The 71,914-nt window shown below is 40.1% G+C and overlaps 2 protein-coding genes across 6 annotated transcripts; one reads left to right on the forward strand and one right to left on the reverse strand.

Moving 5' to 3' along the window:
• Positions 1-285: 285 nt before the first annotated feature.
• Positions 286-1,957, forward strand: AANAT (aralkylamine N-acetyltransferase). The gene is made up of 3 exons (XM_012548484.2): positions 286-564; positions 1,032-1,186; positions 1,652-1,957. The coding sequence occupies exons 1-3, from the start codon at positions 288-290 to the stop codon at positions 1,955-1,957; spliced, it is 738 nt and encodes a 245-aa protein (XP_012403938.2). The 5' UTR covers positions 286-287.
• A 1,257-nt stretch (positions 1,958-3,214) lies between these two features.
• Positions 3,215-46,066, reverse strand: RHBDF2 (rhomboid 5 homolog 2). 5 transcript variants are annotated; one of them, XM_023502515.2, is made up of 19 exons: positions 45,074-46,066; positions 20,529-20,659; positions 18,594-18,775; positions 18,301-18,428; positions 17,464-17,659; positions 14,574-14,777; positions 13,578-13,706; positions 13,101-13,228; positions 12,245-12,436; positions 11,016-11,127; positions 10,661-10,735; positions 10,017-10,178; positions 9,244-9,353; positions 8,936-8,999; positions 8,745-8,839; positions 8,337-8,412; positions 7,933-8,033; positions 5,269-5,422; positions 3,215-4,734 (listed from the first exon to the last, which is right to left on the reverse strand). In XM_023502515.2, exons 3-19 carry the CDS (start codon positions 18,735-18,737, stop codon positions 4,312-4,314), a joined length of 2,493 nt encoding a protein of 830 aa, XP_023358283.1. In that variant the 5' UTR covers positions 18,738-18,775; positions 20,529-20,659; positions 45,074-46,066; the 3' UTR covers positions 3,215-4,311. The 5 variants fall into 5 exon arrangements, with proteins under 5 accessions (XP_023358283.1, XP_012403929.1, XP_023358284.1 ...); XM_012548475.3 differs by lacking the exon at positions 45,074-46,066 and adding an exon at positions 44,274-45,045; XM_023502516.2 differs by lacking the exon at positions 45,074-46,066 and adding an exon at positions 27,571-28,635.
• Positions 46,067-71,914: the final 25,848 nt, after the last annotated feature.

Raw genomic sequence — 71,914 nt, forward strand, 5'->3', positions numbered from 1 at the left:
AGTTATTTGGATTTTGTCACTTTTACATTGTGAATTCCCTTAAGTCAGGAACTGTTTGCCTTTCTTGGAATTACTGGTACATAGTAAGCACTTAATAAATGCTTCTTCATGTGAATACCATAATGGTTCAAAGAGTGCCTGAAAATAGCGTGCTCTGGGCAGACATCTGGGGACTCCCCCTCAGTACCTCTCTGGAACCATAGTTCCACCCCTGGATTCTACTACTCCATCAAACTGAGAACCGCTTTGTGGGCTTTAGAATAGGTACCCAATGATTGGTCAAAAAGATGAGGAACCTCCTTTGTTCTCTTATAAAAGGTGTTCTGGAAAGTAACCAGAGGACCAGTTACTTAAGGATGAAGGAGACAGGTGTGGTAGGGCCCGCGGGGGTAAATAAGATGCCTTTGCTGAAAGCCCTGCCCTGTCAGAAGCCCAGAATCTTGAGCCCAGCCTGGCGACTTGCAGAATCCCCAAACTGCCAACGCCGACACACGCTCCCAGCCAGTGAATTCCGATGTCTTTCACCAGAAGATGCCATCGGGGTGTTTGAGATTGAGCGAGAAGGTAAGTTACTGACCCTGCCGTGTGGGTCAATTCTTTTTCATTTACTTTGTGCATCAAATGAAGCCTGAATCAATACCTGGGGAAAGTGGTGGAGATGAGACATCTCAGATTGCTCTTGTCCTAGGGGCAGACGCTAGGAAGAGAAAAATGAGAAAAAATGGTAGCAATTGTCCAATCCCTTCCTTTATGAGAGGGAAACCAAGGCCCACCATCCCGTGGCAAGTGCAGGGAAGAGCTGGGATAAGGACTGAGGTCTTCTAATGCCGTGGGCCAGAGGTTAAATGTATTCATTTTTAAGCTCTGGCCTTTATTTTTCAATCACTCTACACTGAAACATTACTGAAAAAAGGGAGAGAATGGAATACATTGCCCCTTCCTTCCTCCCTTGCCCTGACAAATTCACCCTTAGCTGTCCATATACAGCAGCGACTAACCCATGGATCTGTCCTGTTTCTTTCTATCCTTAGCCTTCATCTCTGTCTCTGGCAACTGTCCCCTATACATAGATGAGATCCGGCACTTCCTGACCCTGTGCCCAGAGATGTCCCTGGGCTGGTTTGAAGAAGGTTCGCTTGTAGCCTTCATCATTGGCTCCCTCTGGGACCAGGACAGACTGACTCAGGTGAGGCGTTGGGGGAGTGGTGTGGGGTAATAGGATGGGAGATGTAGAAAGGCCCAATCCCCTAGGAGGGGCTGCTGCTTAGCCAACTTGAGCCTGGAATCTTTTTAAGTCATGGTGCCCTATATCAAACAGATCATTTAACCAGAATAAGGAAAGAAATTGTTTTTTATATATATCCTCTCTCAGCAATGAACAGAGGAGCAAACCTTTCCCTCACCTTCCAATTTCCAAGGCTAAAATAAGGAAACTAGAATCATTTCCTTTTCTTCCAATACTTCGGAGTACATTAGGATTCTCCAGGAACTTTCTTAAGAGAGTATCCCAACTACTCCAAGTGGTCCGCTAGTTTTTTGGGACACCTTATCTTTCTCCCAACCCAAAAGTCCTGGCTAGAGTAGATAATTCTTGGGATTTGGGGAGGGGGAGAAGTGAAACAGATTTAATTTCTTCCTTCTCGGCCTCCAGGAGTCCTTGACATTACACCGGCCTGGGGGCCATACGGCCCACATTCATGTGCTTGCAGTACACCGTACTTTCCGCCAGCAAGGGAAAGGCTCCATCTTGTTGTGGCGCTACCTGCAATACCTGTGCTACCAGTCATCCGTTCGTCGCGTTGTGCTTATGTGTGAGGACTTCCTGGTGCCCTTCTATCAGAAGTGTGGCTTTCAGACAGTCGGTCCGTGTGCGGTCAGTGTAGGTACCCTATCCTTCACTGAACTCCAGTGCCCAGTGCAAGGTCGCACCTTCTTTCGAAGGAACAGTGGTTGCTAAGTTTTTTCTCCCTTCCCTCCAATACCTTCCCCCTTCCTTCTGAAGCCCAGAATCTTTCTGAATCCTGGTAGGGGTATATACAAAACCCTTTGGTGACTGAGAGGAAGTAATCTGATGGGTCACTGCTGCCATGACCATGGCTAGGATTTTAATAACAGCAAAGCTCAGCCACACAGGTCCCAATTTCTATTCTTCCCTTCCTCCCTCTGTCCCTTCCTCTTCAAGTCCTATCCCAATTTAGCTGAAGTGTTAAAAGAGACACTAAAAGAATTCTCAGTTGTCTAGGTAGGGCTTAGATTTAACAGAGATGGGACCCTCTCTTCCCCCAAGACAACCCAGCCCAGGTTCAAATGAGAGGCCAATGGGAATAGTAACATAGAAGAGATAGATGGGAAGTCCTCTTCAATATTTGAAACTCTATATTCAAATAGAATTTTCATTTAGAAAATGAGAGTATTCTGTGTGGGTGTTTCTTCTTCAACCCAAGGCGCAATCCTCTACCCTTGAGGATTCCCTCCTTTCCCCTCTGACAGTAGAGACAATAGCTCTATTAAGAATGTTTTTCTTGGGGCAGCTGGATGGTACAGTGGAGATAGCCCCAGCCCTGAAGTCGGGTGGACCTGAACTCAAATCTGGTCTCAGACACTTAACACTTCCTAGCTGTGTGACACCCTGGGCAAGTCACAGCCTCATACTCCAATTGCCGGAGGGATAGACAGTTGGCCCCTTTACATCTCCAACTCCTGGAAATGGAAGGAGATGTTGGCCCAGCTCAAAGGCAGCTTTCTGGTCAGGAAGGGATAACTTTCTTATGGGCCAGGGCCACTTCTAAATTCTCCTGCATCTGTGGGAATAAGGGCATGGGAAAAGAACAATTCTCTTTCCTGGAACAGACCTGGAAGGACGGATTTAAAAGGTCTTATTTTCTCATAACTTTCTCTCTTACAAGTCAAAAGAAGATTCCTCACTTGAACTCTACAATTTTCCCCAAACAAAACTTTCCAGGTCCTCTTTCTAACAATAACCCCAAGAACGATCTCAATTCCAAATTCTTCAACCTCTCAATTTCACTTCCTGACAAATGGCTAAAGCAATGGCTCTCTACCCCCATCCACATCCACTGTGCTGTAAAGTAAAGCAGTGAAGAAGCCCCATCACTCCCCACCATGGTTTCATTTTCATGCTGTTAAGCCTCAGCCTTTGCTTTGCTTCAAGTTTCGGGGGTTAACTCTTCCCAAAGATGAAACTTACACTTTGTTTTCTATAAAGAATATTTAATTTAGTGATACTGTCCATAACAGTTATCACTGAACTGGCTAAGTTTTAAAAATAGTAATTCCAAAACGAACCAGTAAAAAAAAAAAAAGGAACTCTCCAAACCTGAATCAGCTCCCCAAAGCTAGCCAGATTCCATCCTCATCGCCAGGTATATTGTGAGGTAGAAAGCTATTGGGGCTGGGGAGTGTTGCTGAAGAATCTCAGTCAGTTGAAGGGGGGAAAAAGGGAAAGAAGAGGTGAAGGACAGAATCAGAGGCAGCCTCCAACTCCCAGATCCAACCATTCCCCCCTAAGCAGTATTTTTCCTTCTTAATCTTTTCCTCCTGTCTCTGTCCTTCCCCTTTTCTCTCTCTTAAGGGTATCCAACAAACTTCCTACTTTCTTTAAGACAGGGAAGATGGGGAAAGCATGACAACCCCAACTACCATTGAAAAGTTTGAGGATGGGGAGGTTAAGGAACGGAATCTGACCCTTCAGACATCTTCATGGTTTAAGGCAGCTTTGGCAGGAGAGACCTTGCACTGAAAAGGCCTCTTCAGGCTGGGAATGGATTAAAGGGACAGAAGGCACCAGGACAGTCTAAGGCTAAGGTGGAAAAGAAAACCATCCACAAAAATCTTGGATGGTCTTTTAAAAAAGCAGTTCCTTGGGTGTGAGATGGGGGGGAAAGATTTTCTGGCCTCCTAACAGCAGTGTAGGGAAGGCAAAAGGACGTGAACCTTTGTGACCTGAGCTCCCTAGGAACAGGTTGCCTGGGCCTCCCCTAAGGCCTCAGTCAAGAACATGAAGATATAAGATAAAGTGGGGTCTCCACCTCCCAAAATGCCTCTTGCCCGACTTCTCCATGCCAAGCGGCTGCAGCTCCCACTTTCTTGTAGGAACTGCCCATGAGTGCCCTCTGACTCCAGGAGTATTTAATCACCCACTTTCACAGAACCTCCCAACAGAGGAAAAGGGAAACTCCACGGAACTCTCCATCTTCTCCTCTCGGATGGCCCAAACGTTGGTGGCACCAGATACCCAAAAGGGGACACTTCCCATCCTTTAGCAGGCCTGGAGTCCAGGATGAAGAAAGCTCATCCGTGTAGCACCTGGTCTAGCTCATATTTCTCACAGAATCGGCTGGTGAAGGGGAAGCAGGTGAGGTATTCGATCCAGGGCCAGTTGATGGGGTAGACATATAGCCAGATGACAAGGGAGGCAAAAAGACCTGCAAAGATCACCAGGGACACCAGGATCATGGCTCGTTTGCGGTACTTGTCTCCCGTGCCAAAGGTGATGTAGGGCAGGAAAGCAAAGGAGAGGAGCAGGCCACTAAGGAACCCGAAAATGTGGGCGATGTTGTCGATCCAAGGCAGGAGCCCACAGATGAAGAGGAAGAACACAATGCCTGACAGGTTCAGGAACGCCTTCCAGGGCTTTTCCAGGAGCTGCCAACTCTGGATGAGCTCCACAAAGAGGCAGGCCAGGATGCCAAACTGGGAGCCTGCAGGGCCCACCTGAGGAGAGGAGAGGGAGGTAGTATCACTCAGCCCTGTCAAAGGCACCCGTGGGGCTAAAGCCTGGGGTCATTCCTAGGCGGGGAGCAAACCGAGGAGGAGAGCAAAGAACCTGCTGCTGCCTCCCTCATCCACCAGGATTAGAAGGCCAGGCAGCTAAATCTCCAGATTAGCCTGCTAAGCCCTGCCAAGGGAGAACGAGGAAGGGAGGAACAATGGGGTCAATCTGGTACCTACAGGATCTATGGAGGCAGAGAGCAAAGCCTTCTAGGGAGAAGCAAGGTCCTTCTGAGTAACTATGGCTGGTCGGGACAATAGGATGCACTCCCTGACCCCAAACCCGTCTCCTTGGAAACTGCCTCCCCCCTGAAGTGGAAGAACTTAGAATTCCCCATCTTGAGATAGTGACAGCCCTTCGACCACAGACCTAGTCCGATGGCCAACTCCCTCGGGACCCAATCTTCCCCCCAAAGAATCTCCGTTTGTTTTCAAAGACAAGATCATAGAATTTGTAGTGGACGATAGGTCTCCTACCTCTGCTCTATATGGAAGGAAAATGGCGCTGGCTAAATTGCCTGTGATCCCACTGAGGATAAAGATGATGGCAATTCGGAGCCAGCCTGCCAATTTTTCCAGGTCTCGCAGGATGGTCATTTGGAAGAGCACAGACACGAGGCAGTGCCCCAACCTAAGACAGGAAAAGAGGGTCTTTTTTCATCATAGGGGGCCTCAAAAACCCTATAGCTTGAGATCCCAAGCAGGCCTCTGCTCCCAGAGGTCAGCATTCCACATTCTATTTAGAAGTCTGAAAGGCTAAAAAATGGAGTGGAAAGAGTACTCCCCTGGAGTCGGGAGGACCTGAATTCAAATCCAGCCCCAGACACTTACTAGCTATGAGACCCCCAGATAAGTCTCATAACTCCAAATGCTTCAAAAACAAACTAGGCCCTCTTGAATTCTCTTGATGCCCTTCTCTCATGCAGAGCCTTTCCTGATATCCTCAGTTGTATTTTTGCTCTTGTCCCCAAATCACTTTGCATTTATTTATCTGTGGGCATGCTGTTGTCCCCCCAAAAGTAGACTATAGATTCCCTGGAGGCAAAGGCCAGACCCTATCTCAGTAACGTGCTCGCAGGAGTACTTAATAAATGCTTGGTATGAATACCACTTACTCAAGCCTGGATAATTCCCATCATCTTCCGTTTTACTACTGGGGGGATGAATATTGCCAGCGAGTCATAAGACCAAGCTGATTCTACCTACTACATCTAGAGGGTGCCCTGCTATGCAGCAATTTCCTCTACGATCCTCCAAAGCTACAGTTCAAATCTTTTTGGTTTAAGTCTTTAACCATATTCCCCACTTCCTCCTCACACTAAGTTTTAGGCCTTTGGAAGTTGCATTAAAGGACACTATTGTTACCTCAGATCTCCTCCTCCACCCTGCTTCTGTCTCAGAAGAAATGAAATTTCCTCTTATTTGCTAAGGCTAATTCCCTTCTCTTTGTCTTTGATTTCCTTTATTCCCACTTCCTCCAGAATCTGATCTTAACCATAACAATTGCTCTCTCTTTTATGTATCTTAAAAAAATAAATAAATCTTTATCTTGATTTTTTTTTACAGTTATCTATTGCTACATTTTTCTTATCTCTGTTCCAATGTTAAACTTTTTGAAAAAATTGCTCATATTTAAGAACTCTAATTAATGTAATAAGTCTCCGTGATCCAAGAGGAATGATGATGAAAGTGTGCTTCCCACCTCCTGACAAAGGAGTGATAGACTCAAATGTACAGGAGACATATTTTTAGATATGACATATGTGGATTGGTTTTGCTTGACTAAGATTCCTTGTTACAAGGATTATGTTTTGTTTTTTTTCCTAACATAGGAGATGTAGAGGAAGACAGAAGTGAGTGAGTTGCTCAGAAAAGAAAATTATTGATGCATTTTTTAAAATGTCCAGAGAAAAGAAAAAAGTACAGAAGGAAACACAGACAAGCAGAATAGCTTTGAATGTAAAAGGTTAGATTTATTATTTTTTAAAAAACAAGTGGCATGTAAAACTCAGTTTCATATATAATCCTTTTTCTGCTCTATCTTGTATATGGAAATATCCTTTTTTGGGGGGGTATCAAGTTCAGAATAAATATAAAATTTAAAATGTCGATACCTAATGCCTCTACTTATTCATGACTTCTCAACCCCTTACAATCCTGGTTTTCTTCCCTACCACTGTATATGAAGTACTCTTTCACAAGTCATCAATAACATACTCATCTAAAAAAAAAATAATAATAATAACATCCTCTTAGCCAAATCCAACAGCTTTTTTTCAGTCTTTATCCTTTTTTGAACTCTCTGCACCATTTGGCATTATCAATCATTCATTCCTCCTAAATCCCATTCCTCCTTTGATTTCAGAGACACTACATTTTTTTGGTTCATCTGTTTTTCCTCAATTTCCTCCAGAGAATTCTCATCACCTTCCCAATCCCTTAGTGTGAGAAGTCTGATTTCAGATTCTCCCCCTGGCCCTCTTTGGTTTCCTTGCTATTCTCTCTTTCCTTTTTTTGGACAATCTCTTTTGATTCATTGATTGCAACTATTACTTCTAAGCAGGTAATTCAGTAATTATTAATTTCTACTTCTAGCCCTGATCTCTCTCGCAGCTTCTAATCCTGAATCTCCAACTATCGAAAGGACATCTCTTGTTGATGTTCCATTCCCATCTCAAGCTCAACTTTCCCCCCAAAATCTGCTGCTCCTTTTCACTTCTTAATTTTGTCAATGGCAACTGGTCATACATGTTTGCTAGCTTAATATTAACTATGACTCTTGCATCTCCCTCAACTCTCATACCCAATCACAACAACCAACTCATGCCAATTCTATTATTGAAATACCTCTCCCAGCTATGCCCTCTGACTTCTAATTCCACTGCTACCAGCCTTGCAACAAAAGATAAATACAGCCTTCTAACTGGTCTTTCCCACCTCCACTCTTTCCCTGAACCTCCAATCGATCTTTCCTATCACTCTCAGACATTTCACTTACATAAAACATGTTGGTTTTATTCTCAAATCCCTTCAACGGGTCCCTTTTGCCTAACAAAATTACTTATCCCATAGAAGAAACCCTCAAAGACGAGCTCACTGTTTTGGGATCAGGGACAAATGTAGAGTCGGGGAGACTCTTACCCAGCGTGGAGGAACAGAGACAACCACAGTCTGTAGAACTGATCAGGGACTTCAGGGTTCAGGAATGGCAGAAGCCCACATACTTTGTCCAAGCAGTGTACCTGAGAAAGAAGAATTGGGCAGAAAGTGATAGGAAGAGGAAATGAAAAGTGGCTGGTCTTAGAGGGTATTGTGGTTCAGTGAGGCCATTGGTTGTATCTGCTCCCTTGGGGAGACCTTAAATGAGTGACAGGGCGGGAGACGAAAGCGGACAGGAGAGTTCTCATTGGGCCATGCTAGGAAATGACTAGGGTTTTGGCTACTAGGGGGCCATGGATGTCAGTCCTTCATTCCCTGGTCAAAATAGGCTAGTCCCCTTTCTGAGGGCTCAGATCTACTTAGTTCTCACTAGGGCCTCAGCTCACCTGAGAACAGAGTGTTGCTTCTTCATGGAAATAGCCATGCATGAACTCACAGTATTCCCGGGTTGTGATCTCACAGCTGGATGAAATTAGAAGGAATTAAGACCCTAGTATTTTACACCTTTCTTCTCCACCTCATACCCATCCCCCTACTCCCCAAGCCTCTAATTAGCAATCAAGAGCTCTGGCACCCCTGACTAGGGAAGGTCCATCCTCTAGGACTTGGAAAAGTACCAAGAAAAGGAGGGGCAAAAGGGAAAGAAAGCAATTTTAAGGGATGGGAGTAGAAGAGCTTCAAAAATCCTGGAAGAAAAATGGTTATCTTAGAGGAACCAGAAGGAGATAGGCCTGGGATGAGATCCCCTAAAAGTATGGACCAAGATGTGGGGAGAGAACGGTCACAGGGCTTACCTGCCCTTTGTACCAATGCAACATGGGCGACCCTTGATCTGGCAGTCCATGTGAAGGAAACCAGTGTGATTATTCTTGGCCTGGTCTGTGCAGATCTAAAAAGGACACGGGTGAGGTTATTGGTATACATGAGCACTCTCTCTCTTTTTCTCTCTAAAAAACTCCTCACTGAATCCCAAGAAGTTACTCACTGGCCACTTGGTGATATCATCTGGCCAAATATGAGCTCCACTGGAGGCTGGCTCCTCACATGTCCTATAGAGAAGGGAGAAAAGACCCCAGAGTAGAATGACCAGAGCACTATCCTGTGTCCCATTTATCTCTGTGGCTTTGGGACTTGGAACAGTTGTCCCCTCTTCCTCCCCACAGTAAGCACTTAATAAAAGTTTGTTGAATCTAATGGCAGGTACAAAGAAAGAACACTGAGGGTCCCATCTCTGTTCCTATATTTAGGAAACCACTGTAGAGCCTTAGTTCTGAGGGTTGGTCCAATATGTACCTGGGGTCCTGGTGGCAAACAGCCCCTGATGTCCGCCTCAAGCTTGGGTTAGACTTGTCCATGGGGGGACCGGTGTCGTCTTGCCATTTAGTGAAAGTAGCCAAAGTCTCCTACAAAGTAAGAGGGGGGCAGTCATGCCTAAGAAAAAGGGTTCCATCTTTCCCTCTTCCAAAGGTTTATGTCCATAAAATGTCTTGATATCCAAGTACAAAAGGGTTAGGGTTAGGGTTCAACTTCAAGTTTTTGGGAATCTAAGAGAACTTAATCAAAACTGATGAATGAAAGAACCCTGAATGCAGAGAAAGCTCTGTGATGAGTATGATGAGGTAAGAAAGAGGAAAGAGAAGTGGTCTCTGCTTGGGGGAATGTCTAATAAGGAAGGAGAAAAATAAGAAAAGCAAGTAGACAGAAAAACATTGACAAACTAAAGGCAGTGCATTTTGCTAATGGGAGGAATTCAAATCTTGCCTCTGACATTTACTACTTCAGGAACTCTTGGGAAGGGCCTTAATTTCCCTATGCCTTATTTCACCTAAAAAATGAGGAAGGTAGGATGAGATGGCCTCTCAGTTCCATCCAGCTGGAAAGCAATGATTCTACCTGACATCCACTCAGGAGAAGCAGGCCACTGAGGATGCCCCAATAGCCTTTGCTTTCCAAGTAATACTATCAGCTCCCTCCCATCAGCCTTGGCCCAGAAGGGCGCTCCCTCCCATCAGCCTTGGCCCAGAAGGGCGCTCCCTCCCCACCACACTCCCTTTCCACTCTCATACTGAGCAGTCTGCCCGCTGAGTCTGGATGCAGCCCGAGTTGTCATTCTGGACACAGCAGCCTGAGTTCCGTTCCTGATCTCTTTCCCGCTGGATCAACCGCTCAACTTGCTGATCCTTCCGGATGCATGGGGAGAACTTGGCCCCCAAGTGGATCAAATCAATCTGGGGATCAAAACATGGGGAAAAGAGAACTAAGTCCAGAGGAAGGAGAATGGTACTCCTGCCTACATCTTTAGCCTTAAGGAGTCTAGGATGATAAAAGTCTGTTTCTGGAAGAAAGGGAACTGGGTCTCTGACATCAATACTCGAAAGCCAGAGAGATCTGAGTTTGAATTCTGCTTCAGACACTTGTTAGCTGTGTGATCATGGGCAAGTCACTTTACTTCTTTCAGGCTCAGTATCCTCAGTTGTAAAATGGGGATAATAAGCACCTATCTCCCAGGGCAATTATAAAGATTAGATGATATGATCTTTGTAAAGCAAATTGCAAACTTAAAAAATTCTATATAAATGCTATAGTTATGTAAGAGACAGGGCAAAAGACAGCTTTGTCTCTCAAGTGACCAATATACAACCACTTGAAAAGTGGTCCCTTGAATGTGAACCTTCCAATAATCTTGACTGGTGGGTTCTGAATTTCATACCGAGCTTGGACCAATCCAGAAGTTCTCTTGTTGGATGTACTTTACACTCTCATACACGCCTTTATTCCTTAGCACCTGCAAGAAGAAGATAAGAGAAAAACTATCACCCTGCCAGAAACCTGGGAAGGATCCTGGTAGAGATGACAAGTTGTATTAGTACCCTATTGTCAAAGGAAGGGCTGGTTGCCTTGCTTGGCAAGGCCCTCTCCTGACTTGGGCATTGCAGAAAGATTTTCACTAGTATAATAAAAAAAAAATTTAGGGCATTCAAGGGCAAAAGCTAAAACTGGGTGACCCAGATCACCTTTCCCTATTAGGTGGTGCTGCCTAAGCCTGTACTCTAGCCCCAACTCACCAGCTGGGTGGTGACATGCTGAGCGAACCCAATAGGGGCAATGCCATAGGTGCCAATCACCAGGAGCGTGATCAGGATGTGCACAACAGTCAGCCAGTAAGTAAAGTATGGCCTGAGGATAGAAAAGTGTGTGGTCAGTAGTAGTCATTTCAGTCAAATTCCAAAGAGCACCAAGGAATCTTTAGATCATCACCTTTGACCTCTGCTCTAAACCAAGGGTATGGGAGACACAAAAAGTCAAAGATGAGTACAAACAATGAACAGGACAAAAGGGACGACTTTTTTTTTTTTAAATCTAAAACAGCCTGATTTTTATTATATTTTATTAAATAAAATCATTGATCTTATTTTAATGTAGAATATTATACCCCCCATCATTCCTAATAAGTACAATTTTTTTTTTTTGCCAACTTTTAATACTTCTTATATATTTTTTCTAAACTGGAAAAAATTTAAATACACTGCAGTCTTAAATTAAGATAGTGGGTATTTCAGCAAAAAGCATAGGGGGCATCTGGGTGGCACAATGGATAGAGCACCAGTATCAGAGTCAGGAGGAACTAAGTTCAAACCTGAACTCAGAGACTTACTGGTGACTGTAGAGAAGTCATTTGATCTTGATTGCCTCCCTCTTCTCCACAAAAAGAAAAAAAAAAGCTTATAACTTCCTATTGGGGAGGACAAAAGGAAAAATGTAGTCAAAGTAGTTAGAAAGCATTTAATTTACTCCAGGAAATCTGATATTGATATTATTATTACATTTTAACTTCATACTATTGGGATCAAGAATGGAGGAAGAAAAGGAAGAATGTACAAAGCCTTCACCCTTACATATAATAGCTTTTTAAATAAATATTTATTGAACAAAAAAGCTAGTGTTCTTGTCTATCTTGATCCAAAAACCAACCCAAGCTGGCAATCTGGTAGCTGACTGTGTAGCCTTCCCCTACAGCGACTTGTCATGTAGCTCTGAATGGTTAAGATCAGTTCTGTTCAAGTTTTTATTTCTGTCTTGGGGAGCCTCTGCCTTCCCTTCTGATGTAGAAAACAGAGTTACCTGAGACCAGGATCTGGGTTTCCTCTACTTTTCTCCTGGAATACCCAAGATAGGATCTTTGCTCAAAGGGACACTTGCCCAAATTATGTTAATTATAGAGATTATAGTGTGTAATGATGTCAAGAGCTGTGATGCTGTTGCAAGGTCCACACCCACCCCTCACCCCTCTCACCGGTGGCTGCTAAAGTTCTCTAGCTGGTGCTGCACGGTACTGCTGATGCTGCGTCGGTAGCTCCGGTTCAGCCAGCTCCCTACCACACCCAGCCCATAGTGTCGCTTTTTCCGGTCAAAGGCAAAGTGTTTAACCTTGGAGGCAATGCGCTGGCCCCGCTTGGTGGCTGGAGCTGGGGCCACATAATCCTTCCTGGGGTAGAGAGCAAAGGACGACAATCAGCTCTAAGAAGGTCCCCCCATCAGTCCTCATCCCAATTGTTCAGTGACAGCCTCTAAGGGTTGGAAGGTGTTTGGGGGTCAGCAGAGAGATCCAGTGCTGTCCCCTTTTTCCCCCTCATCATGTCCCATCTGGGAAAGGGGGGCAGAGTAATTGCCCCGAATATAGAATTTTCCCCTACATCATCTATACCCTGAGCATCTTCTCTATCTCCCACCTTTATCTCCTTTATCTCCACCTTTCACCTTCTTCCAAGTCTTTGCTAAAATTCTACCTTCTACTAGAAGCTTTTCCCAACTTCTTAATTCTACTGTCTCCTTCTGTTGATTAATTCCAATTTATCCTGTTTAGAGTTTGTTGGTACACAGTTGTTTACATGTTTTTCTTATTAAACTATGAGGCCCCTTAAGAGCAAGAACTTTTACCTTTCTGGGAATCCTCAGTGGCTTGCACACAGTTGGCACTTAATAAATGTTTACTGACCAACTGACTACAGCATCCAAATTAACAGAAATATGGAGATGGCTTCTGAGCAAGGTCTAGTGACCTGGCCAAGACCTTTGCAGTCTCGTCCCTTCCCTTCCCCATTCCATTAATATCCCTCACTTTCATGAGAACTCTAGATCTATATACTCACAGGGGAATGTGTAGACCTTCAGGGGACTGGGGAGAAGCAGAGCATGGAATCCCTCGGAAGTAGCTGGCAGAGAGTGGGGGTGACTCAAAGACATCATCCGGCATTGAACCCATCTCGTGCATATCAATCTGGAGGAGAGGGCACAGAGCAGTGAGCCAGGGGAAGAGTCACTTTCCAACTGTTTCAAGGCAAGTCCAGGACTAGGACTAAGAGAAAGGGGAAGGGAAAAAGTGGGATCTGCAGAAGAGGTCAAGGGGCAATGCCTCCATCCATTCTGAGGGAAGAGCATCGCATTATCAATAAAGTTTAGTGCTTGATTAGGTAACATCCCAAACCTACCAATGGTCTGGTCCTTTGGCTCTGTCTTAGAGGAAGGAAAACCTTAAGCCCCAAGACTGTCTCTGCAAATCTATTCCTCAGCCTCCCCCAACCTTTATCCCAGGCCAGAGGTAGGAGGGACCCAGACCCCAAGCTTGCCTTACTAAAAAATGAGGAGTCAAATGTGTCCACTCCATCCACCACATCCTCTTCATGGAAACTGGGGCAGGCAAAACTTCTTTTGATCACCCGGCGCTTCTGGCCTGTGGGCTCCAGTACAGATCGGCCCTGATCAAGAGAGAAAACAAGGGTTAGCATACAAGTCTCTGACCAAAGCCAGCTCACAGAACATCTGGGCTTTTCCTTGTTTCTATTCATTCCCTTCCCAACCTTGTACAGCTGTTGAAAGGAAGGGAATCAACATCTTCCACCTGTAGCTGTCCTCTCCCATCCTGCCTAAATGACTAATTGCCATTCTCCATCAACCAAACAGTAGCAACACTTTAATGGGTGAAATAAGGTTGAAAGGGGAAAATAAAGAGAGGGGTCAAAAAGAGTTCTAGGGAAATCCTCAAATAACATTGTATGATATTAATTCCTGGTGGATGGGGACAAGGAACAGTAACATGGACAGTCATTCTCTGTATGTCCCTCTCTCCCCGACATCCTTCCATCTTTTTCCATCTTTCTCCATTGACAGCTCATGTTATGGAATCCCCAAGGACCTAGGGTCCTATATATTTTTTTTATTCCCAGGATTCTATCCTGCCTTTCCCCCAGGCAACAGTTGTCTTTTTCTAGCTTTTAATGAAGGCATAGAATGTAGTTCTGGGAGCCAGAGAGAGGGGGGTACTGAGTGGTTGGGTAGAAAAGGAAAGGGAGAGCTGAAGGTAAAAGTTATAGGGGAGCAGTCCAGTTGCAAGAGGCAGAAGATGCTGGCCTACAGAAATTCAGACCTGGAAGGGATCCTAAAGAACCTCAGCCATCATCTAATTTAACCTATAGGTATGGAGTGACATGGTCCAGAAGACAAGTCACTTGGATAGGAAGAGACAGAACTGGGATTTTAACCCAGATTTTCTAACTAAAATCCAAGAATCTTTCTACCACACCACAGTGAATCAAGGACCTGAGAGACAGCTATGAATAACTCACCTTGAGGAGAGCAGCTGCAGCATGAAAGCTCATTTGTGCCACAGACATCCTCTTTCGACGGGGGAGGTGCGAGTAACCTGATCGAACACTGGTGAAGGAGCTGAGGGACAATACACCTGGAGTCAGTGGTGGCAGTGGGGGGTGGTGCCGGTCCACCTCATCTGGGTGTCGGAATGCTCGGCCCCGAGCAAGTGGATCCACTATCTGGAGGTGCAAAGAGAGCAAGTATGGGAAATTCAGGCAATCACACAGGTTCTTAGTATAAAAGTATTACTGGGACCCCACAAAACAGACACAGATGTATACCCACACCCATTCAAATGATACTTAACCTGGAAAGTTCTCTGCCCCTTGAACAAACACCATGCTTCCACACTCTGATGAATTCCTTTTTTCCTTTTTTTTATAGTTTTTATTCTTCCAAATTCATGTAAAGATATTTTTTCTCTCTCTCCCTTTTTTACTTCCCTCCTTCCCAAGACATGAAACAATCTTTTAAACATTTCAATATTTGTATTTTGCGCAAAAAAAAAAAAAAATCAGATCGAAAGGGAAAAATCATGAGAAAAAAACAGCAAACAACAACAAAAAAGATGAAAATACTATGCTTTGAGGTACATTCAATCTCCATACCTCTCTGGATGTGATTGGCATTTCCATCGCAAGTCTATTGGAATTGCCTTGAATCATCACATTGTTGAAAAGAGCCAAGTCCATCACAGTTGATCATCTCTGTGATGAATTTGAATTCATTTCAAATGCAACTTTGACCATGAAACCTTCCCACATCTTTCCAAACCTCATATAATATTGTTTTGAACTTTTCTATTGCATGATCACATAATATTGTGTATTATAGTTAGCTGCATCCTTCCCCCATGAGTAACTTCCTACCACCTCTCAGAAAAGAGTGCATGATATTTAAAGCCTTTTATGATCAGGTTCCAATCTCTCTTTCCAGGTTGCTTGATTCCACATTAATCCTCTTCACACATTTATGTTCCAGTTAAACTGGCCAATTTGATGGCCCTTGTACGTGAAATTTGATCTCCTATCTATACTTTTGCACATGTTGTCTCCGGTGCATATGATGCTCTTCCTCCCCCTCATCACCTTTACTTCTTAGGAAGCCCTGGCTTTCTTCCAGGTTCATCTCAAGTGCTCTCTCTTACAAGAGGCTTTTCCTATTTTTCTGTTGAGTGTCCCAAACTATCTATTTACTTTATATACAGCATTTACTTCATCATTATCATCACAGATTTAGAATGGAAAGGATCTTAGAGAACTTCCAGTTTGATCTCCTTATTTTACAAATAAGGAAACTGAAGCTTAAGAAAGGTTAATTTGTCCAAGGCCTAGAATTAGTAACTGAAAGAGATAAGATTTAAACTCAGGTTCCCAGATTCCTAATCCTCCTCTTTCCACTGTAATATGCCTATAGATATTATCTTAGAAGGCTGGGTAGGGGAAAATAAGGTTGGGGACTTTATACAGTCCTCCCTCACTTAAAGCCAATTCACTTGCAAACCATGCAACACCTCCCCGAAATCATGGAAGTCTTCCAGAGCACAGGACAAACAACCTCTGTGAGTAGCAGAAGGAGCTCCCTCACTGTGGACACAACCAGAACTGCCCAATTGGGCAACAATGCTCTTTTCTTTTCTTCCTTCCTTCCAAAAGTGTATTTTACCCTTACCTGAAGGTGTTCTGGCCAAAGGAATGTAAATTTTGATCTCTGAAACCTCACAAAATGTCTTGGGATTTGGACTAGATTTCTTTCTTTCTTCCTTTTTTTTTTTTTTTTTTTTTAAAGCTTTTTCTTTTCAAAATATATGCATAATTTTTTTCTCCTTCCCTCCCCTCCACTCCCTCCCCTAGACAGCAAGTAATCCCACATATATTAAACATGTGCTATTCTTCTATGCATATTTCCATAATTATCATGCTGCACAGAATCAGATCAAAAAGGAAAACAAATGACAAAGAAAACAAAATGCAAGCAAAAAACAACAAAAAGTGAAAATACCATGTTGTGATCCACACTCAGTCTCCATGGTCCTCTCTCTAGGTGCAGATGGCTCTCATGGACTAGATTTCTTACAGACCATAACTTAAGCTTAAAAATTACGCTGGTTCTCACAGACAGACCAAGAATAAGTCTTTGTTTGGTTGTTCCCTACTTATTTAGGCTTTGTTTGGGCTCTGATTGGCTCAGAATGAATGTAAATAGCAACTGTTATCTGTTTTGGCCAGAAACCCTGAGGGTCTTCTCCACCCAGCTTGATATATATTTTTTTGGATTGGGTAAGAGGCCTTTCTCTGCTTTATTTCTTACTTGACCTTCATCATTGATTGGGCGTTACCCTCAATCAAAATGAGACCTTGGAAGATCTAGCTTAAAAAGGTTCCCATTGCATCCAGCGCTGATGTACTTTGAATATATGCAATTCTTTTAAATGTATTTCCATATTTGTCATTGGACTGAATGTTTCTGGAGGAGAAAGTGAGGCTAATGACTTTGTTCAGCCCTCTTTCACTTAAATTCAATTCACTTGCATTCACAGTATTACCTCCCCTGAGGTCATGGTCTCTTTGAGAGGGAAGGACAAATAACAACCTTCTCCCAACAGAAGGCTTTTGCTTTTTTTTAATATCCCAACACTTAGCATATTGCTTGGCACATGATAAGTGCTTAATAAATGTTCACTGATTGATTGATTCTTGAAGAATAGATATTTTTATTCTTGTCCTTTTCTGTGCTCAAATCCTAATACCAGGTCTGGTAAACAAAAAGTGCTTAATGCATTTAAAAAAAATGTATTTTGTATATAACGTCTAGCACAATGATCTACATACACCAGTGCTTGATAAATGTTGCACTGGACCATACCTTGGGCATCTTGCAGGCTTTGGGGGACTCAATGCCCTGGAAAGAAGGCACCTCCTGGCTGGGGAGCTCCAGGTCTCTTTGGCAGGAGGCTTTCAGTTTGCCATAGCGTACACTGCAGTGGTGAAGACTCTTCCGATGCCAGTTCTGTCTCTTTCCATCCCAATCCTCACTGACACCGAACCACTGTGCAGTGCCTCTGCAGGAGCAAACACAGACCTGCTGTATGTGGTCCCTTCCAACCCCATATTTAGAGTCTCACGGACCCTGTTAGAAAAGTCTTGTGTGAAAAGAGGAGAAAGGAAATACCCGTGGATGTGTGTTTCCATGTGTCACTCCACAGAAGCTCTATAGTAAAAGGCTTACTCTTTTTCTTTTCAGTCTATGACCTTATTCTAGGCTCTCCTCCTGGCATACTGGGACACTTTTCAGGGGATTACTTATCCTCACTGGACTGTAGTTTTCCCATCTGTTAAAAATTCCTGCCCTTACCCCCTTTAGGAGAATGTCATATGGGTCAAATAAAATAATGATTACTTTGGATGCCAGAGGGATAGATAAACACAAATTTATATTTGTGTTTTTAATTTATGCTTATATTTATTTAAATGTATATATTTATATGAGACATAGTATATATATATATATATATGTCTCATATATATACACATACATATATAATATATTTATATGTATAATATATAATATAAATATATATATATATTATAATATATATAAATATGATAATAACATATTTAAATTTACATTTCTTTGCCCCCAAATAGATTCATGCTTCAGGATCCTGGGGAGATGTGTGACAGATTAAAGGCTAGTGCTCACCTTCGGATGCTTTGGGACAAAGAAGCCTGGCGACGAAAGCCAGGACGGCGATCTGAACTGTTTTCATGCCATCGTCCTCGAGGCTCTTGCATACTCACGCTCTTCAAATAGGCTGGATTCCTAGGTCTCTGGAGGAGACAAGGAGGAAGCAGAGGGGACAGGGAAGACATTTTCAGTTCTCTAATGTGAATATTTCTCAGAATCCAGAGGCTTAGGGTCTGCTTCTTGCCCTGTACCCAAATGGCAAGGCTAGTACAAAATTGGGGGCAGGGTGAGGAAATGAAGAAACGAACCTCAGGAGGTAGCATGCTGTCCTGTTCACCTGGGGCCGAGTCCTCTGGGGGCGGGATAGTGATGGAGAGGTTGGGTGGCTTTCGGCTCTGCAGGCGGCTGCTGGAAGAAGAGATACTTCCGCCATTCTGGTCGTTGGAGGCCATTGCAGGACAGAGGAGAGTCACAGACCCCAGCAGACTCTCTGAAGAAAAGACACAAGGGAGAGAACATGAGGTATGGTCAGACTGGATGGATAACCTGGCTGGCAACTTCTAGGGCGGGATGAGAAAGGGATGCCCAAGAACAGGTAGGTAATGGAACACTAAGCTAGAGTCAGAAAGACCTGAATTCAAATTCAGCCTTGGAAACTTACTCCCGGTATGATCCTGGGTAAATAAGTCAGTTAACCTCTGTTTCAGTTTCCAACCTGCCTCAGTTTCCTCAACAAGGGAATCTCCTCTCAAGGTTATTATGAGGTTCAAATCAAGTGGTATCTATATAATCTACATATATGTATATCTATAAATTTATATACATTTATATGAAGTAATGTATATACTTCATATAGTGTGTATATATATATGGTGTATATATTATAAAGTGCTTAACCCCAGGGACTAAGATAAAGATTAAAGTATATAGTAGGAACTGGGGGATATTTCTGTCTTTCTGTGACCTTCAGCAATGACTGAGTAGGCGATTTTTTTCAGCAAGGGGAAGAGGAATATCTGGTCCCCAGGAAGTTGGTCATAAATATTTTTTTAACTTCTTTTTTTCTTTTTTTTGTATCCCCAATGCTTAGCATAGTGCTTGCTACATGGTAAATGCTTATTGATTGATGGCTTTAGACTAGGAAAGCCTCTTTCCCTACTCCAGTCTCCTACTGACTTTGCTTTTGGTCTCTTCCCAGAGCAAACACCAATTATGGAGTAGAAAGGGGGACTCACTGTGCTAACCCCATCCTTTGGTCAGAGCCTTGGCAATAATTCAAGCAGTGGGGGCAGATTTCTGCGTCTATGGGGAAAAAGAAGGACTATTCCTACTTCTCTCTCAGTTTGTATGTTAGGAGACGGGGGTGGGGGAGGTTGGCAGTGCAGAGTAGGAGGAGGGTCGTGGAATGGGAGGGAGGACAAAAGGGGAAAGGAATCCTGGGTGACCCCATTTATTGAGCCACAAACAAAAAACGCTTCTGTATCTGTACCCAGGATATGGGTTCCCTGGGCTGGGCTGATATGCAGGGAGAACACAGCTATCCCAGGAGGGTTTTCTGCTCTGTGCTAGGAAGTGGTAGCTCAGTTCTAATTCATAAGGGACATGAAACTAAACTAAACTCATTTGCTTCTGACTCTGGTGGCCTCCTAGTTCCTATTTCAAATTGGACTGAAACTATCTTATGTCCAAGGATTTTTAACTCTGTCATCCCAGAACATTCTCTTGTTACTCATGGCTGATTTCCCCTTCTTCACCCTTTCTGCCAACCCTGACAATTTTCCCCCTCAGACTACCCTATTAGTTCCTCTTTGTAATATCCTGAAAGAGAGGAAGCAGACTCACTAGGCCAGGGGTGGAGTGCTTGGCTCTGAAAACTGAGCAGATGCAGATTTAATCAGGTCAAAAACCTGTTCCCTTTCTACCCCAAGCCCTTGAGCTGGGGCAGCTTTGGAATAGAAACAGTGAGCCAAGCTGGGCCAAACGTGGTCTAACCTGACAGGAGCACAGGTTTGTCCTCTGCTCTCATATAAAAATGCAAACTGAAGTTTTGGCAAGGCCCTTACTCTACTAAAGAGTGTGCGTATCTGGTCCCCCTAGATTGGTACAGACAGGAAGATGTGCCCCCATCAGATCCCAGGGTACAACAGGGGTACATAATAGAGGAAGAGAAAGGTATATTATGGAGCGAGGGGAAGGAGAGGAAAGGGATCTCAAGGCTAAAGATCATGCTTTCTAGGTCTCACCATCAAAAGGGGGGCTCCTATACAACAAGCAGCTTCTTGAGAAGAAGGTGTTCTCAAACGGGATGGAAATGACTTTGGAACATTCTGTAGCCCTCCTCCTCACTCAGCATGGGTAGCACCAAGATGAAACCCTGGAGAAGAGACAGACATACAACCCCACCCCAAGTCAGACTGAGATAGATTTCTTGTGATTCACTTACAGAGAACTCCTGAGAAAGAAAAAACTGGAGGGTGGCAGAGAATGGGAGAGAAAATAGAGAAGTAAAAAGGAGGAGAAAGAGAGACAAAGAAAGGGGGGAGAGGAGGGAAACAGAGAGGGAAGAAAGGAGGGAAGGAAGAAAGGAGGGAGGGAGAGAGGGAGACACAAGAGAGGGAGAAAGACAGAGACAAGAGAGGGAGAGAGACAGAGATAGAAAGAGACAAGAGAGGGAGAGACACAGAGACAGAGACAGACAGAGATAGAGGTGGGGGAAGGGGGGAGAGAAAGCCCAGATTGGGCCACAAAGCCACAGGGACAAATAGTCAGCAAAAGAGCTGGCCCAAGTCCTAGTTAATCTTCACACCTCCTCCAATTTCTACCTAGCACAGTGCTCTGCACATTGAATGTGTGTAATAAATGCTTGTTGAGTTGGAATAGAATGGGGTCAATAGAAAAGTTTGCTTAGATCTTGAGACCGCCTCTTCACCAGAAGCCAAAGTATTGAGCTGCACAGTGAAGAGACGGTCGGATAGAATACATATAACCAGTATCATTTTTTTAAGGCAGTTGGAGAATTGGGGAGGGAATCTTATCCTACCTTAGAAATGTGAGCAATGCCAGGGACCCAGCTAGGAACCGAGGAATCTGTCTTCTCCCACCACAGAATATTTCCCTCTTATTAGAACGTAAGCTCCCCAAAGGCAGGGACTGGTCTTGTTTTTTGCCTTTGCTCTCCAAGTGCTGAATACATAATAAACACTTAATAAAGGCTTATTGATGAACCTTCTTCCGCATCTGACCGAGAGGAGATAGACTCAGCATGCAAAATGAAACAAGGCTATGTCCTAATGTAGGAATTTCTCTGCTGGGAACAGAAAGGAACCACCCTGTTTCTTTGTATCTTTTGAGACCAAAGGAGCACAGGAGTTTATGCAAATCTCAACCCCTCTTCTTGGTCCAATGTCTTCCTCCTTATTCACTTTGTGAACTCATATAGTTAAGAAGACCCAGACCTCTTCCACTAACTACCTTCCTCTGCTCCCTTCCCCCCAAAAAACTCCTCCTCCTAAACCACAAAGGCTAAATTTATGCCCTTTCATCAGACTGATCTAAAGGGAAAGAAAGTACAGGAAAACATGAGCCAGCAGCTCCTGAAAACAATTCTGTATATAACTGGTATCATATTGCTTGTTAACTCAAGGGATAGAGAAGGAAGGGAGAGAAGAAAAGAATTTGGAACTCAAATTTAAAGCTGAATGTTAAAACTTAAAAAAAAAAAAAAAAAAAAAGAAATGTAATAGGGGAATATTTAATAAAATAAATAGCAATATATTAAAGCACCAAAAACAAAACAAAATATCCCCTGCTGGCAAGGAACTATTTCCAATGCCAGACTCAAGGTTTGATTTCCTCCTGGTACTTGCTTTTGGGAGTGCAAGAAATGAAAGCAGCATGTACAGCAGAGAAAAGCAAGAGTCAGGGGGCCTAGATTGTCCTCTCTGGACCAATTTCCTCATCTATAAAATGCAAATATTGGAGTGAATGATTTATAATGTTCCTTCCAAGTCTAAAAATGCAATAATTCTTTTACTCGGATTCTGTTCCTGTTAAGTCAAAATGCTGATTCTGCATTTGTAAAAGCACTTCAGAGTCAAGTTCCCGTCTAATTTGCCCTGGACTCAGAGCACACAAATCTTGATCCCAAAGATCCTTTGGTATTATTTTGCTGTTGAATCATTCTCACAGTCATGTTTTATTCTTCATAACCCTGGGGTTTTTTCAGCAGATATACTGGACTGGTTGGCCATTTCCTTCTCCATTTCCTTTTACAGGTGAGGAAACTGAGGTAAACCATATTAAGTGACTTGCCCAAGATTCCACAGCTAAGAAGTGTCTGAGTCAGATACAAATTCAGGAAGAAGAGTTTTTCCTGACTCTAGACCCACTACTCTATCCACTGTGCCACCTTGCTTCCCAGAGGTTATTATGCTGCTTTTCCAATTTACTCTCCAGACAAACCGACCTACTTGCTATTCCTCCATGATAACCCAGATTTCACCTCTGTACCTGAAATATTCTCCCAACTCACATTTCTCTTAGAACCCCCAAAATCTTCAAGGATCACTTCAAGAACTATCTCCTTCCTAATTCTCCTAATTACTGTTTATTTATTGTATATATATCCTATCTTGAAGGATCATTTCAAGAATTATCTCCATTCCAAACCCCCCAATTACTATACATATTATGTATATATTTTCTATGTATACAGGTTGAATATCTTATTATATATATTGAACACTTCAAGAACCATCTCCTTCCTAATTCCCTCAATTACTATATATTTATTGTCTATTCTATGTATACATATTGAATTCCTCTAATAAAATAAAAATTCCTTTAGGGGAGGGACTTATTGAGTATTTTCTTTTAAGATTTGATTCCTTCCCTTCCACCATCCCCTGCCAAAAAAAAAAAAAAAAGCTTGGTCTCCCCATTCCTCTAGGCTAGAAGCACAAGGGCTACTTATGGCCGGACTCCACCACATATAGGGGCCTTGATGTTCCATTTCTAGGGTGGACAAGTTTCCCTCCTTAGGCAGCTACTCCACCCTCCCTCCCTGGAGCTCAAGTCTCAGATGCCGGATGACTTAACGCAGATACTCCTATCAGCACAGCCCGCTGCATCTTAGAACTGTCAAGCAATCCATCAACCTCAGCTTCCCTCAGAGCTGGAATTACAGGTATGAGCTGCCATACCTGGCCTGTTTACTTTTTGCATTTATATTCTCTGTACCTGGCACACAGTAGGCTATAAATAACGAGTCAATCAAAGGGCTGACGATCGGCCTGAGGTCCTACCTGTTTCATTAAGCACAGAAAGACAGATTCGAGCATTTCCTTTCTCTGGCAGCCCACATGCTGCTGACCCAGGGACGACAGTACTTTGGCTCTCGTGTGCCGCTCTGTCCTCCCCCTACTGAACTCTCCCTCTCCTTTTTTCCTCCTCTCCCCTTCCCTTTTCCTTCCTCTCTCTCAGCCTGAAAACTCTAACTTACTCTGGGGATAGTTCTAAGACACTGTTAATAACTAGGACCTCTTGGAAAATTTCTTGGCTTGGCAGTGCTTTCTCGGGGGCTGAGCTACTGAAAGAGGGCAGCAGGCGGGCAGGGCACGGGAGGGCATCAGCAAGCGGGCAGGGCACAGAAGCCACCATTGTGTGGGCACACACTGCCCCCAGTGCAGTGAGGTCAGGCAGAAAAGGGCATTCTGGGAAGCCCCCACCTATTTCCCTTGGGCTCTGTCACACTCACTAGGCAGTCAAGAGCTCCCTATCTTTACTACTTCTTTAACCCTCCTACTGTGAGCTTTCTCTTTCTTATCTCAAGATGGGACGGCTCATCCTCCTGAGCTTTTTATTAAACAACTTTTCTGCCTTCTACTGAGTGATCTCTGAGTAATCATTTTGGGGTAAGGGTCTTCTACATCCCTCCCAGTACCATTCAATAATGCTGTCAAACCTATATTTCTTTTTTTTGTTTTCTTAATTAAAGCTTTTAATTTTCAAAACACATTCATGGATAATTTTCAACATTCACTCTTTCAAAACTTTATGTTCCAAAATTTTTCCCTCCCTTTCTCCCACTCCCTCCCTAGACGGCAAGTAATCCAATATATATTATAAACATGACATTTCTTTAAGCTTCATTTTCTTATCTATAAAATTAGGAGATAACAGCTAAGGTGTGGACAAAATGTTGGGTCTGCAATGAGGACAACTTCACTTCAAATCCAAGCTCAGATCCTTACTAACCAGGTGACCCTAGGCACATTGTTTAACTCTGTTTGCCTCAGTTTCCTCATCTGTAAAATGAGCTGAAGAAGAAAATGGCAAACCACTCTAATATCTTTGCCAACAAAATCCCAAATGAAATCACAAAAAGTGGAATATAACTAAAAATGACCAAACAATAACAAAAATGAGAAGGACTGACTAGCTCTCTCTTAAGGTAGCTCCCAGATGTATAATCTGAAAAAAAAAAAAAAAATCAAAGCAAAATATTCCCTTCTTTTTTCAGATTATAAATTGTATGGCACTGATGGACCACCCAGGAGGCCATATATAAATTCTGCAAAAAAGAGAGGGTGGGCTGGGTTCAAAAAAGCAATCTCCTGATCCTTTCCAGAGGGCAGGACTCAGAAAGTGGTTGGGCTAGCAGCTTTAGTGACACTCCCTGCAAAGCTGGTGAATGTTGCCTCATTCCCTCACCCCGTCACTATAAGTTCAAGGTCTGGAGGAGACCAGATGGCAGACAGAAAGCAGAAGAAAGTACCATGGTCCTTAGGGTAAAAGTCCCTGCCTTGAATTTCTCTCTTACCCTAGAAGCTATTGCTCATGGTAGAGGAAATTGCAACATCCTGGGACCAGGGCTTCACCAGGTTTGTACGGCCACAACAGGCTCTCCACATGACTAACCAGGCGCCCAGTACAGCCATAACAAGGGACTAGAAAGGGAAGGATCTGTTTCTCTACCTTGCTATCCTCATCCCAGCCTAGAAAATTTCTGTTTTTCTCTCTTTTCTTCTTCCTCTTCCTCCTCTTCTTCTTTCCCTCCCTACCTCCTTCCATCTCTCCCTCTGTTTGCGTCTCTCTCTCTCTCTGAAATAGGTAAGGCTGAGCACAGAGGTTTTAGATTTGGAACATTAGGGGTCTATTTTCATTTTACAGAAGTGAATACAAACCCAGAGAAGTGATTTTTTCACACACCCAAGGAAGCAGGGAGTGATAGTAGGGATTATAGGGGATAATCCTCCCTAGAATTAGCATGGGGCTCACTTTGGGAAAACCTGTAAGTCCTGATGGAGGAGGAAGAGCAGTAGAGGATGTGAACTAGAAGTCAAATCACCTGGAGGGAGCTCCTACATGTCCTTTTATAGTCTTTTCTATCTTTTCTCTTCCCATTTGTTTTAAATCTCCCCCACCTCATCAAACCCTCAAACTGCAACAATTCACAGTGGCCTTGCTTCAAAGATCAGACATGGCAGCCACATTTTCCTTAGGTTGGGATCCAAGCAGGAAAATGGGCAGGGAAGTAGACAGGTACAAGAACCACTCACTTGGGGAAGCAGGTTTTCCAGGAAAGGGTAGGGCCAGTCAGCCACTCCCAGCCTAGCCAATCTCAACATCTCCAGGCTACCAAGAAAAGCCAGGTAGGCCCGGCTACTGCTAAGCCAGGCACCCACTTTCTCTGAGTATTCAGCTCTCCAGTTCAACTCTCCCCATGAACATCCTAAGTGGGCAGCAGGAGCACAGATAAGTTGGGTTATGACCTGGCCTTGGATCAGATAAGAGATATTTTCCCATTCATCACCAAGAAAAGAATCCCTCTAAAGTCTTTTTTTGATTAATTGGATAAAAGATAGATAATTTTTTTTTTTACACAGATTACACAGATACTATAAGAGTGATTGCATACCCTAAATCTATGGAATGTAACCAGAGCAGTTCTTAGAGGCAAATACATAATACCGGATGCCTATTATTAATAAGAAAGAGGAAATTAATTGTTAACAGTAGAACAACAAAGCATTATATGAACAGCACATTAAAAAAAAAAATGAAATAACCAAGACCAGAGCAGAGAAAAGAGAAAGCTCTCTCTCTTTTTTTTTAATCATAGTTTTCACTGTCCCTGACAAATGTCTAGCTTTACTGAACAGGTTTCCTGGCCCAGCCTTGCCCAGGATATGTTTCACTGATAGCAGAACAAGCAAAGAGGAGGAGGATTGCTGTAGATAAATGAATGGAAGGGGATTTGAACAAGGGATCTTCCTTCGGTCACTCAAGTGATGTGATCAGGAACCCAAAGGGGGAGGGAATGGTGAGGATGGAAAAGGGTCTTGGGGTGGGGTTAGTGAAATCCAGTCACCTGAAATCAGAAAATGAAAGTACATTGACTTCCAGGCCAGCTTTGGAGCTAGGGGGAAGAGGATGAGTCAGCTGAACTCTTCAGGGACAGCAGCCTTCCCAGAGTGGATGAGGAGTTCTAACAACAGCTCTGGGGATGGCCAGGGAACCTAACCTGGCTGAATCACAGGATGAGGCAGGAGCCCCAAAACAGGTTCTGTCCCAAAGGTAAATATGACTCCCTGGCTGCTTCCCCACCACGGAAACCGAAACCTGACTCCCTCTAACTCCCAGTGGCCTTTCTGGGAACCCAGGCCGTTTTTAGAAAGCTGCAAAGAGGAAGCAGGAGCTGCACCAGCACACACCCACTGAGAACTCAGCAGCAGAACTCAGTTGTGCTGACCTCATGGAGTGGATCCCAGGATCTCCCCTCAGGTTTCCCCCGCCCCCGCAGAAAAAGCAGCTTCGGTCAGATGACCACCCACCCAACACAGCACCCAAGTCATCCAGTCATTCAGCAAAAGAACATCCCTTCCGCAGAAATCGGGTGGGGAGGGCTGCAGGGACGGAGGAAAAGGGCAGGAGGGAACCTGTCCGTCTTATCTCTTCTTCTGGATCCCTGAATTTGCCTTTAGCACACTGCCAGGCACATAACAATTGCTTAATAAGTGCTTGTAAACTAGTTGGGAAGGGAGACGCCTAAGCCTTAGGACTGGAGATGGCAAGGATTTCCACCTATGGTTATGGAGATCATAAAAAGGGGGAGGAAAAAAAGCATCAAGGAAGGTAAAGAAAAACCAAAAAGCTCGTCGTTGCTTCCTGCAGGTCAAAGAATAGCTCTCCCTCCCTTCCCAAGAAAACCTCACATCTACCTTCCCAAGAAAACCCCAGAGAGTTGGCAGGTCTGCATGGCTGTGAAATAAACACACCACATACCCGTCCTAGCTCCCCCGAGACAGACTCACAGGAAGCTCTTCTTGGTCCAAACCCTCTCCTCTCCAAACCATTCGGGAGATGTTCCTCCGGAAAGGGGGTTCCTGATTGGCTCAGAAGTTCCCGGCTCTCCAACATCCCCATTACCTCTGTCTGTCCCAGAGACAGGGTTGGAAAGACAGTGCCAGTGTGCCTGGTCCGGAGGGATGCCCCAGACTCTGACCCACCTGGTTCTTCCAGCCTGACTCAGGTCCCTTTGGTCCGTGGCCACAGAGACTCAGGCCCACTCAGGGTACAGAACTCTCCCGAACCCAATTCATGCAGCTCTCCTATAATGCTTTGCAAACCACATGTTGCAACTGCAGACTAGAAGGTGGAGGAAACGGGTTAGATGTCAATCTCCTAGTGTCCCAGTAAACAGTGTGAAGGGGGAGGGGAAAAGTAGTCACCTACTTTTCACATTGCCCCTTCACTCTGGGCTGTGGCCCAAAACAGCTCAGTCCTACCTTTCCTCTACCCTAGTGAGGCTGGATATTAGTCAGTTTGGCTTCTCTCAGGTAGACTGTGAGCTCCTTAAGAAAGACTTTTTTTTAATTAAATTTTTAAAAATAATATAAAAAAAGAAAAGGGAGGTGGGGTGAGAAACAAAGGCTGTTTTAATCTTTCTGTGTATTTCCACACAGCAGGCATCTAATTAATGCTTATGGACTTCACCTGACTTAGCAAGCACTTGGTTACTAGAAGGTGATAAAATTTAGGACACAAACCACTCTCCACAGTACCTCAGACCCAAAGAGAGAAAGCCAAGTGCTCGGAGCATCTTGAGAGATGAGAGTTTAGATATCAAGATGCCCTCTGTGGACAATATCCCTGTAGCTTCCCCCAGCAATTTAGCAATTATGTTTTTGTGGTAAAAAGTGTACTCTAGTTCATATTAAAAAGTAATCAACTAAACTCTCCTCTACTCCCCAATCTGGATAGCTCAGCTCCCTATTCTGAATCTCTGCTGCTACAGGATCTTTGGGAACTTGGAAACCTTAAAAATTATTCCAGGGGGTCAGGTAAGGTGGTGCAGTGAATGGAACACTCACTGGTCCTGAAGTCAGGAGGACCTAAGTTGGCCTCAGATACTTGTTGTATAATCCTGGGCAAGTCATTTAATCCTGATTGAGTCTACAAAAAGCAAAGAGAAAAAAAAAACAAAAAAAACAAATATTCCATGAAAGAGATTTTCTCCCTCACTTCTCCAAGCTCATCCCCTCCACTCCCACTATACACAATTATCTTGGAGCTGGAGAAGGGCTGCAATTTACATTATTCCTTTTCTTACTGCCAACAGATCTCCATCTCCAAGAACTTCTTTTGTGGGGTATAACCCAAGGAAGCCTTCAGGGTCTTTGGGCAGGAAGGTGCTTCAAACTCAGCCCAAGCAGCCAGGCCACTCTATCAGTGCCCATCTCCTAGGAAGGAACCTTTACAGCCTTTTTGAGTCTCCTGGTACACTTCCAATGAGTGACCCTCCAGTGCAAGGTGTGGGAGAAATGGAAATCTGGATTCAACTGCTGTCTCTTGTCACCTACTAGCCACATGACCCTAATCTTACTTAATTTTACCTCTTCAGGCCTCAAGTTCCATTTTCTGTAAAATGAATACAATACTGCACTAGCCACCTCAAAGGGTTAATTAATGGCTATCAAATGGGTTAACATGGGAAAAGGCTTTGAAATGCCAAAGGTGCCATAAAAATGTAAGATGAGATTACTAACCTAATTAAAACAGCTGTTAACCACAGCAAAGGCAGGCAGTCACTGTCAGTCAACAAGCATTTATTAAGTGCTTACTATGTGCCAGGCCCTAGGCTTCAGTGATGAGATGTAAAGAAAGGCAAAAACACATGGAGCACCCATTCAATTGAGGGCAGAGCCAGGGAAAGGGCACAAAGAAAGGACAAATGGAAGGGCCTGCTTTTTAAATTCTGGCTCTGCTCCCAGTGCAAGTGAAGTCACCTCTCTGGGCCTCAAATCTCATTTACAGAGGGGAAGTTGGACAAGGATATTGTCCTTTCCAGTCCTAAATCCTGACACTCCATACCGTGCTTTTAAAACACTCTCAGAGGCAGTTAGATGCGCAGTGGATGCAGTGGTTCTCAAACTTTTGTTTTAAGTATCTATCCTATTAAAAATTGAGGACCTCTCCAAAGCGTTTTTGTTTATCTGGGTTATATTTATAGACATTTATGATACTGGAAATAAAAACTATTTTTGAATTTGTAGACCCTCTAAAAGGGTTTCAGAGATTCCCCAGCATTCTCTAGACCAGGGGTCCTCAAACTACGGCCCGCGGGCCAGATGCGACAGCAGAGGATGATTATCCCCCTCACCCAGGGCTATGAAGTTTCTTTATTTAAAGGCCCACAAAACAAAGTTTTTGTTTTTACTATAGTCCGTCCCTCCAACAGTCTGAGGGACAGTGAACTGGTCCCCTATTTAAAAAGTTTGAAGGCCCCTGCTCTAGACCATACTTTGAGAACCACTGGGATAGAGCCTTCGCCCTGGAGTCAGGCGAATCTGAGTTTAAATGTAGCCTTAGCAGCTGTGTGACCTTAGGCAACTCACCTGCCCCTGTTTCTCCTCTATTTTCTCATTTGTAAAATGAGCTGGAGAAAGAAATGGCAAACCACGCCAGTATCTTTGCAAAGAAAACCCCAAATGGGGTCAAGAAGAGCCAGACATTGACTGACAAATGACTGAACAGTAATTGTTACAAAGCAAGGGCATAAATGCCTTGCCATTCATTCATTCCTTCCCTTAAAAAGAATCCTGCCAAACACATTCACTAAAAAGCTAGTTAACTAGACTTCCCAGAATACTGGCTGGGGCTGGTTTCCCAGAATAAGTCTTAACAGAGACAAAAGAGTCTAATTGAGTGCTAGAGCACCCAAGCAGCCTTCCCGGAGATCCTGGCTTGGTCTAGCTACTGCATTAATTCCTTGAATGTCTCCTCAACATGGAGTTAAGGTGGAGGGGAAGTGAACTTACGTTAGAAAATTTGGGTTTGAGTCCTACTATAAAATGGGGATAGGAGGCAGCTAGTGGAAAGAGTGGTGGACCTGGAGTCAGAAAGTCCCGAGTTAAAATTCAGACGCTTATTAGCTGTATGATCCTGGGCAGGTCTCGTAACTCTGTTTCCTCAGTTTCCTGATCTGTAAAATGAAATGGCAAACCACTCCTTTGCCAAGAAAACTCTAAATAGGGGTCACAAAGAGTCAGACATGATGGAAAGAACTGAAGCTACGTGCTTCATTACTGAAAATAATTGGCAGGCGTGATTCCCCTTCTCCTCTCCCCAGCTTTTCAGTTTCCTTTTATATACAGTGTTCCCTGTTAGAATGTAAGTTGCTGGCAGGGACCACCTTTCTGCTGGCATTTATATTCCCAGGGTTTAGTACAATGGCTAGCGCATAAGAAACACTAAATAAATAAAACTATTAAAGTTGCTGAGCTAAGCCACTGTCAATGACAGTTATAAGACTGGAAAATGTGAAAGGACCAGAGAAAACCACCTTTAAAAAAAAAAAAAAGGGGAAGAGAATAGAATTTGCAAACTCTAAGCTTCTTTTTGGTTCCTGGGAAAATTCTGTAATGGATCACTAGAGATGGTTGGTGAACTTCTCTAGAAAAGGAAAGAACGAGCAAGGCTTTTATCATGCCAAACTAGCCTTTCTTTCTTCTTTTTTTGGGGGGATAGGGTTATTGAACTGGTACATCAGGGAAATTATTCTTCTGGGAAAGATTGGTGGAAAATATGATAAATACTGTTAGATTTATTTGAAACTGGTTGAATGATCAGCCTCAAAGCAACTTTTAATGGTTTATTATCAACTTGGCAGGAAGTCACCAGTGGAGTACCATAGTGATCCATGCTGGATACCGTTCTGTCAAATTTTTTTGTCATTGACTTGGACAAAGCTATTGACAGTATTCTCATCAAATTTATTGATAAAAACAATATAATAGCTAATAATAAGTAACATTTATATAGTGCTTACTATGTCCCAGGCACTATGCAAACACTTTATCTTATTTGATCATCACATGCCTAGGAGGTAGGTGCTATTATTATCCCCATTTTACAGATGGGGAAACTGAGGCAAGGGGGAAGAATTGGTCTGTTTCTTTTTTAAAACGACTTGTCCAGGATCATAAGTGTCTAAGGTTGGATTTGAACTTAAATTTCCTGACTCCAGATCCAACACTTTATCCATTGAACCATATAGCTGCCCTAAATGACAAAATGACAAAAAACAAAACAAAACAAAAAGGATAGTTACTACATGGGATGACAGTCAAGATCCAAAAAAGCTAGAGCAGGCAAAGTCTAAAAAGATGAAATTCAATATGGACATAAATAAAGTTTTATACTTGGGTTAAAAAATCAATTTCACAAGTACGTGATTAGAGAAGCATGATTCAGCAGCAGTTTGTCTAAAAAGTCTAGGAGGGTGGGGAGGATGTTATACTACAGCAATGCAAGATGGCATCCAGAAAAAGCTAACGATCTTGGGATATATAGCGTCTAAGGAAAAAATTGATAAGATAGACAACCTTGAGTCCACTTCAAAAGAAAATGAATTGAAGAAACTAAGGATGTTTGGTTTATAAGACAAGAGGAAGTCAGGGGGAAATAATAACCAAGTATTTTGGAGAGTCACTTCAAGAGAGAGGATTAAAACTTGTTCTGTTCTCCCCAGAGAGAGAAGCCCAGAGTTGCAAAAAGGCAAATGCAATTTTCTTTTTGTTTTTTATTGAAGCTTTTTATTTTCAAAACATATGCAAGGATAATTTTTCAACATTGACCCTTGGCAAACACACTAAATTTCTTACCAATTTATTATTTCATTTCAGTTGTGTCTCTCTTCATGACTCCATTTGGGCTTTTCTTGGCAAAGATATTGGAGTGGTTTGCCAGTTTTTCTTCAGCTTATTTTACAGATAAGGAAAGTGAGGCAAACAGTGAAGTGACTTGCTCAGGGTCACACAATTAGTGTCTGAGGTTGCATTTGAACTTAGATCGTCCTGACTCCAGACCTCAGTGTTCTACTTATTGTACCACCTCACTTCTTCCTAACAATTAGAGATGTCCAAAAGTAGAAGGAGCTGCCTTCAAGAGACTTCTCCCTGAAGTTGAGGAGAGACCCCTAGCTAAGTATGTTACAGTGCAAAATCCTTTCATGTACAAGTGAGCTTAATTGCTAAGGTCTCTTTCACTTCTCAAATCCCATGATTCTGAAATTGCTAAGGGCTGGGAATATAGATTTTGGACTCATGTGAAAAAATGGAATTTCAAATCACGGGAGTTGATAAGCCCAAGAAAAGTATAATGAGTATATCAAGAAAAAATAGAGAGAAAAGGGACAGGGGAAACAGAGCCAAGATGGAATGGTAAATATCAGTGTAGTGAGCTTCCCTCCAAAAAGATGTAAAAATATACCAGATCAAATCCTGGTGAGGAAGGCCAGAAAAAGTCACAGTGAGTCACTTATTCAGCCCAGTTTGGCACAGGAAGATAGAAACATTGGGGAAGGGTCAAGACATGGAATATGATGCCTGCAGAACACTGCAGCATCTTAGGGCATCATGATGGGGACAAGTACCAGTCTTAGGGCATCATGATGGGGATAAGTACCAGTTTTGTGACCCACTACCCAGTTCCAGGTCACAAATTCAAGGCAGAGTAAGGATACTTGCACAGGAAAGGGAGTAGCTTCCCTGGAGGTGAAGGCTTTGGTCTGTATATGGCAAAAGAGGTTCAGTAGCAAGGTGTAACTGTAACAGTAGTATACATCAGAACCAAGCTCAGAGCAGTCTCAGCTCTAGCATCTAACTCAGTCTACAAAGGAATAACTAAGGCAGAATCTAACCCTAAACAGAAAACTACACTTCTGTCACTTTGAATCAATAAAGTTTTCCAGTTAGCTGATAGGGCCTGAGTCTATCAAACCCAGGTCAGGAACTTGCAACACTCAAATGGAAGGGGAAGGGTTGGGGGAAAGAGAGGAAACTATCAGATTTTTCCTGGATCAGGGGTTTTGAAGCACTAAAAACCTGCAGGTCCCTGACATATTCCTAAAATCCTGAAATACACAATGACTCAACACACAATGCCCCAAGAAAGTAGCAACAAGAAGCAACTATTTCCTCCAGAAATGTGGTGGAGTCTAACTCTCACAAGTCTGAGTCAGGAAGCTAGCTGGATAAATGGACAAATTAAAAAATAAAATCTCACCATAATGAGCTCTTATAATGGCATCGATACTCAAGACACGTGCAAAAAAGAATGAATGACTCTAAAACATCTATTAGCAATGCCTCAGAAAAGGAAAAACATAAAACATATCCCCACCCCAACTTGGACACAAATTCAACAAAAATTCCTGGAAGAAATGAAGTAAGAGTTTTTTAAAAAAGTTTAAAATGGTTTTTTTTTGTAATAGAATGAGAATGCTTGGGGAAATTTTTGGAAAAGAAATGAGACATGGAAGAAATAGAAGGGAATTAACAGCTTGGCAAAATGATATAAGGCAATAAGAAATAAGAAAACAAAGTCAAATACCTAGAAAAAATAGAAGAAAATGTAATATATTTCATAGAAAACAAACAAACAAATCTTAAATAATCTGGAAAACAGATTAAGGAGAAAAAATTTAGTAATCACTGGACTATCTGAGGGCAGCTAGGTGGCACGGAAAGCAGAGCCTGAAATAACTGAACAATAAAATGTTCAGAAATTGTTTACTTCTACTCATTTCTCCTGACTCCTGCTTCTTCAGAGAGACAGAACAGCCTTTATCCCTCTTTCTACTTCTCTCTCCCAAAGACTAGTCTTCCTGGGTTCAAATCTGGTCTCTTATTAGCTATGTGATTCTGAATAAATTACTTGACACTGTTTACCTCAGTTTCCTCATCTATAAAATGAGCCAGAAGGAAATGACAAACTGCTTCAAGTGGTTTTTTTTTTTTTCCAAGAAAACCCCAAATGGGGTCACGAAGTATTAGATATAGCTGAGAAATGGCTCAACAACAACAATGGACTATCTGAACACTACACATATAAAAAGAACCTAGATGTTGTATTTCAAGAAATTCTGCAAGAAGACTGCTCAGATCTCTTAGAACAAGAAAGAACAAGGGGGAAACAGAAAAGATCTATTAGTTTATTCCGAAAGAAACCCCCAAATGGAAATTCCCAGAATTTTCTAGCTAAAATCCAGAGTAAACAGGTTACAGAAAAAAAATACTGCAGGCAGCCAGAAAGAAAGAATTCAAGTACTGAGGAACTTCAGTCAGGATTCCATTTAGCAGCCACATAAAGAATCAGAGAACTTGGCTGTGGCTCTTTTCAACAATGAGATGATTCAGACCAATTCCAATAGACTTGTGATGAAGAGAGCCATCTGCATCCAGAAAGACTGTAGGAATTGAATGTGGATCACAACATAGCATTTTCACCTTTTTTGTTATTGTTTGCTTGCTTTTTGTTTTCTTTCTCATTTTTTTCTTTTTTTGATCTGATTTTTCTTGTACATCGTGATAAATATAGAAATTGGATTATTTGCTGTCTAAGGGAGGGGGTGGGAGGAAGGGAGAAGAAAAATTTGGAACAAGATTTTGCAAGGGTGAATATCGAAAATTATTTTTGCATATATTTTGAAAATAAAAATATTATTTAAAAAGTCAGAAAACTTGGAATACAGTATTTCTGAAGGCAAGAGATATAAGCTTACAAGTAAGAATGATGCACCCAGTAAAACTTGAGTATATTGCTACAGCGAAAAGAAATGGGCCTTTAATGTAATAGAAGACTTCCAATTATTCTTGATGAGAAGCCCAGAGTAGTGGAGAAACTCTAAAATTCAAGCATAGGATCAAAGAGAAACATAAAATGGTATATACAAACGAACAATAATAAAGGACCAAAGGATAAACTGTTAATGTTCAAATATGGGGAGATGACACATATCCCCTCGGAGGTCTCTCATCATCAACATTCATACAGAGTGCAATTAAAGAAGATGTGGGAGGGGTTCTAATATGTCTTAATGATATCTCCATCATGGGAAGAGGAATACACTGGTGAGGAAGAGAGGAAAGTTAGAGAAAATTAGGTTCAGGGTGAACAAAAAGACATTTATACAAACAAGGAAAAAGAGGTAAGGGGAGCAGCTGACATTTAAACTTCACTCTTGTCTGGACTGGATTAAAGGAAGGAAGAGCACACACAGAGAGAAAAATACATTTCACTCAATAATGAAATAGGAAGGAAAAGGGCAAAGGGAAGATGAATTTCGAGGGTAGATAGCGAGGGATTATTAGTACTAAGCAAAATAAACTGAAAATAAAAATATTTATAGCTGTTTTTGAGGCAGCAAAGAATGGGAAGCTAAAGGGTTGTCCATAAATTGGAAATGGATTAACAAGTCATAGAAAATAAATGTGAAGGGATACTACTATGCTGAACTCTTACCCACATAATGATCCCAGGATAGGATTCCAGAGGATTAGTGAGGAAACAAGCTACCCACCTGGGAAGTGGATTCAAAATGAAGAATGAGTCAAATATTTTTTGGATATGAACAATGTGGGAACTTATTTTGATCTACTCTACATGTTTTCAAAGGGTTTTGTTTTCATTTGGGGTAGGAGGATAAAAAGGGAAATCTTGGATAATTAAAATAAAATATTAAAACAGAAAACTGGTTGTATAGTCAGAAAAATATGTTTCAATTCTGCCTCTCATACATACTGGCTATGTGATTGTGGGCAAGTCACTTAACCTCTCAATGGTACAGGCAACTTTTCAAAACTGTAAAATGCAAAACAGGTGCTAATCTATTTTGGTAGAGAGAGTTCTTCACCAGATGTTCCCTCATCTGATGAACTCATAGGACCATGGAGGGGAGGGGAGAAGAGGAGGTAGGGGACGTACCTTAGAAGTGTAGAGCATCATTTTGAAGAATTTTAATGGATTCCTTTAAAGTTTATAATTAATAACGATTATAAGAATACCCTACACTTCTATATCACCTTTTAAAAATAACATTATTTTAATATAATTAATACTGATCAGTTATAATAGTTTCTATTTCTATAGCATTTGTTATTCAATGTTATGTTTAATTTTGTTGCATTTCTATCTTCAACACTTTTCCTGGCACACTGAAAGGTGCTGAATATCTGTTGATTAATTGGAAGGAAAAAAAAGAGTCCAGGATACCACTTCTGGGAATACCTATACCTAAGAAGTGAGATATGGAAAATGACCAATGGTTAAAGAAAATTGATCCAATAGGCAGAAAGAAAATTATAACTATCATCAAAGACCCAGGGAGAAAAGAGTGTCTCAAAGGAAGGGTCAACAATGTGAAATGCTGCAGAGTACTCAAGAAGGATAAGGACTGAGAAGATTAATGGATTTAGCAATATAGAGATCACTGGTGAGCCTGGGGAGAGGTTTTAGTTGAGTGAGGGGGATGGAGGCCAGACTGCAAGAGATTGAAAAGCAAGTGTGTGAAAAAGAGAAGTGACAAGTGTAAACAGCTTTTTCTAGGAGTTTGATTATGAAAGGGAAGAAGGATAGAAAGTGATAACCTGATAGTATGGTAGGGTCTGGGGCTACTGTTGTGACTTCCCCTCTATGGAAAAACAAGTATAAACAATTCAATAAAGCACTAGAAAAATATGCTGCTATGTGCTGGAAAAAGTTGCAGCATTCTCTTCCAAGAGACCAGGTGGCAGACCTTTTCCCAGGGGCCACACACAATGGGATTTATCTGCTGAGATAGCTAGGCTTCCCTGAGTTTCCTAGTTTCGATGTTCTCATCTTTTTAGGAGGAAGCCTGTAAAACAGAAGCTGTATGTGAGGTCAACATGAATTCTAGTAGCTAAAAGCCTTTCCTCTTCATCTCCAGCTAGGTGCAGGAAACTGGGGAATGCTTTTCTCCAATCTGGGCATGAGGTCATTCTGGAAATCCCCAACTTGTGATCAGGGGAACATTGACGACTTTGTAAAAGTATGTGGGTGCTGCCTAAGCTATGTGGGTAGCAAAGGGGATGGAATCCCACCCAATCCTGTGCCACAGATAATAGGATGACAACTCATTTCCTTCTTTTCTTCTAGCTGGGCAGGAGTAATCAAAGGAAATAGTCATTATATTATTCTAAATCACTGGGTATGGCTATCCTCTGCCACCATCCACACCCAAACAGATTTCTGTTAATTTAACAGTGGATTTAGGATGGAAAACCCTCCACAAGGCAAACAAGACTGATAGCTACACTGCTTGGCCAATGGCTAGGGTAACCAGGGGTTCCCTTTCCCTGAAGCTTCTACCCCTAACTCTTTCCAGGAAAATGCAAACCCCTCAAATGACCTCACATATTCTTCTGCAAATGCCCCCATGCCCTCTTCGGGAGTTCCCCTCTGGCAGAATTTACTCATCTTTCTTTTCAAAGGAAAAGGACATCTTTTTCATGGCACAGGCTGCAGGTGCAGACTATTGCAATGTAGAATTGATCAGATTAATTTCTTTTAACTGGAAAGATGTGGGGACTTTTATAGTAAACATTAACAACCAAACTCAAACTCTTCACCCATTTAAAGGCTCCTAATTCTTCTTCCCTGGGAGGAAAAATGGACCAAGGTAAGTATTATGCCAGGAAGCTAGGTGATTTAGTGGCTAGAGTGCTGGATTTGGAAGGAAAGAAGATCTAAGTTCAAGTGTTACTTCAGACACTTGTGTTCATACTATGTGTCCTCAGAGAAGTCATTATTATCTAAGCCTTGGATAATAGCACCAACCTCACAGGGTTGTTATAAGGATTACATGAAATAACATATGTAACTCAACATAGGTAACATGTAACATTAGCTGGCTAAGCCTAAGCAAATCACTTTCAACTTCAGCTTCCTCATCTGTACAATGGGGGTAACAATAGCATCTATCTCACTTTGCTGTGAGATTCACATGAGATAACATGTGTAAAATGCTTTGCAAACCATAAAATAGGTACCACAGTGGATGGGCAACTCAGTTTGGAACTGGGAGGACCCGAGTTCAGATTTGACCTCGGACACTAGCAGTGTGACCTTGGGCAAGTCCTTAATCCTGTTTACCTCAGTTTTCCATCTGTAAAATAATATGGAGAAGGAAATGGCAAACAGTCACTCTAGGATCTTTGCTCCAATAGGGTCACAGGGAGTTGGACACAACTGAACAACAGCAAAAATAACAAAACCTTAAAGTATTATATAAATGCTAACTCTTATAGTGGGAGAGGAGAGGGAGGAGCAGAATTACTTAAGTCACTCACTGGTATTACATTCAAATAGAAATAGAGCCACTAAACCTTATATGAGGATCCCTAATGTTTCATACTGACTTAGAAAATCACATATTAACATTCATTATATCTACGTTCTACTGCATTTTAATTTGTTTTATTAAATACTTTCTTATTATATTTTAATCTGGTTCCAGTCACTCTGGAATGATGTGATCAGTACAAATACACTTTTAACACTGATAAAGCAGTAGCCAACGATGACCTGAACACCTAGCAAAGTCACTCAGGAATGACTTGTTCAGAGATAGTGAGTTCATAAATGTTTAAGCACCTACTATGTGTCAGGCACTAAGTCAAGCCCTGGGTATGCATAAAGAGACAAAAGTCTTGTCCTTGCTCTCCAGGAGTTTACAATCTAATAAGAGACAATAGAATTAATAGGTACCAAACAAGCCATATACAGGATACATAGGAAACAATTAAAAGACAGAAAAGCACTAGGGTTAAGAAGCATTAGGAAAAGCTTCCAGTAGGAGAGGCTATTTTAGTTGGGACTTGAAGGAAGTGAGGGAAGCCAGGAGGAAAAGATAAGAAGCATCCCAGACAAGAGGGACAACCAGAGAAAACAAGCGGACTTGAGAGATAGTGTCTTGTGTGTAGTACAGCAAGCCAGCCAGTGTCACTAGACTGAAGTAGGGGTTGGAAGTACAAGAAGACCCCAAAAGTGTGTGGGCGGTGTTTAGGTTTTAAAAAGCATTGAGTCCCAAACAGCCCCGATAACAGATTAGTTATCAGGAGGGAGGGATGAGATAGTGAGGAGTTAGTGATGAAAACTAGATTTTGAGCCTACGAGACTGCAAGGATGGTGACAATAATGGGGAAGGTTAAGAGGAATTAGGGGGAAAGATGAGTTCTGTATTAACATAATAAATATTAGATTTCTATTGGGCATCTAGTTCTAGTTGTCTGAAAGGCAGAGATGTGAGATTGGGGTGGGAGATAACTGTAACCCCCCTTTCCCACCCCCAGATATGGGAAGATTCCATGACCCCAATCTAAATAATCTTGAGTCATACTTCTTAGGAGAAGTTTCATTCTTTTTCCACCCACTAACAAACATCACACTAAACTAGAACCTCTACAAGCAGGAGGTATGACTAAATATATGACTGTCTCAACCCTGTACCAATAAACTCATTTCTGGGCCAGGCTGTATGAGCTTACAAGTTTACTTAGAGTGAGGTTTTTACTAACAGGCTGGGAGTATTAAGAAGAGAGACTAAGACCCATGTTAATAAAAATCTATTTCATTCCTAATGAAGATGAATAAGTCAGTCAATAAGCATTTATTAAGTACCTACCATGTGCCATTCACAGTGCTTAGTAATAGGAATACCAAAAAAGGGCAAAAAAACCCAAACCCAAAACCAAGAAACCCTGCCCTCAAGAAGCTCACATCCTAATGGGGGAGGGATGAAGCAATAGGAAAAGTTATTCACAAACAAGATATATGCAAAACAAAACAACTGGAGATAATCAAGAGAGAAATGCTTCTTGTGGAACATGTAATTTTAGCTGGTATTTGATTTTATAAAGGATTTAAGAGCTAGGACAACTGGGTCTCTAAAATGGAATTTCCAATGGGTTAGAGGGGCAGCTAGGTGGTATAGTGAAGAGACCATTGGCTCTGGAATCAGGAAGCCCCGAGTTCAAATTTGACCTCAGACATTTACTAGTTGAGTGGTCCTGAACAAGTCACTTAATCCTATTTGTCTCAGTCTCCTCATCTGTAAAATGAACTGGTGAAGGAAATGGCAAGTTACTCCAGTATCTCTCAAAATGGAGTCACTTAGAGTCCAACTTGAATTGAAAAAATAACTCGACAACAATGGGTTACAAAATAATTTTCCACTATCAGGCTTCTCCATTGAAGAAAAGTAACCCTAGATTTACTGCCTTTCATTTAGAGATAAAAAAGGCCTGCAGACACCATCTAGTCTGACCCTAGACTCTTTTTTACAGATGGGAAAACCAAAATCACCCATTCGGCACAAGTGAAATTCAAACCCAGGTGCCTCAGATTCCAAACACAGGACTACTCTGCCAGAAGAGCAGGTCCTTTCATGTTGAAAACATTTGAAAATGGGCTGTCTTTCTGTCATCCAAGGACTTCCAAGTTTAGAAAGGCTCATTAACAGAATACTGGTCATCAGGTGATAAAATTTTTTTGTTGGCTCTAACAGTAGTATTAAACTCAAATAGAAACCGAGCCACTAATTTGTACATAAGAATGCCTGAGGGCTACATATTAACTCCATTTTAAAATGTACTATTATCTATGTTTTATTGTATTATTCATTTTGCTCGATATTTCCCAATTACAATCTGATTCAGGTCTTAATCAAAAGTGTGTTAGGTGGCCAGCTTGAAAGATTAGACACTTCTGAGCTACAGCAAGTATAAAGCTGTGTCATTCAAAACTAGGGTCTGTTGTTTACTATATATGTGGCCTTAGGCAATCATAAAACCTCACAGTAAAAAGGGAGGATGTGGAGCTAGATGAAATATGAGGTCCCTGGTATTGCTCAATCTATAATCATATTAAGAAGTGGAGGGGTTTCAATTTGTGTAGGTGGAGCGAATATGAAAACTGACAGAACTTAAAATCTTTAAAGGTACTGAAAAAAAGCAGATAGCAACAAGCATGCTTACCAGCCTTGATCGATTGGTTCTGAGAATGCTTTTGGAAATACAAGCCTACCTACTTAGTTCTGTATAAACTATATATAAATCCTCAAAACTATCTTGGTGAAGTACCATATTAGAAGTCTGATTACAACATAATCAATAAACATTTATTAAGTGCCTACTATATTCTAGGCATTATAAATTAAGTATTCACTGACCTATTTTGTATTCTTAACTTCTTTCCCAATTTTTCTAACTGGAAGAATATAACCCACATTCTTCCAAGGCTCAAAGTGAGAAACAAGAAAGACAATTTATCACATGGGCGAGGGAACATCTCTAGAAGAATAATTGTGTCATTTCAATCAGAAATTTGATACATCTTGTCATTATCACAACCTTTATCCATTTACCAATGAGAAAAATAAGGCACTCTGAGAAAGAAGGGCTTGTAGTGATTTACAGGAAGGATTCCTAAAACATTAATCTTAGTGACTATAAGAATGATGGAACCCTCAATGGAAATAAGAAAAGTAAGAACACATAAAGACATGTCAAGTTTGAGATGATTATGAGACAACCAGTTGGAGAATTCTAATAGGTAATAACTAAGTCCATAATGGAAGACAGGGGCTCAGGAAAAGTTTTCATTTTGATGAAAGTTGAACCCATGACAACTGTTGAAGTGACTAAGATAGTGGAAAAAAAAAAGAGGAGAATGTTTTGGTTCTAGTCTGGCAGGATGGCTGGGAAATGCAGGTGTGATATAGGAAGATGGCTTGAGGGAATGAGGGTAGGATCAAATGAAGATTTTAAAAGAAATGTTAAAGATATTAGTACTTTATAATACTAGCATATAAAGGGTGTGTATATTTCTATGTATATATAACCATACAAATATGTAAAATAGCATATATATACTATTTATAAATCTTATAATATGCTATATAAAATAGCATATTATACATATATAATACTATTATGCATAGCATATTATACATATGCATGTATATACACATTTTGTGTTACACATATATAACATATATTATATATATATACATATATATATATATTTTTCAAAATTTGTATATAATCCTACAGTTATATTCCTTCCAAACTACAAGATAGTTGTAGATGCTTGGGAGGAAACACTTATTCCAAGTTTTTGACTTGCTCCAAGCAGCTCTCTAGAAGATGGAGGCTGCAGATTATAGTTGAGGAAAATACACATAGCTTCCTCTTAATATTTTTTTGAATAGCTAGAGCAAAGACATCCCAGGTAACCCCTCCCCACCAGTAGCTAAATTTCTTAATCACCCAATATTCTTATTTCCCCTTCTGCCAAACAGCATCATCCCAGAATTATTTCAAATGAGCAGATTAAAAGCAAGAGTGAGGGAAGAGGAGTGAGGAATCTCACTATCCCCAGCCATGATACCGCTAGATGGGAGAGCAGATACTAACCTTAACTTAAAGAATATTACCTCTTCCACTTATCCCTCTCTCAATGTCTCAAACCAGGAGTAACCCTGGCCAGAGTAAAGAACTGTTCATATGTGTGAGATCATTTTCAAAGGGAGCCTTAGAAAGTTCAAAGCACAGGAAAGCATAAGAATTGCAGAAGTTTTTTCTACAGCAAAATAACGTTTTGGTCAGGTATACTTATTGTGTATCTAATTTATATTTTAATATATTTAACATCTACTGGTCATCCTGCCATCTAGGAGAGGGGGTGGGGGGGGGTAAGGGGTGAAAAATTGGAACAAGAGGTTTGGCAATTGTTAATGCTGTAAAGTTACCCATGTATATATCCTGTAAATAAAAGGCTATTAAAAAAAAAAAAAAGAATTGCAGAAGTATTGTATGTAAATTCTGCACCAAAACTTGGTGCACGACCCAGGGCAATTTCTTGGTAAGGCTCAGCTCACAGTCGCAGACTGCTTTGAAAGCCAGAGAGAATTGAGTAAGACAGTGTGAAGATTTGGAGCCAAAGAATCCGAGTTCAAATCCTAGGTTTCCATTAATTTATTAAAATCTTTGGTTCCAAGAATTCTCATCACTAAACTGAGGGTGGCTGGATTGGATGAGCTCTAAAGGACTTTTCCAACTCTATGGGTATTTTCTGGTATGATCTATGATTTTGTTAATTAAAAAAAAAAAAGAGAGGGAGAGAAGAGGAAAAAAGTATCTCTGAGGGTTTTTTTTTTTCCTTTCTTTCTTTTCCAAATCAGTCTATTTGCCTCTGCCCTTCTCCGAAGAGTTTTAACTTCTGCCGAACTGCTTTTTTATCCCACACCAGCATGACAAGTTTTCTACCAGTTCTAGAAGTGGGTACGGGCCTGCCCAGGGCGCACACAATTCCTCGGTTAGTCGGCTTTTAGGCCCCAGAGACACTCTTTCCCCCAGCTCGGCACAGCAGAAAGCCCATCTTTGGAAATGCAGCCTCCTTCCGTCCTCGGCACAGTTCCTCACCCCATGCACCCAGGCTCCAGCCCCGGCCTGCTCCCACGTGGGAACCTGGGGTTCTGGAGGGCCAAACACTCGCCCAATAATCCGCAGGGTTCACAGCCCGGCGCGCCCTCCCTCCATTTAGGCTCGGACACTTTCCTTCCGGACCGAGAGCGCTCCTCCTCCCCTCGTCCCCAAGCCCACGCCCGGGCTTGCCCCAATGCCTACCCCTAGCCTGCCGCGGATGCTTCGCCATCCAACGTCGGAGCCCGAGCAACTTGGGGCGACTGCGAGCCGAGCTGGCGGGCGGGGTCACTCGGCTCTTCCCCGCCCCGTACCTGCGAGAGGGCGGCGTTGGGGCCCCAGGGGAGGAGGGGTTGGAACGGGCATGAGGGACCGCCTCCGTCTGGGAAAAATGCCTGTTATAATAATTCCTTTCGCAATAGCCCCACACACTTTCAAATCACCCGCACATTCGCCCAGCATTTATTAAGCACCTGCTGTGTGCCTATTTAATTTTTTTTAAGTGTTTTTAAGATTCCACTAGCACCGCCCACTCGTAGAAAAGAAAAAACCCGCTAACTCTTCTCTACTACCTTCCTTATCAAAAAGCATTTAGCGCAGGCGGGCGCGCGTGGGGTGGGGCGCGTCTGTTTGGGTATAGGCTGAAAAGACGGAAGGGACCACGTTTCTCTTTTTAGAAACTGAAGCGTTCTAAAAACAACACAATAGACCAGATAGCTAAGCGGTGCTCCGTCTCGGGGAGAGTGCTTTCCTTTTCCCCGCCCCCCTGACTAGGTTCGCCAGTCCAGGGGCCTAGAGAGTATTTCGACTTTCTTAGGTATCCCTCCAAGGCCAGCTCAGAACAAGGCTATCACCGTTCTACCTCCCGGCCGCCTCCTAGCCCCGCCGTTCCGATCCCCGGTTCTCCTGCTCCCTCACTTCTTAAGCCTCAGCGGCCTCCTCACCCCACTCCCTTCGGGGCTTTGGAGCGCTTTGCCAATCCATCCCTCCTGGGACGGCCTCACCTGCCCGCTCCGTCGGCTGCCTGGTACTCGTCATTAAAGCTCCACAAGGCCCCGAGGGGGGACCAGAAGCGCCGAACTCGCGCTGAACTCTCTGGGTCCGCCGGGAGACTGAAGTTATCAGGCGCTCGGCCCCCACCTAGGCAACCCACGTCGGCGGCGGAGGGACACAGTTTCCGGCCCCGTGGGGGTGGAGAAGGTAGCAGGGTCTCGGAAGGCTAGGACGCTGGGCAGCAGCTGGTCCTCTTTCCCCAGCACAACTTTGGGGGCCGTTTGTTTGACCTGACGCGTTTTGGGAGGCGGTACTTCTGGGAGAGAATTTCCAACATGTGCCTTCTCTCTCTCCACCCAGCCCCGACAATTTCTTAAGCCGGGCTGCTCTCTTGTTCTCAGTGGCTCCTATGCCTCCCTAGGTGCCTCCTGTTCTGAGCGGGCTCTTCCTTGCTCAGTTTCTCAGATTGACCCAAGGCAGACAGAACCAGAGAGAGCAGACTCACGCCGCAGGACAGGCACATCTCTCCTTCCCCGAAAAGCCCAACCAGCCACCTGGTTGTAAACCTTGCAAACAAATGAAGTTTCCGGGGAAGCGGCCGACGGGGAAATAAGCACTTGGATCTCTCACTCTTAGCCTTCACCAATCACAGGAAGTAACCAGGACCCGGGGTCAGGTCCTAAGAGTTTAAGAAACCCAATACAAAACCCAGATCAGAATTCTGAGCGCCAACAACGAAGTGAGGTCGAAAGGGATTGAGTCTGTAATGGATTTCACGCTGCACGATGAACTAATTGACCTCTTGTCTACTTCCAGGCCCCTGAAAGGATCGATTTATCGACCTCATCTCTGATGCTTAGATTACAAGATTTTGTGCTAGAAGGGGGGTGGGGTGGAATTGTCAGTGCTGAGATACATAGAGGCCATATAATGCATTGAAGACAGAGAGAACTATATGTCTGTATTGAGAAGTTTCTGAAAGGGAGTAATATCTAATGAGCCTGCGAAAATCAGGTTGTAAAGGGATTTGAAATTTAAATATAGAAGAATTTATATTTTGTCCCAGAGCTACTGGACTTTATTAAGGAAAAGAATGGCATAGGATTAGGCTGGCCAGTGAGGGTCTGGTCCTAGGAGCATGGGCAGAAAGTCCCTACCTAGTTTCAGCCTTTTTGAAACTTGTATAGATATTCCTCTAGCCAGTTTCAATCCAAGTGAGAATATGAAAATTTGGGGAGCTGTTTTCCACCCATGATGATTCAGGACTGTTTGATGACAAAAAAAATCTTCCCATTAGCTACAGAGCCAGAAAGTGTGAGTTGTTCAGGAATTGCTAAACCAGAACCGAATGCACAAACAAAGATGTGACCTACCTACATCCATCTTTCTTTCTTAGTGTTTAGTGAGAGCTTCCTCTGTTTTATTTGACAGCTCAAAGAATCCCTGTTACTAGAGATGACATGAGCACATGGCTTCTCATATTCTTTTGTGTTATTCTTGTTCTATTAGAAGTCTAACGACAACAAAAAGTGCCGCAGTGACCACCAGATCAAGAGTGACCAATAACAGAAGACATAACTATGAGTGGATGTGGAGAGAAAGCTACTTGACTATGGCAGAAGCTTAAGGGATTTTGAGTTTTCACTAGGAAAAGAAGTTCCAGCTATGCACTTTAGAAATATAACTATTCTTGAAGCCCAATAGAAATCTTATGCCTGAAGAAAACTTTATGAGGACACTACCAAGGAAAAAAAGGACTTCCAAGAGGAGTTGGGAGGCACTTCTTAACCACATATTTTCTATACATGATTCTACTGCCTTTGTATTTAAGTTTGAACCTATTCTCCCCATAGACCTTGTGTGTGCAAAGACTGCACACTAATTTGGGTAAAATGTGACAATTATTCTTGAAGTTCCCTTCCCCCCCCAATAAATCCCTTTTCTAAAAATTGAAAGGAATTCAACTTATTAACAGTAGATTGCATACCAGTAAGGGCTTATGAATGATGGTGTTAGAAAATCCTCAATGTTACCAATAGAACCCTGAAAGGAGAAATGGTGAGCACCCTCTGGGGACTTCAATTTATGGCTGCAGAAACCCTGTCTCCCCAGCTTACAGCCTAGACCTCTCACTATCTCTAACCCCACTCCACATTTAATCTGTGGCCAAGATCTATGATTTCACTTTTACAACAGCTCTCAAATCCGTCCGCTTTTTTCCTCAGATAATAGGAATCTCGTGTTCCTGTTGCAGGATCTCATCACTTTAAGGACTGCAGTAGCCTGCTAGGTGGTCTGCCTACCATATTCCCCACTCCATTCCATCCTTCTTTCAGCTATCATATCAAAGTGATTTTCCTAAAGTACAGTTCTGACCATGTCCCTTCAAACTCCTTTTCACCCCTATCCTCAGAAAATAGAATACAATAGCTGTCACCTCCTGGATCACATGACATTGGTGGTCAAAGTCCTTCAAAACCTAGTTGCCTTTCTAGTCTTCTTGTTCCTTACTTCCCTCCCTCAATCAAGTGACACTGGCTTTCTTGTTGTTCCATGAACAAAACACTACATTTCAGCTTGGGACAATTTTTCTGGCTATCTCTTTTGCCTGAGATACTCTCCTACTTTATCTCTGCCTCCTGACGTCTCTGGATTCCTTCAAATTCCAACTAAAATCCTACCTTCTCTAAGAAGCCTTTTCTAGTCTCTTCATCTCTAAAGAAGATAGAAAGATGGGGAAAAGAAAAAAATAAATTTATGTGATTACTTTATTATATATTATATATTAATTATATATATCAAGTTGTAAATAAGTGATTTGCAGTTTCATGTGCAATAATCTTGTTTTTAAAAATTATACTATAGTATGAGAAAAAGTTGTAGTTCCTTCCCTTTGTTAATTGTTCCCTATTCATTTTGTATTTAATCTGTTTGCTTCTAATTCCCATTAGAATGTAGGTTATTTAAGGACAGGGACTATCTTTTGCTCAGTTCTTAGTATAGTGCACATAGTAGGTGTTTAATAAATGATTATTGATTGACAGTTGGGGAAGTGGCCCCAGAAGATACTACATATGTTTAAGTAAAACTATGTTGATAGCAGTTTGTAGAATGAATTGTAGTGAGAGTAAAATGAAGCAGGGAGACCAATTAGAAAACTACTGCAGCAATCTAGGCAAGAAATGATGAGGATTTAAACTAAAATTGTACCAAATGAATAAAGAGAAGTAGTTGAATATGGATAATATAGAAGTAGGAAGGACAAAACTTGGTAACTGATTAGTTATGTGGGGGGAAGGAGATTAAGAAGTTGCATATAATATTGAGATTAGAACATTGGCGTCTAGAAGGATGGTGATGCCTTTGAACGAGTAGAAAAGTATTTGGAGGAGGGGTGGGTTTTGGGGAAGGATAATAAGTTCTGTTTTAAGTATGTTAAATTTGAGATATCTTCAGAGCATCTAGTTTGAAATGCCCAATTGGTGATTTTAAGGGAGACATTAGGTTATATTTATAAATCTGTGATGCATCATTATTCTAATCATTGTATTAATTCTCCTTATTCTTAGACAGTTTTCATGACTTCATTTGGGTTTTCTTAGTAAAAATACTAGCGTAGTTTGCAGTTTCCTTCTCTAACTTATTTTACAGTTGAGGAAACTGAGGGAAAAGGGTTGGTGATTTGTTCAGGGTCACACTGTTAGTACGAATTTGAATTGATGAAGATGAGTCTTCCTGACCTCAGGCCCAACACTCGATTCACTTTGCCACCTACCTGTCCTAAGCAACTGATTGAGGTCCAAATCTTACCTGTGTGATCTTGAGTAAATCGCTCACACTACTTGAGCCTTAATTTCTTCATCTGTAAAATGCGAGAATTGGACTAGGTGGCCTCTGAGGTTCCTTCCAACACTAGGCTTATAACCCTGTGTTAATCTATGACTTTATGATATTTCACAATTTGTTCAGCCATTCTCCAATTGTTGGGCATCTATTTTGTTCTTAGTTCTTTGCTACAAGAGGAAGTATTGCTAATTGTTATAAACAGGGATCCTTCTCTTCCATCCTTGGCATCATTGGCGTTTGTGCAAGAAATATTTGTTAACTCATGTAGAGGGAACAGAGGGAGACCTGGAAGGGGAAGAGACCTTCCTAGAAATGGGCAGGGATGCAGCGGATATCTATTGGATAACAAATGGTGCTGAGTCTCCACCTAGTGGTTCCCTGTGGTTTCACAGTGGAACTAAGGGGTTCTATTCCTTTTAACAAATATTAAGCCCCTACTAAGCAGAGGATCTGTATACCAGAAAATGGAAGAAATTCAAATTTTAGATAAGACACAATAGTTGTTTTCAGGGAACCAAGGCAGATTTTTTTTGGACCAGGCCTATGATTTTATTGGTCTATGAGATTTCAATTCAATTTAATTCAGATCAAACCAACATTTATTAAGCACTGTGCTAGGCATAGATGAGCTATAAAGAGAGGTACAACACAGCTTGTTCTTGATAATCTTACACTATGATATGGAAAAAACAAGTCACCTTGACTCCGGTCAAGGTAAAATGCGATGAAGAATTTGAAGAAGAGATATTTTTGCTCAGGAGGAGGAGAAGGAGGGAGGGAGAAAAAGAGATGGAGAAAGAGAGAGAGAGACAGAGAGAGGGAAGGAAGGAGGGACAGAGAGATAGAGACAGAGAGACAGACAGTGAGACAGACAGAGAAGAAGAGGAGAGAAGAGAGAAAGGGAGAGGAGACAAAGAAAAAGAGAGAGAAGGAGAGACAGAGACTGAGAGAAAGATAGAGATAGAGAAAGAGAAAGGGAAAAACAGAGACAAGAGGGATAAAGACAGAGATACACAGAGAGACAGAAACAAAAAGACAGAGAGAGAGAGAGAGATGTTTTCTACATCATGGCATCAAGGTATGGAGTCAGGAAGATTTGAGTTCAAATCTGTCTCCTGGGCAAGTTATATAAAATTTGTCTGTCTTAGTTTCCCCAACTGTAATATGGGAAAAATAGCATCTACCTCTCTGGGTTCTGAGGATTAAATGAGATATTTTTAAAATGCTTAATCCAGTGGCTGCCTGACACACAGTAGGTGCTTAATGCTTATTTCTTTCCTTCTTACTTCTTAGCTTTGGGGCCAGGTACTTGTTCCTCTTCTCTTCAAAAAGCTGTGTCCAAGAGCTCTTGACTCTACACCACCTTTACTGTTACCATGTGGTTAGAGATGGGGAAGGGGACAATCAAGGGGTTCTCTCCTCCAGAAACTCATTGACATCTTAGCCACTGACATTTTCTTAGATGGTTTCTGAAGCCAGGGTCCAAGAACTCTTGTCAATATATGTAAAGGGCTAAAACTCTGAATAGGTACACTGGAATCAGACAACCAAGCACTTAAGGCTAATTACTTATGGGACAATACTCTATTAGCATATGCTTGGAAAATGGCCCTTCCCACTATTCTGTGCTGGCTCGATCTTTTGGTGTATACAGAGAATTGTGGAAAGAGTTAGGGGGTGGAGTAAGGCAGGCCAGAGTCACTTTGGAGGAGAACAAGGAGAAGGGAGGTTGATAGGTGGAGAGCATGTGGCAGTTTTGTCCATTTCCTTTACTTCTCCCCTTAAAGACCAAGGACTTTTGCTGATCCTGACTCTGGCTGATCCTGAGGTCAACAGGGAGCTAACCCGGACTTCACATTAATCTGGACTTCACAATATACTCTTTTTTCCTCTCCACATGACATAACCTGATATACTTGGACCCTCTTAGACTAAGGGCACATTCACCTCTCAGAGTGATGCCAGACCAATGACCTTGGATTGCATAGACAGCATAGAACCAGGCAGTACCTTTTCCTCAAGTCCTAAAAATGCAACTCTCCTTTCTGCCAGATCTGATCTCTGGTCCATACTATAAAAATCTGTACCTGAAACAGTACATGATCCCTAGTAATGACATTTTTGGATATTTTATTTTTTCCCAATATATGTAAAGACAATTTTAAACATTCATTTACATTTTTTTTAATTCTAAGTTTTCTCCCTTCTTCCCTCACTTTTCCCTTCTGAGATGGTAAGCAATTTGATATATGCTATATATTTGCAATTATGTAAAATATATTTCCATATTAGTCATGTTGTGAAAGAACAAACAGACCAAAAAATAAATAAATAAAAACCCATGAAAAAATAAAATGCTTTGATCTGTATTCAGACCTCAATAGTTCTTTCTTGGGATATAAATAGCATTTTTTCATCTCAAGTCCTTTGGAATTGTCTTGGCACTTAATATTTAAGGGTGTATGTTAGTCATATTTTTCACATGTTCAGGGCCTTCTATCCCCACATCCTGAAATCAGACTGAATTAGATGAGAATAAGGTCCCTGTGTGTTATACTCCAGTGTGTTAACTTTTTGACTAAGAAATTTCTGCTACTGAGTTTCTTTGGCTCATAGGGTAGGAGGAGGCTTCCAAAAGTTGTGTTAACAAACATTACCTCCATTCAATATTGAAGCATAGATTATGCACTTACTATAAATATGGTATTTTGCTAGCAATTGAATACACAAAGCTGCCTCAAAGAGCTTTTATACTCTATACATGTAAACAGATAAGAAAATATAAACCATATATAGAATAAGTACAAAGTAATTTTGGGGTTGGAGTAAAAGGATTGAAAATACAACTGGGTAGACTAGGAAATGATTCTTTGGGAAATGGTACTTGAGCTGAAACTTGAAGTTAGGTAAGGGCTCTAAGAAGAGGTGAAGGGATGTATTCCAAATGTAAAGTCCAACCTATACAAAGACATTTGAGAAGGACCAAAGTCTAGTCTCAGATCTCTGATCTTTGCTTAAATTTCTATGAATTTCTTTTTTACCTCTAGCATAGCTGACTTTCCCCTTTCCTCATAGCATAAAATTCCCTCAAGCTTTCTTTCTTGCAGACAAGATTAGAAGGGAAGCAATAAACTGGGAAAATATTTTTACAGTCAAAGGTTCTGATAAAGGCCTCATTTCCAAAATATATAGAGAATTAACTCTAATTTATAAAAAATCAAGCCATTCTCCAATTGAAAAATGGTCAAAGGATATGAACAGACAATTCTCAGATGAAGAAATTGAAACTATTTCTAGTCATATGAAAAGATGCTCCAAGTCATTATTAATCAGAGAAATGCAAATTAAGACAACTCTAAGATACCACTACACACCTGTCAGATTGACTAAGATGACAGGAAAAAATAATGATGATTGTTGGAGGGGATGCGGGAAAACTGGGACATTGATGCATTGTTGGTGGAGTTGTGAACGAATCCAACCATTTTGGAGAGTAGTTTGGAACTATGCTCAAAAAGTTATCAAACTGTGCATATCCTTTGATCCAGCAGTGTTACTACTGGGATTATATCCCAAAGAGATTATAAAGAAGGGAAAGGGACCTGTATGTGCACGAATGTTTGTGGCAGCCCTTTTTGTAGTGGCTAAAAACTGGAAACTGAATGGATGTCCATCAGTTGGAGAATGGTTGAATAAATTGTGGTATATGAAAATTATGGAATATTACTGTTCTGTAAGAAATGACCAACAGGATAATTTCAGAAAGGCCTGGAGAGACTTACATGAACTGATGCTGAGTGAAATGAGCAGGACCAGGAGATCATTATATACTTCAACAACAATACTATATGATGACCAGTTCTGATGGATCAGGCCATCCTCAGCAACGAGATCAACCAAATCATTTCTAATGGAGCAGTAATGAACTGAACTAGCTATGCCCAGAAAAAGAACTCTGGGAGATGACTAAAAATCATTACATTGAATTCCCAATCCCTATATTTATGCACACCTGCATTTTTTATTTCCTTCACAAGCTAATTGTACAATATTTCAGAGTCTGATTCTTTTTCTACAGCAAAATAACGTTTTGGTCAGGTATACTTATTGTGTATCTAATTTATATTTTAATATATTTAACATCTACTGGTCATCCTGCCATCTAGGGGAGGGGGTGCGGGGGGGTAAGAGGTGAAAAATTGGAACAAGAGGTTTGGCAATTGTTAATGCTGTAAAGTTACCCATGTTTATATCCTGTAAATAAAAGGCTATTAAATTAAAAAAAAATTAAAAAAAAAAAAAGCTTTCTTTCTTTACTTGTCCAATTTTCACTGATCTGACAGCTTATATTCTCAGAGAAGAAAATATCAATTCTCCTGTGGGAGGAGCTGTAGGGGTAGTACTAAGAGTTGTGGCTTCTAGTACTGTTATGCATGAACTCCCATTCAATGTATTCCTCAATATCAGCAAATCAGTAAAACTATTAGCTTAAAAAAAAGATATTTATGAAGAAGTAAAATCAATAACAGTAATTTTTAAATGTCCTACCCACAAATTTAAAATCTTCAATTAAATATCAAATAGAAATTCTAAAAATCAAAGGAGAGATTAGTAAAATTGAAAATATACAAACCACTTGATGAATAAATAAAAGCAGGAACTGATTTTATTTTGTTTAAAAAAAACATTACAATAGATAAATGATTGGTTAATTTGATTTTTAAGAAAGAAACAAGGAAACCAAATTATGGTAGCCAAAAAAATTTTAAAGGTGAATGCATCCCAAAGGGGATGAAATTAAAGCATTTATTGGGAGCTATTTTGCCCAAAAATGTGCCATTAAAACTGACAATCTAAATTAAATGTATGGATAGTTACAAAAATATGTTTCCCAGATTAACATAAAAGGAAATAGAATATTTAAATAATCCTATCTTAAAAAAGGAAGTGGAAAAAAAGCTCCCTAAACCAAAAACTAAAAACTAGGACCAGATGGAATTACAAGAGAATTCTATCAAACATCTGAAGAACCATTAATTCCCAAATAATATTTTAAAAAATACATGAAGGAGTCTTACCAAATTCTTCCTATGACACTAATATAGTTTTGGTAACTAAATCAGGGGAGCAAGAATAGAGAAAGGAAATTATAACACCAATTTTCCTAATGAGTATTTCTCACTGCCTTTTTTTTCCTCTTTGGGTGAGGCCATTGGGGTTAAGGGATTTATCCACGGTCACACAGCTAATAAGTCTTAAGTGTCTGTGGTCAGATTTGAACTCAGATCCTGACTTCAGGACTTTATCCACTGCACTATCTAGCTGCCCCCTAATGAATATTGATGCAAAAATTTTAAATAAAATGCAGCAAAAATATTACAGTAATATATCACAAAGATCATACACTATGACCAGGTGGGATTTATATGAGGAATTTAAGACTAGTTCAATATTAGGAAAACTCTCAGAATAATTTAAAATAGCAATAACAAAAACAACAAAAATCATATGATTACTTCAACAGATGCAGAAAAAACTTTTTACAAATTATAATACTCATTCTTATTAAGAAACACTAGAAAGTTTAAGAATAAGTGGTGTTTTTCTTAAAATGATGAGTAGTACTCATCTGAAACCAAGAGCAAGTATTATCTATAATGAGGGCAAATTAAAAGTCCTCCCAATAAGATAAGAATTAAAGCAAGAATGTCCATTATCACCATTATTTAATATTGTACTTGAAATGCTAGTTATAGCAATAAGAAAAGAAAAAAAAATTAGGGGCAGCTAAATAGCACAGTGGATAGAGTACTAGTTCTGAAGTCAGGAAACCCTGAGTTCAAATGCAGCCTCAGATACTTCACACTTCACACTTTCTAGCTGTATGATCTGGGCAAGTCTCTTAACCCCAATTGCCTCACAAAAAAAAAAAAAGAAATTTAAAATTAAGAAAAAATTTAAAGGAATAAGAATAGGCAGTGAGGAAACTAAACTATTACTTTGCAGATGATATGATAGTATGTTTAAGGAACCGAGGAGAATTAACTTTAAAAAAATAGTTGAACCAATTAACTTCAACAAAATTATAGGATATAAAATAAATCCTTATAAATCACCAGTATTTCTATATGCCAACAAACCCTGCAGGAGTAAATAGAAAGAGAAATTTCATGTAAAATAACTTGAATAGCATAAAATACTTGGGAATCTCCCTGCTCAGAAACACAGAAACTATATGAACATAATTATAAAATATTTTTCACACCCAAAAGATAGATCTAAACAGATGAAGAAATATTAGTTGCTCATGGGTATACAGAAACAATGTAATAAAAATGACAATAATATCTAAGTTGATTTGTTTATTCATTTCCATACCAACCAAACTACCAACAAAATTATGTTATGGATTTAGAAGTAATAATAAAATTCATCTGGAATTACAAAAGGTATACAATATCAAGGGATAAATTTTAAAAAAAATAAAAGAAGGTGGCCTAGCAGTATTAGATCTTAATCTATTCTACAGGGCAATAATTATCAAAACAATCTGGCACTGAATAAGACATAAAGTGGCTGATCAATGAAACAGAATAGGTACATAATATATAAAAAATAAATGGTCACAATAATCTAGTGTTTGACAAACCCAAACATCCAAGCTTTTGAGGCAAGAACTCACTGTCTGATAAAAACTGCGGGGAAAACTAAAAAGGAGTCTGGCAAAGTCGGGCATAAACCAACATCTCACATCACATACCAAGATATGATCAAAATGGATACATGATTTAGACATAAAAGGGGTTAGCTTAAGCAAATTGAGAGAGCATGGGGGGAAAATTACCTGTTAGAGCTATGGATGAGGGAAGAGTTTGTGACCAAACAAGAGATAGAAAGAATTATAGGAGACAAAATGAATAATTTTTATTATATCAAATTTTTAAAAGCTTATACAAACAAAACAATATAGCCAAAATTAGATGGAAAGCAGAAAGCAGAAAAGAAATTATAGAAATTTCTCTGATAAAGGTCTATTTTTTTCAAATATATAGGGAACTGAGCCAAATTTATAAAAATAAGAGCCATTACCCAATTAATAAATAGTCAAATGATATGAACCAATAGTTTCCAGAAGAAAAAAATCAAAGCTAACAATAGTTACATAAAAATGTTCTGTCATTGATTAGAGATTAATTAGAAATTAAAACAATTCTGAGGTATTACCTCACACTTATCAGATTGGCTAACACAACAGAAAAGGAAAATTACAAATACTGGAGGGGATGTGGAAAAAATTGGTACATTGATGCATTGTTAGTAGAGTTATTAACTGGTCCAACCATTCTGAACAACAATTTGGAGCTATGCCTATATCTCCAAAAGGTCAAAGGAAAAGTAAAAGGACCCATATGCATGAAAAGATTTATAACAGCTCTTTTTATGGTGGAAATTGAAGGGATAGCCATCAGTTGGAAAATGGTTAAATAAGTTATAGTTTCATCGTGGTGGAATACTATTATGCTATAAGAAATGATGGTTCTAATTTCAGAGAAAGCTGAGAAGACTTAAATGAACTGATACAAAGTGAAATGAACAAAATCAGGAGTACATTGTATACAATAACAGCAATATTGTAATGATAATCAACTGTGAAAGATTTGCCTTCTTTTATCAATATGACTCATGACAATTCCAAAAAACTCATGAAAGATGGCACATTAGAAAATATAGCATAGTGTATAGCCAAGGAGTACCTCTCAAATGCTTGTGCTAGAAGTCCTTTTAACCCTCTGTGGAGTTCTCATGAAGATCCCCTTAACACTATGATGGACTCCTTTACAGAATTCAAAACTGACACTTTGGAGAACCATGTCCAGTCATCCTGATCTATATCTTGCCTCTTGACTCAAATGTCTCTGGAGGAGAAAGAGGGCTTTGCACAGCCCTCCCTCACTTACATGTCATGGCATTTCCTCCCTAAAGTCATGGTTCTCTTTGAGAAGGAAGGACAAACAACGACAACTAACACTTCACGCCATCAGATCTCTGAACCTGTCACCCTTCTGACTGTCATTTTACTGAGTGACTTTCTTTCCACTGTCTTTATCTACAAACATTTTCTCTATTGTTAACAATTTCTACTACCTCTAGTGTAATCTGTTATTGATGATGATTATCATCAATGCCTTATGATATTTCTTTAAATTAACAATTTAATTCCAAAATTAACAATTTTGTCTCCAAATATTCATTCACTTAACATCAATTTTGAAGAAAGGTAGATGGAAGAGAACCAAATGAATCTCATGGGTATAGTATGAGTTATGTGCTTCAAATCCTCCCTTCCCTTCTGCTTTTATTTCTACGTGCAAGTAGCCAGCACTTAATCTAACATTTTACTGTTCTTTTAATTTGTTCATAACCTATAATTTATTTGTTCTTGAAAATATTTTTTCTTGATGTAAAGTCTATTAGTTGAACCCAAAACTCCTTTGTGATGCATGTCTATATTCAATTCTATGCAGAAGGGGTCAATTCTATGCTATATTTTCTAATGTGCCTAATTCCCATTATATTTAAGTTTAAATCCATTCTCTTCAGGGATCTTGCACGTGGAAGATGCCCCTATTGTAATGGAGAGTGGAATATTTTTTTCTCTCTTTACTGTTTTTTAACATTCATTTTTGAATTTTCAGTTCAAATTCTCTTCCTCCTTCAAGTCCTTTCCCACCTGCAGAGAAAACAATGTGATATCCATTATACATGTGAAGTCATGCAAAACATATTACCATGTTGCCAAAAAAAAAAAAAAGTTTTGAAAATGTGCTTCAATCTGTACTCAGATTTGTTCTCTCTGGATGTAGATAGCATCTTTAAAAAGTTTTTTTGGAATTGTCATGAATCGAGTTGATCAGAGAAGGCAAATGTGAAACAGAGAGGGAGCAAAATGGGGAATGTCAGTGACTTGCTGAAAACACAAAATCTGGCCAAATTAGAGAACTAAGTCTGTTTTAGTTGAGGGCTCTTTGAGTAGAAGATGAGACAAACATCTTATGATTATGATTTTATTAATAATTGTTATTTACAAATTCCTAAAGAAGCTGAGAGCCTTGCATGGATAAAGACCAAATGTCCTGTGCCATAAACAAGCTATTTTTGTGGTTAGAACCTGGTGTCTTGGACTTTGAGCTCCTTAGGCAAATCCCCTGTCTCTAATAAAGGAGGGAAACAAAGGAAAGGTCATACTCTTAAACCACTCAGTGGAAGAAGAAAGGCATAAATAATCTGGAAAGAATCTTCCCTTACTTGTTGGGAAGAGAATATAAAAAGGAGCCAAATCTTGCTCCAAAACGCCACCTGCTGGTTCCAAAAGAATGAATTTGGAAATTCACTAAAAGGTAGAATGATATACATTGGACTACAATATCAAAGTGCATACCTTTTGATCCAGCAGTGTCTCTACTGGGTCTGTATCCTAAAGTGATCATAAAAGAAGGAAAAGGACTCACATAAGCAAAAATGTTTGTGGCAGCCCTTTATGTAGCAGCAAGAAACTGGAAACTGAGTGGATGCCCATTAGTTGGGGAATGGCTGAGTAAGTTATGATATATAAATGTTATGGAATATTATTGTTCTATAAGAAATAATTATCCTGATGATTTCAGAAAAGTTTGGAAAGACTTACATGAACTGATACTGAGTGAAGTGAGTGGAATCAAGAGAACATTTTACACAGAAACAGCAAGGTTATGTGATTATCAATTGTTGCTCTTTTCTACAATGTGGCAATTCAAGGTAATTCCGATAGAATTAGGATGGAAAATGCCAATTGCATCGAAAGAGAGAATTATGGAGACTGAATATAGATTGAAACACAGTATTTTCACTTTTTTCCCCCTTGTGTTTTTTCCCCTTTCAGTCTAATTTTTATTGTACACCATGATGAATATTAATATGTTGAGAAAATACATGTTTAACTTGTATCAGATTGCTTGCTGTCTTGGGGAGGGGCAAGAAAAGGGAAAAAATTTGGAGGACAAGATTTTGGAGAGGTGAATTCTGAAAACTCTTTTTGCGTATATTTAAAAAAAACTTTTAAAAAGAAAAAGAAAAAAATAAAGGAAAAAGATAATGGAATTAAAAAAAAGAATATGTTGGGCTAGCCTTGTAAAAAGGAGGTTCTGGGTTCAAATCCTTCTTCTGATACATAGTAGTTATGAAATCACGAGTAAAACATTGAACGTACTTTCAGGCAGCTCTCCAACATTTTAAATTACAGACAAACTATATCAATGAAGGTAGTTGCCACACTGTTAGCAAAATAGTGATTATGTGTCAAAGGACCAGAAATAAAACTGCTGAAGCTATTTCATGTCTGATATTTTGAAATGAAATTTCAATACTCTGCATTTTAGGTTTCAAATCTGCCAGACACATTGTATTAATATATGTATGTTTATATGCTAAATACATATAAACACATGTAAAAGCATTGATCCTTGAAGAAAAATTGAAATGATATTATTATCCCTACTAACAGAAACTCTCCCTTCTTACACAAAGTCTTTGTAAGTTTTCTACTATTCAGAAATAAGCACAAAATTCCAGCAATTAAGATCAGAGTTTAAGTAACAGGTTCGATTCCACCCCCCCCCCACCCCTCTTTACCTCCCACTACCCCAAACAGGACAAATGTGTATACTTCCTGGAGAATCATTTCCTTAATGAATCAAGGTTTGAGGGCAAAGGAGGACAGTTCTTAATTGGTTTCCATTCTTATCCAGTCACTACTGTCCTAACTCTATCATAAAGGAAATTCAAGTCCTGTGAACTTTAATTTCTCTTTTAGAATCTGGTTTGGCCTTTGAAAAAGATGTTTCAACTTTTTTTCAGGCTAGGATACCATCTCCTTGATTTTTCATTAAGCACTGACTAAGGCTCATTTCTTTGAGATGAATCTAAAGACTTCAGACTTAGGATGCTGAAGAAGAACTTCTTAATATTTCTTAAAGGAGACAGGTGGGGGGAAGAGAGAGGGACTGGCATCTGCTTCTATAGAGTAAATGAGAGAAGAGGAAATATGGAAGGAGAAGATACTGTAATACTTGGAATATTTTCAAACTATACTCTTGAAGGTTGCACAGTTCTATGAAGTACTGAAAGCTAAGAGGGAGAAGGTATATGCTCAATACACTTGCATTTAATTTATATTATTAACATATTCTCCATCACACTTAAGTCTAGACAATCAACAAAACAGTAAATCAAACAAGCTCTCATTGGTAGTGTTTGCTGATTTCTTTCTTTAGATAGTATTTTATTTTAACATGTACATCCAAAAAGTTTCCACATTCAAAAGCCTTGTGTTCCAAATTTTTCTCCCTTTCTTCCCTTTCTGCCCCCTATAGGTTAAACATGTGCAATTCTTCTAAACATATTTTCATATTTATCAGGTTGTGCAAGAAAATCAGATCAAAAAACAAAACAAAGCAAAGCAAAACAAAACATGAGACAGAAACAAACAATCAGAAAGCGAAAATACTACATGTTTTGATCCATATTCAGTCTCCATAGTTCTCTCTCTGGATGTGGATGGCATTTTCCATCCCAAGTCTACTGGAATTGCCTTGAATCACCACATTGTTGAGAAGATCCAAGTCCATTACAGTTGATCATCACATAATCTTCTTGTTGCTGTGTACAGTGTTCTCTTGGTTCTGCTTGCTTCACTCAGCATCAGTTCATATAAGTCTTTCCAGGCTTTTCTGAAATCAGCCTGCTCATCATTTCTTATAGACCAAGAATATTCCCTTGCATTCATATACCATAACTTATTTAGTCATTCCCCAATTGATGGGCATCCACTCAATTTCCAGTTCCTTGCCACTACAAAAAAAAAGCTACTACAGACATTTTTGCACATGTAAATCCTTTTCTCTATGCTTGCTGATTTCTGAGGTAGAAATAGTCACACTTGAAAATAAAACAATCGGCTTCCTTACAAGGCTTTTGCTGGCTTCAGCAAACAGGTGAATCTAAATAAGGTATGACCATGTCATCGTGTGGCTGAGTAAGGGTAGAAAAGGAAATAATGCACCCAAAAGAGTACTAGAATTGGAATCTAAGGACCTCTGCATGAATCCTGAATTATATTGACTCTGAGGAAATCACATTACATCTCTAGGTCTGTTTCCTTATCTGTAAAATGACAGAATTACTTTCAGCTCTAAATCTTTGGATCCCATGTTAGCATTAAGAGATAGAGGAACTGTGTGGTCAGAATGTTAGAAGGTTGATCAAAATGAATATTGAAATCTCTGGGAATGATGGTAAATAGTGACAAGATAGGACCATGAATCAGGTACTAAAGTCGTTGAGAAAATCAAAGTGAACTGGAGTTCCATTGATGATAGGAATAAAAATGGGAAAAGAGGAGTACAAAATAGACTATACTTCAAAAGAGTAAAATTCCCTAAAGGATAATGGTAGAAAAATGTCTCCAACTTTGTTTTGTCCTGTGAACACTTTAAAAATCTCCCTAACTCCTTAACTTCTATCCTGGAATTCTTTGACCACCTAACTTTCTGCCCCTCCCCATTGTTTGAATCCTCATCACACTCACTGTCTAATTTTTCTATATTTATGACTGAGCACAAATAAAATAAGTTACAAAATTAAATTGATTTTTCCTATTATACCTTTATGGGTAATAATGATTATTCTACATCTATTCTTTCCTCAAGTGCCAACTCTACCCTATCTATCTTGCTTATTGTTGGTGGTTTAGCCATCTGCTTGAGAAAGATGCAGTCAAATGTAAGAGAACTGGTCTTGGAGACAGAAAGATCTGGGATTAAATTCTAATTCTGACACAGCCTGATTGTTTGACCCTAAACAAGTCACTTAACTTTCCAAGGCTCTAGGAAACTCTTTAAGATTATACATTTCAGAAAAGATGTGGGTTTGCAAAGGTCAGGAGTTTCCTCATCCAGGAATTCCTTTTGTCTATGGAATTATAGGTTTAGGTCATAATCTTATTTCTTCTGTAGGAAACAAAATTCTGAGCCCAAATAAGGACACAGTAAATGAACAATTTGGATGAGTGAAGAGGCAGTTAAAACTTTTAATATGTTTCTGCAGGAAGTGGATGTGAAAACTCAAAATGAGCACACATACATACACACATAGTTTACAGAAGCCAGAGTGATATGATATAGCTTCTAGGGGAAATATAACAATAATTTTAAGGTTCCCTAACCTTAGGGGGCTTCTGTCATAACAATCTGTCAATGATTCTAAAGTCTTCTGGCTTTAGAACCTGTGATCCCGAGGGCCCCCCAACTTTGGAATGCTATTGTTCTGGCAATCTGTCTCTCAATGATTATAAAAGTCCTATGGCCTAGGAATATAATAATATTTCTTCCCTTAGATTTTAGGGAAGATATATTAGTGATCCTGAGGCCCTCTGACCTTAAAATGCTATTGTTCTAATAATTTGTCTACCAATGATTCTGAAGTCTTTTGGCCTCAGTCCTACATCTGTTAGTCAGTGATAACCAAATTCCTGAGATCACTCCTCAGTTTTACCTCTGGGCCATAAAATTAGCAAATCCAATGACATGAAGAACTGCATAAAAGTGTCTCCTTTCTTCAGGTTCTTTGTTAAATTCTTTTGGAATTTAGCTTGCTTCAAATGCCAATTGAAGGCAATTACAATAAACTATGCCCCCTGATTTAGATATGGGTTCAAGCCTGCAAATTCCTTTGAGACACCTCATGATAGTAGTCTGTGAGCTCCAACTTTTTGGGGTCTCTTCCCAACCTCAACATTTGGTGGCCTGTCCAGAGAGAGTCTGACCTGGCTTGATTTTCTCCTTATCAAGATAATCCCCCCATTTTTTTCTTTGGGGACATCCCAAGAAACTGGGAAAAGGCTTGTCTGGGTAATCATGAGCTCCACATTCAGCAAGTTTTCCTTGACTGGGGATGCCCAGAATTGGAAATTCTTGCAATTTTCAGCAAAGTTCCTAGGGAACATGTGCCACGTTTTCATCTCTTCTGAGATGCCAGAAGGGATGAAATGCTACAGGATAGCTTTTGGCAAAGAAATTTTATGGCTTTTGACAAAGATGGGACAGTCCTATTTCATGTCATTTTTTTTTTTTTTTTTTGAATCTGCATCTCTGTGCAGAATGTCTATGTCATGTTTGTTCTGTAAGCTAGATTTTGTTACCTGGGAAGATTTCTTAACATCCTTGACTCTTAAAAGCCTAACTTTTTCCTATGGACTTCAGCTCTGGCCAAGCTGGAGGAATACAGAAATAAAGTTAGCTAATTAAAAATAAAATAACATCTTAGCAGAGTTTCAAAATTTTGAGAGCAATGATTAAAAAGTTTGCCAATTATTTGAATTGGCAATTTTAAGATCGTAAGAAAAATTCCTGAAAATTTGGGAATAATTCCTACAATTTATCCCATTTTGAAAAAAAAAACCAAACTAGGTAAAGGCAACTTTTTGCTAACTCTTCCTTGACTCCTATCTTGTCTGGAGTCCCCTTCTGCTACTCTGGGAAAGCACCCCAGAAGGTAATAAAGGACCTTTTCTACTCCACTCCATGAAGTGGTCCTGAGTGTATTTCAGTTGTGGGGATTGCTAACAAGATCAGTACAGCCCAAGTCCCTCTGTTTGCTAACTTTTCTCATCTCAGATTAGATTAATAAAAGAAAAGTACTATAGAGAAACTAAAATTCTACCTTACCTGTAGAAATAGGGGAAGCAGCTGTGGGGACTCCACATAACGTTGCCCAAATATCTCCCCAAACCATCTTGGGGCAATGAGGATGGTGGGGGGGGGGGGGGGGGGGGTCATGATCCATAGGCATTCCCTGAGCCCTGGCACCTGAAACTACCATCAAAGAGAGAGCCTGACACCAATCACCCCAGCCTTCAGCAAGTTCTGTCCAGCAACTGCCTGGGAAGGATCTGGGTATCCCTGCACCAGCTAGCATGGCAAGGTGAGATGAGAAAGCCAGTCAGCCTCTGCATTTGGTAAGCCCACCATTCTCTGTTTCAATTGCAGAAATGTATTAGCTATATAATTTATAGCAAATAATTTAACTCTGCCCAGTTTTCTGATTTTTAAAGAGGAATAATGGTTGTTGTTGGGAAGATCACATGACTGCAAAACTACTTAGCATAAAACATGCTGAATGTTAACTGCTTTATTGGATATAATTGCTTCATATTTGATAACTTTATGGGTTTTTAGAGTTTGAGAACTTTAGGAAAACAGAAAATCGGTTTGCTAATACTTTAAAAACTCTGGCAACAGCCAGCCTGCTTTTGAGTTATTTAGAATCAGACTTCTGAGGATCCTGTCAGTAAAAACTGGCATCTTAACTCTTTACCTGGCTCACAAAAGAGAAATGGTTTGTGTGAACTGAAAAATAACCAAACAGCAATTTAGTTTGTCTAGAACATTTAATCAGAATTTAGGGAATCTCATTAACTAAAGTTAAGTTAATTTTAAAATCTGTTGTTTCTCAATTTTAAGAATTGTCTTGTTTTTCTCCCTAAAACAAAAGGGAAACTTATTTAAAGGAATAGATTTAAAGGAATAGGGAATTACAGCTAAAACTATTAGGAAAGCTATTAGGAAAATTCTAAAATTGTGCACTAAATTATTTGGAGTTATCGTCATCATGTTAAACCTAAAATTGGTAATTACAGTAAGTGGAACAAGAGGGATGAGATGAAAGTCTGATCAGTTCACCTCCAAGTATGAGGTGTGCAACATTGTTTCTCCCTTCTCAGAGTAGGGGGAGGTATCAAACAGCGTAGCCCATGAAAACCCTAAGAATAGTTGGGATGGGCAATAGCAAGCTTATCCCCTTTCCTGGGGTCTCTGTAAACTCATTAATCATTAAGTCAGTAATCCACCATTTGAGAGAAATGCCATAAGTTACTCAGAGGAATGCTTTCCTGAACTGTCACAAGTGGGTGAAAACACTGACAAGTTTCTCTAGAAGTCCCTTGCCAAGAGGGACCCTGTCTTGCCATGTTCATCATAGTCTGGGTATAATAAGCATTTATGCCCACTGTGGCACAGCGTCTTATGATATCTCTCTAAAGGAGCATCTTTGTGTAGTCCCCATATAATTCTTCTGCAAACCTCATTAGTATTTTCCTTAGTCAGTTGTCTTATCATTATTCTTGTAGCTGAATTTTCTCCAATGGTTCTTGTGACAACTGTCTGCAAACATCCCACAAAATCCACAAAGGGTTCATTGGGACCTTGCTCTATTTTTGTGAAGGCTTTACTTTCATCTTTCTCTGGGAGAGAATTCCAAGCTTTTGTTGCAGCAGCAGCGATCTGTTCACAAGCTGTTGTGGGGTAATTAATCTGTTCTGAATTCTCTCCATACTGACCTTCACCTGCTAGTTGGTCAAAAGTGACTTGTACATTAACTCCTGTTTGCCTATTGCATTGGGCTTGAATTGAATCCTACATAATTCATGATATTCCAAAAGCCACAACAAGTTTTGTCCTGGTTCTAAACATATCTTTGCTATGTATTTCCAGTCACTAGGGGTTATGATTTCATAAGACAAATTATCTAGTAACATCTTAACATAAGATGATGTAGCCCCATAAAGAGTGCAACCCTTTTTCAAATCCTTATTTTTTTCCAGATCAAAAGGAGTGTATCTTCTCCTTTGTTGACCTGAAGAGTCAAGCTCTTCAATCACAGGGTATGCATGTATTAAATCAGATACATCCCGTCCTTCATTTTTTGCCTTAACCAGTGCTTTTTGTAATCTTGTCATAGGCTGCTTCATAGGTGGTTCTGTTTGTGTCACTGCCTCTCCCCCTCCTCCCCTCTTCATGCATGAAGGGTTAATTGAGGGAAGTAGGTCAGGGGATGTACAATGACCTAATTTCTCCTGCTGTGAAGTATCACACTCAAAATTGTACTTAACTCCATTCTTATCTGATTCTTGATCCTTTTTACCTAGTTTAGTTGGCTCCTCCCCCTCTTGCTCTTTCATCTTTTTCCTTATTTTATAACATATAATTTCCTAAAGCCAGTTGAATTAAATTATATGTATTAAGTGTATTTTTGGAAATTGAGTTTGGATTGGAATTGTGTATTCACCTAATTGCTCTCCTACTAATTTCCACTCATCTGGATTCAATTCTTTCCCATAGAGAACCAAGGAGATGTGTGCTGTACAGTTTCTAAAAGTTCAGTGATTTGCTCCCAAATTATAATCAAACCTTGGTTTTTCATAAGTCTGACAATGCTCTCTACACATTTTCCTTGAATTGGAAAAGAAGGCGGTTTTCTAAACATCTGTCTCATTTTTTGCTGAAATTCTACTTTAGCTCTTTAACAAAGTTTCCTTCTTGTACTCACCATAATTTCTAGGTTGAATAGACTTTTCCACTAAAATCAGAATCAGAGACTTTTCCACTGAAATCAGGATCAGAGACTTTTCCACTGAAATCAGGATCGGAGGCTTTTCCACTGAAATGAGGATCGTGTCTGCCCACGTTGGGTGCCAAAATGTAATATTCTTCTCTAAAATATAATGTTCTTTGGGAGCAGGTTTCTCCAGGGGCTTCTGGAGGCAACCTTAGTTTCACTTCAGTAAATACCCCAAATGCAGCCAGGAGTTAAAGTCCAAATCCTTTATTGTCTCCTTTAAAGTCTTGTCTCCTTCACTTGGGGCTTGGCTAGTTTTTCTTAGAGGCCTTCTGTAGTCTTGGTTCTGAGAGCTTAAGCTGCCTTCTCTGGCTTGTGAATCTCCTCAACTGAATCCTGGCTGAGGCTCCAAGCTTCTAGTGGGCTTCTGTCTCTGGTCCTGAGAGCTTCTTGCTTATATGCTGTACACTGAGTACACACCAATCATTACATCACTAGGTAACCATTATTTGTTGTAGGATTAAATCAATGCTAAACTAGATTTTAATCACTGTCTCCTCAATTCCACTTACTTAGCACCTTGTAAGAATCCTAACAGGTAGCCATCTTATCAGGGCAAGAGTTGGGAGGACAGCCTTAGACTTTGCTTAAGATGGGGTCCTTCTGACTCAGTTTCCCAGTTCTATTTCTTTGTTTCTCACCTGATTATTCCTGAGTATAGCTATGAGATAGAATTATTACTGCATGATCGATTATTAAACAGAACTAAGAATGTTTATCCTGTCGTGTATGTGATCTCAGGCCAAAGCCTGTAAAATCTGTTTTGACTCTTATAATCTTGTCCCTGCTTGTAGAGGGTCAAGAGGTAAGAATCCATTCCAGGTCTTGAATCTTACAGTAAGTTGGTTCATCGAAACTCCCTTTTTTTATTGAAATAGCAGAGATAGCTTGTCAATATAATAAATTGTCAAATAAATAAATAAACTTCTAGTGACTGAACAAAATGCAAACACTACTTTTTGGATTAAAGGCAAACCTTTGAACTTAGGACAGGAAAAACAGTCCACAATGGAGACTAAAGGCATTTGGGAGAAAGATACTTGAGACAATGATGTGATAAACTTTACCCTGATGTGTAACCAAAATTCAGGCTTAAGCATTTACATCTCAGGAGATTTTGTTTGTTAGAGAAAACTATAGGAACTTTAAAGATTGTACTTTGTATCAAGTCTATGAGCATTTGGGGTATATATATTTGTCTCTCTGATCAATAAACTTGGAAGAGTTCTAACTGAATTCTTTTGTCTGGCCTCCTGTCACACTGTTCATTCAGTACAGGACTTGTACTCCAACAGTGGGGGCTGAACAGAGACGAAACAACACGAGTGGAACTTGACAAGTGGACAGAACTTCCTTGGAAGGGTGCTCTCTTTAGACGCACCAATATTCAGGTAAAGGGGGAATTAAATAATAAAAAGTGAGGATAAAGTAGGAGAAAAAAGGTAATCACCAACAGGCACTTTATCATTAGAAATAATTTACCATTAGAAATAGTTTATCACCAGGCTGACACAGGAAGAAGATATTAAATATCAGATACAAGATATCAGATATATAATAAGATAAAATTTATAAGATTGGTTATTGTCCAGCTGATATCAATATACTATACATATTGAATTCTCAATAAGGCAAAATCAATCAGATGGCAAGGACTGAGAATAGTACCTGAAGTATTAATTAGTTAAAAGGAAAAGGACTGGGAGATCTTTCAATTTCTGTATTCTCTATTTTGGCATATTTCTACAACCTTCAGAGACAGTTCCCTTAAATCCTTAAAGTAAATTCTTTTATCAGTTCCCTGGAGGAAGACAGAAGGGCAGAGACTTCCAAGTCTGAATGCAGGAAGTGGGGATGAAATAGCACCTCCTCCCCTTCCCCAGGCTTCCTGTTTGAATCTCTCTTATAGACACAAACCTGAAGAAAATTCTTATACCTAGGGGACTAATTCATGAAACACTTTGAGAGTTAAAGAAAGAGAAAGGGATATTCCTTTAAAGACACAATTAGTCTTTCCAGCTCCTGATAGGAATAATATAATTTAAGTTAAAAGATGCTAGCTAGTTTTTATCAGTAAAAGAAGGCAATTTAAAACTCCATTGAAATAACCTGCTTTTAAAGCTAGTAATACCAATTTAAGGGGGCATTAGCTGTGGGAACATCAAAATACCTTACTTCTACCTTTCAGGGGACTGCTTAAAAATCAGAAAAAACTTACTATTTTTTTTAAAAAGTTCTTTTTGTTGTTTTTTTTTCAAATTCTCATAGATATTTTAATTATGACATGGAATATAGTTTCTTCCCACTAGAGACCCACTCGAGTCCACTTCCTTCTGATATGCTAGGTCTTATTTTAGGATGCAGTTTAGGATTGCCAAGGTTTAAGGTTATTTTGAATTTTTAAGAAAATATGTATTCTTTGCTATGCCACTTCTTACCATAGTATTTTTTTCTTAAATATCCACTTCTTACCATAGTATTTTTTCTTAAATACATAGGGGGAGAAAAATAGCACAGCATTAATAATACTTTGTCCAAAAAAAGCATAAAAATAAAATAAAAAAATAAAAAATTTGAGGTGGTCAAAGTTTTTGGAAGTATAGGAAAGGAGGTATTCTGGATGCAATCTATCACTGATTTTAGGCCAATTCTAAAAGGGAAACTGGAGGGGATAATTTGGTTACTCTAAATGATTATCAAAAATTAGTGAGGGATATTAATTGGATAAAACTGTGTTTGAAATTGGGAACACATTAATTGGCAAAATTATTTCAAATTTTACAAGGATATCCTAATCCAAATTCTAAAAGAAATTTTACCAAGAAAGCTAAGATCAGTTGCAAGCAGTGGGAGGAGCAATAAATTCTTGCGTCTTGAACAGCATGGGTGTACTTGGCTAACCAGTCTCAGAAAGGCTTTTCTGCTTGCCTTCAGATGGTGGTGATATTGATTCAAAAAACTTTTAAAAGACTTTTGCAATTGACCAGAGACCTCTCACATATAGTTCATCAGCCATGCTTTAAAGATCTTTATTAGCTTCTGATAATGACTGGTAAGTTCTATTGACTAGGTACTTAGGTCCTATTGATACTATTTTTTTAGTTACCAATTTTGCAATTCATGACTAAGTATCAATGGTTATTTCCACAATTGACTAACAAAAGTTAGCTTTTTTGTATATCTAGTCCATCTATCTGGGACTATAAATTGTTCCTCAAATTTGCTGGAAAGATGGGTTTGAGAAGGAAGGCTTGGGGGAAAAAAAGCCCTAAATTTAAAATGACCCAGCATTACGAAACCTTTTTTGCTTGCCTAAAAAAATCCTTGTCTCTTTTTCTGTAAAAATCCTCCTTAGCATAAAAATAGCAATGAAAACCTCATTCAAGATCTCTGTCTCCCTACCCTTGTCTTTGAACACAAATACTAAATATGTTTTTTTTAATACCTCGCTTGAAAATACATAGCAGACAAAAAGTTATTAAACTGTGCATACCCTTTGACACAGCAGTGTTACTACTGGACTTATATCCCAAAGAGATTTTAAAGAAGGGAAAAAAAACCTGTATGTGCAAGAATGTTTGTGGCAGCTCTTTTTGTAGTGGCTAGAAACTGGAAATTGAAAGGATGCCTATGAATTGGAGAATGGCTGAATAAATTGTGGTATATGAATGTTATGGAATATTATTGTTTGGTAAGAAATGACCAACAGGATGATTTCAGAAAGCCCTGGAGAGACTTACATGAACTGACGCTGAGTGAAACGAGCAGGGCCAGGAGATCATTATATACTCCAACAACAATACTATATGATGATCAATTCTGATGGGCGTGGCCCTCTTTGGCAATGAGATGAACCAAATCAGTTCCAATAGAGCAGCAATGAACTGAACCAGCTACACCCAGCAAAAGAACTCTGGGAGATGACTATGAACCACCACATAGAATCCCCAATCCCTCTATTTTTGTCCTCCTGAATTTTTGATTTCCTTCACAGTCTAATTGTACACTATTTCAAAGTCCGATTCTTTTTGTGCTGCAAAATAGCTGTTTGGACATGTGTGCTTATATTGTATTTAACTTATACTTCCACATATTTAATATGTATTGGTCAACCTGCCATCTGGGGGAGGGGGTGGGAGGGAAGGAGGGGAAAAGTTCAAACAAAAGGTTTTGCAACTGTCAATGATGAAAAATTACCCATGCATATATCTTGTAAATAAAAAGCTATATAAAATAAATAAATAAAATTAAATTTAAAAAAAAAAGAAAATACACAGGAGAAGGAGTTATATGCAATTATTACTACATTGTATGCTGATGCAGTTAGTTGCAGTGCATAGATAAGAATCCCCCTCTGGTCAGCACAGGTTAAACGTGAAAGAATTCACAAACCCAAAATATTAGTGGCAAAAAAAGAAGTTTTATTGTTGGCCCTGCAGAAGTCAGTTTTGCTAGGAAGACTAACTTCTGAGTGACAAGGTCTTGGCAGAGAAATATAGGTCCTACCAGAGAAATCCTGTCAGAGAAATAACAAGAGGTTATTATCACTGAGAAGAAGATTTCTTCACAGCGGGCAGGACTCCTGGCAGGCAGCTATACCAACGAAAGGTTCCTTGACAAGGCATAGTCCTGCTTGGGGGGAAGAGCTCCTCAGAGTTTTCCTGCCATTTCCCCAGAAGTTCAAGGGGAACACTATCTGCATCAATACTACTCAAAATCTTCTTAATATTTTTTTCAGATAGCAAATTTGCTGCTTTTGAAACAGCCCCAGTCCTGAACATCCTGCTGGTTAAAAGATTTCTTTAACGGTAATTTTTTTATGTGTGAATATGTAAAAGAATGGCTGATGCTTGCACAAATGATAACTGGATAAGATTTTTTTTTTTTATTTTTCAAGTTTATGGCATTATACAAAGTTGGGACAATTCTCTTCTATGTCATTTTGGTGTCTATGTTTGTTTCTGTGTAGAATATCCATGTCATATATGTGTGTAAGCTAGATTTTGTTGCCTGGAAAGAATTATAGGCAACCAGCCAGAAGAAACTTCTGTGATATAGTTTGTATGCTGAAAAATTTCCTGAAAAAGGACCTAATCTTTTTTCTGTGAATTTAAAAGCTCTAGCTAAAGGTTGAAAAAATGCACAGAAAAAGTGGTTAGAAAATAAAGTTAAAATATTTTTACAGATTCTTAGAAGTTTTGTGAGCAAAAGTCCTTAGTAAAGTCTCAAATTTTTGAGAAAATTGATTATGGAATTTGGAAATCAGTAAAAAAAAATTAGGAAAATAGAAGTTGACTAACTTTTCTTTGAATCTTATCTTATATGGAGTAATCTCCTACTCCAAGTGGGAGGGACTGCTGATAGGATTGTTGTCATCCTTATCATTACTTCCTAATTTCTCTCTATGTTAAAGTATTATAGAAAAAACCTTAATAAAAGTAGACTCAAAATCTTGCAAAAATTTCCTGCCCAACCCAGCTTGGAGGAATGCAAATGGGTTGGGGGTCAAAATCCACCAT

This window comes from Sarcophilus harrisii, chromosome 4, assembly GCF_902635505.1.
Source record: "Sarcophilus harrisii chromosome 4, mSarHar1.11, whole genome shotgun sequence".
NCBI lineage: Eukaryota > Metazoa > Chordata > Mammalia > Dasyuromorphia > Dasyuridae > Sarcophilus > Sarcophilus harrisii.

Excerpts from the sequence above, each read along its gene's own strand:
- RHBDF2 (XM_023502515.2), bottom strand. The coding sequence starts at position 18,737 with ATGGCCTCCAACGACCAGAATGGCGGAAGTATCTCTTCTTCCAGCAGC. Across the intron at positions 5,423-7,932 it reads TCTCTGTTCCTCCACGCTGG|GTTGGGGCACTGCCTCGTGT; the intron begins GTAAGAGTCTCC and ends TTCCTGTCTTAG. Across the intron at positions 4,735-5,268 it reads TCCTTCCATATAGAGCAGAG|GTGGGCCCTGCAGGCTCCCA; the intron begins GTAGGAGACCTA and ends TCCTCTCCTCAG.
- AANAT (XM_012548484.2), top strand. The coding sequence starts at position 288 with ATGAGGAACCTCCTTTGTTCTCTTATAAAAGGTGTTCTGGAAAGTAAC. Across the intron at positions 565-1,031 it reads GTTTGAGATTGAGCGAGAAG|CCTTCATCTCTGTCTCTGGC; the intron begins GTAAGTTACTGA and ends TTCTATCCTTAG. Across the intron at positions 1,187-1,651 it reads ACCAGGACAGACTGACTCAG|GAGTCCTTGACATTACACCG; the intron begins GTGAGGCGTTGG and ends CTCGGCCTCCAG.